We start from the raw sequence: 72,089 nt of genomic DNA on the forward strand, positions 1-72,089 counted from the left end.
ATGCAAGCTGGTTTCCTCACGATGTTTTCCTCACCCTTTGAGCGAATGTTAAATGCGCATATACCTACAAAGAAAGTCCATTGGTGCCTAGCCGGGGAGCGAACCTACGACCTCAGGGATGAAAGAAGCATGCTGAAGCCGTCCAGACCAATCTAAAAATAAAAATAAAAATATATAATTCAGCAAAAACGTAGTAATATATTTTATTTTAAGGAAAATGTCCAGTGATGTGAAGCCGCGTAAAAAAAGGATAAAAGCGAATTGTAGCTTTTGTAATTTAATAAAATGCGCTAATTGAAATTAAAATAAATGACACAACAGAATTGCTAAGTAATAACAGAGATTAAATGAAAAGAATTACGGATATACATTTGTGGCTGTGTAGCTCATTACTTCGTAATCACCTATCGACAGTGTGAAGTCAGGGTTGTACAAACATAGAATTATGCGTTAAAATTAGTTGCTTATAATAATTTAAACGGGCACTGGATAACGAGATGCTTTAAATAATAAAGAATATCAATAACCAAAATAGATTTATGAATATAATTTATCCACCACAATCGTATAAATTATATATTTAATGAGTAGTGCTGGTCTAGTGGGTTCAGCGTGCACTTCTTATCCCTGAAGTTGTTCAATACACAACTGTACACCAATGGACTTACTGCGCATTTAACATTTGTTCGAACGCTGAAGGAAAACATCGTGAGGAAGGAGGTTTTATTAGGCATAAAAAGTCGACGGCATGTGTCAGGTACTGGAGGCTGATTACCCACTAGACTACTAGATTGATAAATGATCATTAAACAGATAAAGAAATCTGGTCAGATTTATTACATTTTATATCCATAGACTATTGAAAAACATGCAATACAATCAACTCAAGAGTACAAAATATGTCCTATGACATTTTGATAACCCTACATAATAACTAGTCATGTCAGTTTGTTTGTCCACAACAATCACTGTCACTAGTCACAAATAGGTGCCCATAAACGTCCTCGTGACTAATTTAAGGTTGTAGTTGCTTGATGGCCTGTCTTGCAATACACCTTACGAATAACGGCGCGTAAACAAACTTCTTCATATATTCTTACATAGTAACTAGCGGATCCGACAGACGTTGTCCTGTCTATACGTCTTTAATTTCAAAATTTCAATTTTTAATAAGCCATTTTGATGAAAATTATTATACAAATGTTATGACAATATCTAACGATCCAGCACATGGTCACACACGATTAACACAATGATAACAAAACTTTTTTTAAATTTCGGGACAGACTAAAATTAAAATTCGAATATTATTTAAAATTTGACACTGCGATGGTAGCGCCGTCTGTCGGATCCAATGTAAAAATGTTCCAAAATCAATCAATCAACAACTAATAAATTGAAAATTAATTAAAAAAACATTGTCCAGCGGAAAAAATTGTGAATCTAAACCATTCCCAGATCCCCTTGAACACACACAAAAAATTTCGTCTAAATCGGTCCAGTCGCTTAGGAGGAGTTCAGTCACATACACACGCACACAAGAAATATATATATTAAGATATATATATATATATATATAGCATATGTCACAAAATTAAGAGCAGTATTGGCCTAGTAGTTTAAGCATGCGATCTTTATGCCTAAAGTCGTGGTGAGATGGAAGGATGTGCAGTATTACCTACTTTTCAACAATAAAAATGATAGCAGAAACAAATGCAATCTGAGTGAGGGAAGTATAGTTATAAACCATCTTGTGGTTGTATCGACACTGGGTTATTATTATACGTCACTCAATGCAAAGAAGTTATACTAGTATTCATATAAAAAATCACTAAAATAATCTACTAAGCCAAATAGGCCACTTACTTTAAATAAATATACTTCTACAGAAATGTAACATCCTATCAGAGGTTCGGACTTCAAACATACAAAAATCTGGTATGAACTTTACGATGTTGCGTTTTATTTAACTTGTTTTATATCCGAATCCGCGATAATCAAATCCTCATTCAATATTACAACCTGAGAGACCATTTGAATTCAGTTATTAATAAATAAGAGTTATATTTTGATAAGACTCACTATTGCTAGGATTTTAAAATGTTGTCTTATTAACGCCATCTATTGTCGCGAAGTTATAAGATATTTACGAAATTGAGTTATTGCCTATTCTTGTCTTTGGACATGACGTGTCAGTTATAGAAATTAACTTATCTCGTTTATAAATAGTTACTACTACACTGACAGATAAATACAGAATAAATTTAAAATAGTATGCCTTTTTAAATTCAAAAGTTCTTTCCAATTAGCGGGAATTTTGGAGACTCAAAGCCTAAATGGAATTCCTTTCATGAGATTTCTTTAAGACTTACGACACCGTATAACTGTTATAACAAACGAATTTACTGTAAGAATGCTGTTAATTAAAAAATATCATATAATACTTATGACAAAGGCTCGGATTATTTTCTCGTAAATTAGAACACAAAATGAAATATAACTTTATTCATTACCAAATTTAACAAGCACGTTTTGTCTTATGTTAGCACCTAATTAAAAAGATAATATAAATACACCGAGGTGAAAGTAATGATTACAATTAAAATAAAACGACTTCTTCAAACATTATCATTCCGTGTTATGTACATACAGATATGAACAAAGCTACAACTCAGAACTCGGAATTTCAGGGATATACATAATTCCTGCGAAAGGTAGGTGTATATATGTAAATTAAATAATATTTCATTATTATTGTTGGGGAGTTTGCAAAAATCTGCACATAATACTGCACTGAATTAAAAAAATCACTCGGTGCTTGCATATCACACTGCCCTTACGGGCAGACATGAAATATTTTACAGCATATTAATGTCTTCGCACTATGACAAAAAATAAAAAAAAAGGTTTTCGTAGAAAAAGGGGCAAACGGTCAGATGGCTCACGTGATCTTAATTGATACCGCCTCCATGGACGCTCTTATTACCAGAGGGCTCGCGATTGCCTTGCCAGCCTCTTAATAATTGGTACGCTTGGTACGCTCACACAGGCGTGGTGACAACGCTTAGTTCTGGATCGACGGACTTTAAGGTGATTCGTATTCTCCCTCCGCGTCCGATTAAGAAACTCAACTGCAAGTATTAATGCGAACAATTCCTTTGAACACGCTCCATGGTAAATACGGTAGAAGATGTAGAGTGACTTCACATTTCTACGCAACGCCAAGGAGTCAAGGTTAATGTCCTATAACCCCTAGATGGGGCAGAGGGCGTCAACAGTGAGTTTCCATCGCGTTCGGTCTTGAGCCTCGTATTTTACCTCGCTCCAAGTGCTACCGGCTCTCTTTGCCTCGTCTGCTACTGAACAGCGCCAGGTTTGCTTGGGACGGCCACGCTTTCGCTTTCCTTGCGGGTTCAAGCGCTTGCTTGGGAATATTATTGCGATCCCTTCGAAGTGTATGACCTATCCAATTCCGCCAAGGAGTAAGGCCGCTCGGAAAATAATTATTTACGTCTTACGTAGCGATAGCAATAGCAAACTTCAAGATATAAAACTTCGCAACGGTTTTAGAGTATTGTATGAATAATATTACAAAAAATATTATTAGTTCCAACAAAAATCTTAATTAGTTCTCTGTAAGCAATTTGACCCTGGGTTAGCACAGTATAATAAATTGTTTATTAACATTACCAGTACTAAAGCTAAACACGAAGCCTAAATTACGTGCAATGGCGCTTTATCAGTTTTCTCGGCCTATATGTTTAATGTGGCAGTAAAATTGGGCTATTGTATATGATCATTTTGTAACTACAATATGGTATAAAAGACATTTTTTAAATATATTTTGTTCAAGTTGTTTCAAATGCGTATTATATCTAATAAATTCTTTAACTATATTAATGCGATGTACCTATTTAATTATTTTTATCGGAAATAAGGCATTATAAAAGAAAGTTATAACTTTTTGATGTATGCATATTGTAGATGGCATTTCGGTTAGACAGATAGTTAAACGTTTTCGACGCTGCTTTATTTCAATCAAAATGCTAGCGACTTGATTGAATATTGATCTTTAATTAACGGTCTAGAGATTCAATCAACTCTCTGATTTAGTTAAATTAGTTGATTGATTATATTAATTGGGACCGCCTTTAATTAAACTGTTTACGATATGCAATAACTCTTCAAAGTCAACATTTTACTTCAACTATAATTGTTTTACCTGGAATTCTAATTTGGGTTAACCGATCCATTTTGAACGTAACTCCTCACACATAAAGCGCATTTTACTATGTCCAAGTATTTAGATGATCTCGTTACTACATTCAAAAAACAAGTTGATCCCTTAGGGCGGAATTGATAATTTACTCGTTCCAAGGCCTATCATTAAATACGTTTTGTGTATGATGATTACCGGTTATGGTATATTTACCAGACCTTAGTAGAAGAACAAACAATATCTCGGGTCGTTAGAAACAAAAATTATCGTCCGTCTTATGGCTATTATGGAGGTTTTTTGTTCCGTAATTATTGGTGCGGTAAAACAAACCAAATAAAATTCACAAACCGGAATCGGATGGAACAAACATGTGTATCATTACAATTGTATTAAAGGAATTAACTGTTAAGTTTGTTTTGGAAGATCTGGGAAGGCACTCTTAACGTAAAAGAATTTACAAATATTAAACATTTGTTCATAACGAAAAAAACTGACGAACTTGTCTTCAATTATAAATTGCGTGTACAGAAGTAAAGTAAATATAAAAAAATATCCTCGAACCACTATCCACCACCACCACTTCGAAGAAAATAAAAAAGAGCGTACCAATTCTTAAAAGGCCGGCAACGCACTCGCGAGCCTTCAGGTGTATGTGCGGCGGTATCATTAAAATTCAGATGAGCCTCTTGCCCGTTTGCCTCCTGTTACATTAAAAAAATGCTTCACAGGTCTAAAAGAAGCTGCCGAAAGGTGTAGAGGAAAATAGGTCTCCTTTAATAAGTTTATTAGAATGTCATCAAATTCTAAAAGTTATAGTAGACACAATCTCAATCAAATCAATATCAATTCGATCGACGAAGTGAAACAAAGCGATTTTTAAAATGAATCAATATACTTTTGAACAAGTAGATACAGAAGGCTGATACTAGCATACCCAGGTATGGCCCGGTCTGTGTAGGATACTTGCTGTGTCAAGCATCTTCACAAACCAACAATGAGCGTAGAGAGGCGGACGCAACCGCCGCATCGCATGTCGGGAAGCGGATAAGGCTCTGCTGTTACCGCATCCCGCATAAGGCGATTGTCGGTGATGCCTTGGTGTTTCAGTGGGTATGCACAAAAGCCAGTCCCACATAACCCTCCTACACCAGGCAGTCGCGCTGCGGTAGGGTATGCGCATTTCCCCAAGTAAAAAAGGTAGGTAGGTAGGTACCCTTGTGTCGACTGCGGCAGTTATGATATAGCGGTTGTAGGAACACAAAAATGCTTACATCTTTCAACAAAGACATAACATCGTTCGCACCTAGATAATCTTAGGCCGTGATTCAGATCTTTACAATTTAGCTCCGTAATGTATTTAGGCACGTCGCGTCGTCAAATGCAGGCTCATGTATGTGGGAGACATATTTCCGCGTATTCCTTGTGTAAAAGAGAAATTAGGGATAACGAGCTTTAATTAAAATTAAATTTAATTAATTTTTTTATTGGTTCACAAATTTTTTACATCAATAAATGAGTATGAGACAACCCCCGTAAGTAGTCAAGAGACACTTGTGTTGGCATTGACTCGCTACTTCCCTTATCAATACAAATTATAAAAAGAATAACTATTAACTTAATCTATGCATGCGTGTTTGTGTATGTGTGCATGTGTGTGTGTGCTGTATGTGTTTGTGTGTGAGCGAGTGTGTGCACGCTGTCAAGTATACAATTAGGCCTGTCTCAAACTAGCGAATTCGCACCAAAATGTGCTCATGTTCCTCATATGTTAAAGTTCTCAGCCAACTTGCTACAACCTTCTTACAATCATACATACTTCTTACATCTAGGATGAAGTCGGAGTTTAGAGTTCATTTGGTTGTAAACATATGCAGACTGACTCACGTACTGACACACCAATATGCACCTTAAAATTTCAAGAATATCATTGTTCTTTTAAATTGTATGACAATGTCAGGATATTACTTAACTGATCGTACGTTCATGTACTGCTCAGATTTTCTCAAAAAAAATATTCATAGCGTATCTTATTTTACGAAAAAGTACTACGCGGTTATTTTCTCACCAGTTTTAAAGTCAAACGTACGAATCTGATTTGACTTCTGTATAATTTGCATAGTAAACAAAATTACAACTGGCTGTAAGCTAAAGGAACATAATAATCGCAAATACAAATTCATGCATAGTTTTAAATGTAACGTTATAATAACAGTGATTATAAAAATAAATTGCGAGCCTTTTCTGGAATCGCCTGTTAATAGCTTTTAGAAAATGTTGGTTTTAAAAATAAAACGGTTTTTTTTTTAATAAGTTACAGAGGCGTGATGAAAACTGAATGTTTTAATTCCATGACCGACGAATCATAAGTATTAAGAACTAAGTTCTAGTTCAAATTATTATCCCGCAAACATGTATGACGCAATTAGAGTTGTCTTTTATTAATATAACATTTAAAGAAGACGTTCTTTAACGGATTGAAGCTATGTATTATTATAAACATATAATTTTTTAAATAATTTTAATGTGTTATACTTTTTGACATTCAACACCTTTTGTCTTTAGTCACCGTGACCACGCACGCTGTAAAGCACGCGAAACGTCGGAAAAAGAAATTAAAATTATGTAAAATAATTATATTTTATAATAATGTAGATTGAAAGCGTTTTATTTACAATTGGAGTTATACAGTAGAAAAAGTGATATACTGATGTCGGAATCGCTATGAAAATCGAAATAAGCATAAACAAAAAACTTAAATGCTTTTAAATTTAAAATTGGAATATGCAATGCAAAAACACTTTGCACGTGCGTTCTAATCGTATATTGAGGTATCGATCTTATTTCCGAAGCAATTGTTGCAACCGCGGGTTTCCTGTAAGCTGACACTTCCAACTTGTGGGTGGGGTCTGGTTTCTAAGTTAAAAACTGGCTAAGATTATAAATAGCCTTTGTGTATGAGTATCATGTTATATTTTACAGAATTGAAACTGTTTCGTTACCATGGAAACGGTATTTCGTGATACTGACAAAATTTACGGATTTATATATTCAGTCAGTAATAGACTAGATTCCATAGATACACATTTGTAAAAACCTTAAACATTTGTAAATATTACACACCCACATAAAAACAATTTTCTAGATTCAATATTGAACTTATGATATCTCGAATGTATACTTAATAAAAATTATACTAACATATACGATTGTCGGTCAGAATCGTTTCAAATAAACTTACAATGTATGCCCAAGGATACATTGTTAAAAGCAATACAAACATGACTATTGTATTGAACGGAAGTCATCGTAGACAACAAAATGTTATCTTTGTATCAACTGTCCCTTTACTTCCTTTAGTAGCGATAAAAAATGTAATTTTGTACCAATTTTATACAAAAGAATCGATTTTTCTGCCAATAAGTTTTTGTCATTGTAAATTCCACGTCATCTGCGGATTGCCTCGACAATGAATATGCTAAAATGAAAAATGTAATCAAATTTAGAATTAGAATTTAAAAGCGTCTTTTATAATCAACCTATAATAAATATATAAAACAACCTACATAAAAAGTTATTATCGAAAAGAAATGTTATGAGACAGTTTTAAAAGAGATCTTCAGTCCTTTTAAATATTTATAACATACAGAAGCGAATAAGATGGGAACGCAAGCGATCTCATCCAAATTTGTAATACATCGAACTTTTAATTTAATTTATCTTTATGTCATATTTTACTTTTCTTACACAAATATAAGACCCATTATACAAAGTTCATTTGGTTACAAAACACTTCTTAACCTAGCTGACCGTAATTTCCAAACTTATGACAGAACTTCATGAAAATAACATAATATCTTATACCGGCCGTACAACATCAAGTCTCCGTTTGCTATTCTATTAAATAAATGGATAACAGAGAAATTGGTTCAAAACCTATGTAAGGTAAGGTAGCTTTGTTGTAACTAAGCTTTGAGCCTTAGCTTTATTAAGTGACTGAAACCAGTCATTGTCAAATCACGGCGGTCATACTTGACGTAAGTTTGACGCGAAATTCGATATAATACGATTATTCGATGCCTACATACGGGCAAGATCGGGAGATTGTGACACATCCATCACGCTTGATGTCAAAACTAATACGAATTTGCTCCCGTGAGAGTTTTCCAATCGAGATCGTAATTATTCGATTCAAACGTCACTCGATTAAAATTGGCAGTCGATAGGGGACGTACATATTAAATAAACATTGAATGATAGTATCTGTTAATCAGTTGTTTGGGTATCATTACCGATGTCAAAGGGTGATCAACTATAGAATTTAGGATTCGTTGATACAATCGGAACGTGGTTTAGTATGTCTCCTTATCCATAAAACTAAATCAGTCTTTGCAGAACGCTTTTGTCTCTGTCAAACTGTATGTGACAATAAGAGAGCTTTCGTTATAACGGTGCAATATAAATAATAAAAAAAAAATTAAATTTGTCATATTCATTACTGGTTGGTACCCGTGACTTATTTGTCAACCACAAGTACCAATGTTTACTGTAAAACCATGTAAACAAAAATTCAATTATGTGTTTACATCCAATCAATCAGTATTTTTTATTTTATTTTTCACATTTAGGTACAAAAACAGAAAACAGATTAATTACATACATAAAATTATTACACACTAAACATCATTTAAAAATCTGACTTCCAGTTATATCTGTACACAGCATTTACACTAAATATCAACTAAACAACATACACATATCAAACCGAATGACAAAAAAATAAAAAATAAGAGAAAAAATATATCTATACATACACACACACATGTTTATATACATATACGTTAATCAATTAAATTAGTAATTAAGGTTGCAAGTATTTACTATGAACTATCTTTTTAAATTTACAAATATTATTGTGAAAAATATCAACCTCAGCACACACAGCATTATAATATTTGCACATTCTTACGAGCGGAGCATTCTGGGAAACATTGTTATCAGTCATAGGTATAACAAATAATTCCTGGATGCGCACAGAACGCGTCGGTACCTTGATCTCCAGCCTCTCCAAAAGGCAGGTGTCAAATGAGCCATTTGCTATTTTATGCAAAGTGCACAGGTCGCTCATCCACCTCCTCCTTTCAAGACTTACCATTTGAAAGTGGGCAAGACGCTGGTCATATTGTTTTATTTTTCGCCTAAGACCATACTTATAGCACAATGCTCTGACAAACCGCCTTTGTATAGCCTCCAATCTATCTATATGAGTTTGGTATATCGGGGTCCATACCGCCGAACAATACTCAACCATGGTTCTCACGAGAGAGCTGTATAAGATAATAAAGGAATCGGCTCGCCTGAATGGTTTAGCAGTTCTAAGAATGAAGGACAGCATCCGGCCAGCTCTGCTACATATATCATTATAATGAGGTCTAAAAGACATAGCAGAGTCAAATAGCACTCCCAAGTCGCGAATCACCTCAACTCTATCAACTAGAAATACCCTTAACATTATATTTATACTGGATAGGGTTCCTACTTTTTGTAAATGTTATAACTCGGCACTTCTCAATATTCAGAACCATAAAGTTTTCATCGCACCAAGCAGAGATAGTATTAATATCCAATTGTAAGGTCTCACAATCTCTTTCATCAGATATACGTCTGAAGACTTTAATGTCGTCTGCATATGCCAAACATTCACTGCTTATTTTGCCAAGCAAGTCATTCACAAATAATAAAAAGAGTAAAGGACCCAGCTTCGATCCCTGGGGCACGCCCGATGTTGCTAAAAAAGGCACAGATTCATACCCACTCAGAGCAACCAGTTGAGTACGGTTCAAAAGGTAAGAACTTAACCATCTATATAAGTTCCCATGAATCCCCACATGCTGAGCCTTCACAAGCAATGCAAAATGGTCCACTCTATCAAAAGCTTTTGAAAAATCGGTATATATAGCGTCCACCTGCTTTTTATCATTAAATGATGAACATAAATAAGTAGAATAGCATAAAAGATTAGAGTTGGTTGACCATGATGTTTAGTACATATGCATATATCACCTTGTAGGATATCTATACAAAACCTATTATGGAAATTTTATTATTATTTTTATTAAATAATGTTTTAATGTTATATAACTGTGACAAGTGATCGCGGTGAATATACATAGGCACATTAGGCACATTGGGTACATTAGGCACATTTAGGGATATCATTTGGGGTGATTTTATTATAGGATTAATTATTTATCAATTTACATAATCATATGTATAAGTGTTAATTAATCTACATGTACACTCTTTGTTCTACGCGATCATAATATTTAAACTAACGTTTCAATAATGCTTTGTCTAGTTCCAGATAAGCGTAATCACAACATTAATAGACAATTAGTGCTTTGATTAACTTCATTCAAATATTGACTAAAGTGAATAATAGTGTTAGTACACGCGAACAAAGTACAACAAACAGTGCAAGACACTAGGATCGAGAATTTCTTAGTTTAGAGTTTGTATTAAATTTACAGAATGTAATTACGAATTTATATTATAAAAATAAATCTGGGCCTCAAATTTTTGGTTGTTTCATTATCATTTGTCAAACTAATATGTAAGTAGGTGATCAGCCTCTTGTACACGCACCATCGACTGTTTGGGTCTAAGACAAGGGTCTCCTCTCGATGTTTTCCTTCGCCGTTTAACGGAAATTTAATAGGGCACATAGAATTAAAGTCCATTGATGCATAGCTGGGGTACGAACCTACGGCCCCAGGGATAAGTGTCGTTCACTGGAATCTAGGCCAACTCTGCTGTGTTATATTTATATAGAATATTATTCTCTAACTATAAGTTGAAAGGTAGTCTTATATATAGTTTATCAAAAAGGAAGTATTGTCTTAACCGAGGACGTGAATGATCGAAAAGGGTAAGATTCTGTACGTGAAGGGACTACGATTTAAACAAAAGCTTATTAAAAGCACTATGGAACATACCCAAATCGTGCTTATAACCTTTTTTTTATAGAACAGAGGGCAAACGGGCAGGAGGCTTACCTGATGTTAAGTGACACTGCCGCCCATGGACACTCTCAATGCCAGAGTCAAACGGCTCGCGAGTGCATTGCCGGCTTTTTAAGAATTGATACGCTCTTTTCTTAAAGGACCCTAAGTCGAATTGGTTCGGAAATACTTCAGTCAGCAGCTGGTTCCACAAAGTGGTGGTGCGCGGCAAAAACTGCCAAGAAAAACGCGCAAAAACCTTCGAGCTCTACCGGAAACCAGAGCTTTCGTCTTCAGGATTCTGACGAATTGAAAACCTTATACTTTTCAAGTTTGGCAGAACATGGCTTCCGTGTAATAGACACGGTGTCCCGTTCCTTTCGGCTTTTACACGTGAGTCTGCTTTGAGCATATTACGGACTTGTTGACCTAAGGAAAAATAAATGAAAATCAAGTATGACGTAAGTCAATTCCATATCATATGTAAATTCAAAGGCTTCAATAATACAAGCTAAATTGGATCTGTTTATCCTAAGAACAATTAACATTCTAATAATCACCCTAGACAAATTGGGAACAGAATAATATCATTAAGATGTTTATTTGTAATCTGAAGTTTAACTGGGATTACAAATTATTTTATAAGTTTTTATATTATTTTATATTATAAGCTATCCTTCCCATAAGAATTAATTAAATACTTAATGGTCTAACTAGAAAGTGTTTTAAGTTATTTTACTTTTCATCCGATAAGAAATTTTCAAATATTTTTTACACTAATATCGATATTAATTTTAGAAAAATAAATTTAAATTCTAATATTTTTTATAATTATTTAAAGCGTTTTAATCTCACTTTTACCAATTTGAAATTAAATTGTTTGCTTCTTATATAAAAAATACCACTAAATAAAAAAAAAATAAAGTAAATATTCATACTATAATACTTAAGTATCATCCAAGAAAGACTACAGTAAACCCCTTATATTAAAAAAAACAATACATACAATTGCACAGTTTAACTAAAATCAAACAAAAAGCCATATTGGAAAAAATTAGACGAAGAAAACTTTAAGTAAACGAGAGAACGACTGTTTCTTTATGGAAAAAGATGTTAATATAATATGATAAAATAATATCTAAAAAGTAATAAAGAAACTTATCATAGTTTTCTTGTCAGTTAATAAAACCTTTGTATTAAACATATATTAAACTGCATGAAATAACTATCTAATTTAACTTGGTGCTCCAATAAGACATTTTTTGTACGTATACTAATTAGATATCTATGAGAACGTTTACTTTAAAATAAATTGGTTAAAGTATATACTTTTTATGGAAAAAAAGTGACTTCAGCGTGCAACCCTCATCCCTGAGGTTGTAGGTTCGATTCCCGGCTGTGCAATAATGGTGAAGGAAAACATCATGAGGAGACCAAGCGAAAGTCGACGGCGTGTGTCGGACACCGGACGCTGATCACCTACTCGCCTATTACATTGACGAATGATCATGAAACAGATACAGAAATCTGAAGCTTAGACCTAAAAAGGTTAGCGCGATTGATTTTGATTATTTGACTGAAGAACTTGTTACCTTATAACCATAGTAATTAATTCGTAAGTTATATAAGGTTGTCTTGTTAATTACAAGTGACCTCTTATTAGCAACTGAGGAGTATGTTGTCGGAAGTAAAATTTCATAATATAAAGGTTGATTTTAAAAAGACAGAATTCTTTTATTAAAAAAATCTATCCGAAATATGACTTAGGTACCTACATTCTCTGCTGTCTGTTTCCCTTCCATATAAATCTTTATAGAATGTAATGTAAATAATACCACCAACAAACCTTATTTGAGATTTCAATGGTTGCCATTAATTACTAACTATTCATTTCACAATTATTATAGTTTATCGTATTTCAAAATTCTCACCTCCACATATTACTCCCTATACATCCTTCTACAAGTCTAATTTACTATAACTTAAGTGTAAATTCATTTTACTTAGCCAAAATGACTGATTTTTATTCGATATACAGATGATGTATAAAAATTTAGGTTATGCAACGTGAGTACGTATATTATTTTGTAATGGAAACCTTCTAACGTTTTTCATTCCCTTCTGTTCTGGAAGTTTCTTGACCAAATTATCCTACAATCTGCTGTATGTTATACTCTTCTATGATTCAGTTAAAGCATTTTAAATAGATTAGCAGATTTAGCTTCAGATTTAATATTATCTTTGATATACTTTCGTTGGCTATTAATTAGAGTGAATATGGCAGTGAGGCTGATGTTTCAGATGATATATTGATAATAAAAGACTTTTTGAGTATAAAAACGTCAGTATAATTTTATTATGTTTCAAGATACCTTTGTACATTTTTTACAAAACAATAATTTCATTAAAGACTAATAATTACAATCGAAAAATTACATAATTATTTTCAAATTTATAATTATTAAATCTAATATCACGATTTAGCTTAGTTATATTAAAATAAGCGACCATCAATATAAACAAATAACATTGCAAATTTTATATACACCATTCATTAAATATACTTAAATAATAGCTTTGTAAGTGGTGATTTACATATATTATGAGCTTTGAGCAGGATTACTTTCACAAAAAACATTTGATAATTTCTCTTCAAAATGTCTTTTTTATAAGTATGAAGATAAGTGCTTAAACAAGTTAATATTTGTTTACAAAAATAATATCTGCTCAAACTTGGTTATGTACATACATTTGAAATTCCAAAAAAATCAATTCCGGATAAAGAATTCATATTAAAAATAGCATAAATGCAATAAAAACTATGTATATTCAGAAACGTAAAAAAGAAAATAAAATGTTTTTTATTTATTATTTTATATTTTTCATACAAACAACATGACTTGCGAAAACCAAATTTCACAATTATACATCTAAATATTCAACTTATTTAGTAGAATGCTTAATTAAAATAAATATTCTTAGTAATTTCGCTTAGCGAGAGCACTGAGCTCTATATTTTTTCGTTACAATCAATACAAAATACATAAATAAGGGTAATTAGTAATTAAAAATTAAATTAAACGAAGCTTAGGGCCTGTTTCACAATGTATGAATAAAGTACCAAATAGCTATGCAACACATAAAATAATTATTCGAAAGATTAAAGTTCCGAAAAAGATATTTCGCGTTTCATGACGAATAGCGCTATTTGACAGTCGTGAAACGTAAAAATACTGTTTATCCTACCAATAAGTATTAAATAGCTTATTTGGAACTTATCCGGACATTGTATAACAGACCCTTAATCATTCATAATTTGGTGTTATTTTACAGTGAGGTTACATAACAAGCGATGTTACTATTTACTTCGACTAGAATTTAAATATGTGTATGATAAATTATTGATTCAGTACTCAAACTCTTATCAGACTCATTACTTCTTATGAATTGTGTACAATGTATTGTAAAAATTTCTTAATATAATTTCACTGCACATATTTCTATTACGTATAATAAATTGACAAAAGTGTTTGAAGCGGGCTATATACAGTATGAAAAGGTGCGCTAGAAAAAGTAAGTCAAACGAAGTAAGTGCGGCCTTTTGCCGAGTTGCCTGTAATTGAGCGAGGTATGGTTGGGGAAATATCCTCCACTCTTGAATAGACATGACCGCTACTAGGGGATTTCCTAAGGTCATAATTAAACCGAGAACATGTCCTGTCGATCGACATGTAACTATTGTTCGAATTGTTCCCTTCCCCGTACATGTCAGATGAAGGAGAACTTTCATTATGTGAGGACTCCTCTTCATGCCTCTTAGAGTATTGTAAAGAATTCGTGAAATTCTGCTTTGAGCAACTATCGTTTGAGACGGGCATTGTCGTGTATCTCAGCGTTGGGGTCTTCCGTAATGACTTCTTAAATACGCTTTTCTCAGAACCTTTTACGGTTATAATAGTATCAGTTGAATTGAGTAAAGCAACAAATTTGTCCCAAAAACGTGGATCACTCCACGATATATTCTTAAATTTATCCAACACAAAGCCTAACTCGTCGTTGATTTGATTGTTATCGACTATTTTTATAAATAAAATTTTGTTTATTTCGCTTCGGTTCAGCGATTTTAAGTAACTATAGAACATATTTTTGAAATGAATATCGCATAGATCGTTGCAAATGAAATGTGTAGTCAAAACGATAAGGAGGCGTTTAGATAACTTTGGGCATTTAGAGAAACTATCTAAGGTCAAAATGTTCAACGTAGATTCATTCATTAACAGTTTTTTGACTGACATCTTTCTAAATTCTATTTCCGCCATAATGTTATTCTGTACAAAACAAGTATCTTTGGTATTACATATCACATAATATTCGTACATATGGGAGTTTCCTTCTAGTATATGTTCGACATTAGGGCATGTCTGCTCTTTGAAAAGTGGCACGCCATAATTAGTGTACAGCCAATCACTTACGTCGTATCGAAAAGCGTAAAAAATTGCGCCAATTAACGATATTAACACAATTACAATTATTATACCGCTGGCAATGGCGAAATAACTATCAGGCAGGAATATGGATTTTGAGACTATTTCATCCTTTAAAATACTAGAGTCACCTAATGAACCCATATATTCCTTACAATGGCTTAGAACAGAGGCGATTGTTATCTTTGTGGGTTGGCCTTTGCTATCTGTACACAACATTTTTTCAGGATCTCCTGGGTCCTTTCGCAGCCATGAGTCTAACTCAGCGATACTTTTGCAATCACATGAATAACGGTTACCTTCGATAGAAACGTGAGCAATTCCTTTAGACGACGAAGCTAATAACTTCCAAGGGAAAAAGTTAATTAGTTTATTATCATCAATTTTAAGTACCGAGAGAGATTTTAACGAAGAAAATGTATTACTGGCTACGTGCTCGATAGCATTGTGGTCCAAATAGAGCTCATTTAAATTATTTAAATGTACAAACTCGTCCCCTTTTAACTCAACTAATTTATTATTCTCTAAATGCAAAACTCTTAAGGAGTCTATACCTTTAAATGTTTGGTTATTTACATCTTTTAATTCTGTGTTATTTAAATACAAAACTTGAAGTTTCTTTTTACCGATAAAAGCGTGGTTTCTCAAATTATGTATATTATTGCCATCGAGATATATTTCTGTGGCGTCCATTGGTATTCTGTCCGGGACTTGAGTGTACCCAGCATTAGAGCAATCAACCACATTAGCATTCCATGTGATATCGTGATAGCATTTACAGTTATTTGGACAAATCATTTCACAATCACAAGCAACAAAGTCACAACAATGGCATAGGGCAAAACAATGACTATCATACGGACAGAGAAAGTCCGATGGTGACATATCAATAATCACCTTTTTTTCTTTTGCTCGCGAATGTACCAATGAACAAAAGGCTTTATCAAGATCCAACACACGTGGGTATTGTCGATTGTGACTCAAATAATTGATGCGCTGAATCCATTCCATTGAACAGTCACAAACAAATGGGTTTCCGCTTATAAAGAACTCGGGCAAGTCACTATCTTCATCTATTTGATCTAACCTGAAAGCGTTCATGTCGAATTGTACAAGTTTGTTGTTGTTTAATGTCACTGTTGACAGTTTTTGTAGCTTTGAAAAGGAACCTATTTCAATGTAATGAATATTATTATCGTTCAAGTAAAGTTTTTCTACGGTTTTTGGTATTGATGTAGACGTTATTTGGCTTATATTATTGTAACTAAGATCTAGTAATTTTATATTTGTATTAGAGAACATATCATTATTGACGAAGTCTGTTATAGTATTCATGTGTAGGTCTAACCATTCAAGAGTGTTTGGAAAAGTTGAAAACTCAAAGGAAGATATTTTATTCGCTGAAATATTGAGCCAAACCAAGCTATTTAATGTATTAAAAATTCCATCTATTTCAGAAATGTCGTTGCCGTCCATGCGCAATAATTTTAAGTTAACGTTATTACGAAAACAGCCTTGAGCCACGTACTTGATTTTGTTTGAGGCTAAATTAAGTACCTGTAGCTGCGGCAAATGTTCAAAAGTATTTTCATTTAGAATCGTCACTTTATTATCAACGAGACGTAAGCCAAAAAGTTCTGTCAGCCCGTGAAAGTTCTCTCTGTTCAAATGTGTTATATTGTTATTGCCAATATCTAAAGACCTCAAAGATCGAAGTTTACGAATTGAAGTTGGAATTGATGATAGCATGTTATCGTTTAAGCCCAAATCTTCTATAGTTGTTATATTGTCAAACGCATTCTCATCAATATGTCTAATTCTGTTATTATCCAAAAATATTTCGTGTAATACGTGTAAATCTGTAAATAAATGTGTGTGTATGTGAATGAGTTTATTGTGTGACAACGTGAGGGAGTGTAAATTACGCAGCTCTTCAAAAGCGTGCTCATCGATTGATGTTATCTCATTATGTTCCAAATTCAATTTTTGTAAACTATACAAATCCTGAAACGTATAACGATCTACTCGTGTCAACCTATTATAAGATATATTTAATATAACCATACGTAATAGCCCTACAAATATACCCTTACTGATCCACTGACTAGTTAAATCGTTACGAGACAAATCTAATATTTGGAGCTGTTCCATTCCCCCAAACAAACCCGGTTGTAAAGAATTTATTGTGTTGTTACTCAAATTAATCTCTTTCAAAAACTTTGTGTCTAGAAAAATGTCCAAGGGGATTATATTAAGAAAGTTGTTGGATAAATTGATTACTTCTAAATTAATAAGACCTTGAAGTGCACCACCCTCCATAGAAGATATAGCGTTATTTTGAAGAAACAATTTTGATAAAGATCTTAGCTTTGATAAGCTATAATCTGGTACAACAATCAAATCATTAAAAGACATATCGAGAGTTTCTAAAACTAGATTACAACTTTTTACACTTAAATTAAGTTCACGCAAGGAGTCTGAGAAGCCGAGAGTTTTAATATTTTGAATGTGATTATTACTAAAATTTAATGTTTTTAAACTGTATAAGGAACAGAATGTGTCAGGTTTTGTGCACCAAATGTTATTGTCACTTAAATCTAGTTCGATTAACTCACTTAAACCAATGAATGCCTGTTCATGTAACTCCATAGTCATCGCAGACCACTCACTGTTCTGCGTTGTCACGTGTAGCCGTTTCAGATCCTTGAAATTATCAAAAGCCCGCGCCGGAATCTGACGGATCTTACACTTATCTACAAAAAGGTTTCGAAGCTTTCCAAGATTTGAATTTTTCCCCGACGCCTTGTCCGTATGCGCTGCGAGTGTGCTCTCAAAGAATAATATTTCACTGCACTGGACATGTAATGACGTGACATCGTCGAGGTATGTCCGACTGATGTTTTGTAGTAAATTATCCAGGCTGCTTATAGTTCGAATTTTGCAGAACAAAACCGCATTTTCCGACGTTTCCGCTTCGGAGCTGCGGTAAGCGCACTCGTGTGGCATTTCAGATGCGTTGCTCCTCTCGATGGCATAGTAATACAACAGCACATACACTATAATGTGATTAAAAATTCGACGTTCAAGTTTTTTCACAATAGTTTTTATTATTGGCATTTTATGAAAGTATACGTAAACCGAGGCATCGACTTCTGCAGTGCCATTTATAATGAGGCGTAATGGCTCGCGTCATAAATATTCACAGGTTGGCCGTAACATCGCGAGTCGCGTGGCATTGGAGCGGGTTTCGCGGTTACGATGGGCGAGCGGCGCGTTTGACGGTTGCCCACCGACTGAACGGCGCTACGTAGCTCCGCCCTACGATGCCCGACGCCCCGCGGCTATCCGTTCGGCGTCTGAAGAAACTTCATCCCATAGGCAATACAGAGGGTGCATACGCTACTGAATTATTCTCGAGCGGTAATATCGAGCGCGTATCATAAACAAAATGAGATAAAGTTTCGATGAGTTTAAAAGTTTACAAATAACTGCGCAAATTTTAATAATTTCATTTCATGTCATTTTCAAAGAAATTAATAGAGACTGGTTAAAGTTTATTTAAGGTTTTTGAACCACTTCGTAAATATAAAATTTATTTATACACATTTATAAAATGCGGGAGAAAAGTTGGTCGGTTGCTCGCATTACAACACTTTGCAAGTTAAGAAATATAGCCCTTTGAATATGGAAATGCTTTTTGGGAGACTGTTTAAAAAAAGGGACTAATATCTTGACATCCAAAGCACCTGTTGTTTAGGAACTTTAGTTAACTTTTCACTTCACGAGAAAATGAGATAAAAGCCTTACAAAATAGTTTCTAGGACACCACATGCTACTAAAGTTAACGTATTCTCTTATGGAGATGAAAATCACTTGCTAACTTTTATTATACAGTTTGTTCTGAAAAGTGGAGTCAGTTGGGTGCTTTTTAACATTTTATCTTTACCTCACAAGTTAGAGCATTTTTGCATATTTTATAACATGTTGTGAGGATAGTTATTTTGTAGAATTTATATATTAGTACGTAAATCAGAATGTATATGTTTCTCAAAAGTTAATAGCCGCAGCATTGTAATGCGTAGCTGGCTAAAACAATGATTAATATTAAAGCCCCTCAAAGGTGCTACAAGCGTAGAAGGGCTACGAATTAAAAAAAAACAATTTTATTAACTTGTTGTAAAAAGCTAATATATGGATATTAATGTAAGTTCTTTTTTTAATTTTATTCATGGTATTTTCAATATAATTCTATTTTACTAATTATTTCGAAGCATCCTTTGTTTGGAGATTGTCTTCTACTCAGTAACCAACGCATAGACATTGATTTAAATTACAACTATAGTTGCCAGACCATAGTTTAGCCAAAGATTAGTATACCCTCTAATTACAAGACCCGGCGACACATTGATTGATAAATTGTTTTATTTAAATAGTTCTAAATTTAAATACGATTAGAATCAAGTTTCCCGGGTCATTGAACGTAATCTAAGTATATGTAAACGGCAGAACGACGTGAATATCCAAGCGATAAAGATCCAAGCTAGCCTGACATTCCTCTCAAGTAAGTACCTATAGGCATGTCTTAGCACACGGCATTCAAATGAGTTTCCGTACAGCACATTTCCATTTTGTCGCAACATCGTGATATATTTCGTTTACCATACAGTTGTACATTCTTTAGTTTGCCGCGAAATTTTTGAATAAAGCTTTGTAAATAAGAGGTCAGTGACCGGTGCAGTTAATGTATTTTAGCTGCGGAGTTGCTTAAGATATTTATTAATTAAAGGTATAAAGCAGTTATAGCAGATTATTTTTACTGGAGGAAAAAGGAAATATTGTGGTAATTTGATATTTTTAAATTTGTAATCGGCGACATGTTAGATAAGAAACATTTCATAATATAATTTTTACACAAGTTAGTTAATACACAACGGAAATGACTACTAATAAGGTCAAACGACCACAACAATAACAAAATTTACATTAAAACATGCATAAAGAAAGCAAAATAAATGCATCATAGCAAGAAATTTAAGTAATTTTAAATTAATTAAAAAAAATGATTACGTACACCTCACATTAAATCAAGTCTTTGATCACAAATATGAGTAGCTCTTGTAAGTTTCAATTTGTTTTTAATTTATATTTTAATAATTTTGATGTACACAAAATAATTAACTTCTTTTAATATTTTTTTTCTGTAAACAGACCAAATCACACACCTATAAATAAATTCCATCCCCTTACATCTCATCAGAATGAAAAATTAAATCGTCTGTCAGAAATGAAGCCAAAATGACAACATAACCCCAGTTGATCTATCGAAAGACAAAGATATTTAAAATTACTTCCTACGGCACAAGCTGTATTTAAACTACATAAAGTGTAAATTCGCTTATCATAGAAATCCGAACTGAAGTGTTAAATATGTCAATAGTTAAACAAACATAGTGTCAATTAGTTAGGAGTGCACATTAACAATTTGAAAAACAAATTCTGTCATTAGTCATTTTCATGTGATAATCTTTGAAAAACACCATTTGTTATGTGAGAGATTGTTTTTAAAGGTGTCTCATGATTGTTAATTATGTCTCTAATAACAAAATTATATTTAGTCGCAAGAGTCGTAAGTGAAAATAGACACACCTTTAAAATCGAAGAGATATAATATTTTTAAATTCTCAAATATACTAACTCTTCTTTACCATAAACGCCAAATCTGTTCAAAAAATGAATCTGCTGTTGAAGTAACTTTGTTTTTAATACAAATTTGGAACTTTAGAATACTTCCTAAACATACATGGATAAAAAGTATTCATTTAATGTTGATCTGAGAATCTACCAGACTGCTAGATTTGTGAGCACAGGGACTAAAGTTTTTTTAATTTTTAATACAATATATTTATTTGGTTGAAATAAATAATTATAAAATAGTATTTGGCATTATGCTGTAAAAAAATACATAAAGGTTAATTAATATGTTTATTTGGATGAGAAATTATTATGTATATAGAAAAGCCCTCACATTGTTTTAGAATAAAATAGCCAATATAAAATTTAGGTGACTCAACTTTAATATGTATCTTACACATTAGTTGCTGTTGCAAATGTCTTATGGTATTTTTAAGACAGGTCCTAGCAAACTGTGATCAGATAAAGATGATGAAATATGAACTAGTCATCCGCTAGATCTCCAGAAAAAAGAAATATAGGAAGACCTCAAAAGCGATGTGCTAACGACATCGTGAAGGTTACTGGGGAGAAATAGATGGAGAAAGCAATGAACTTAGTGAAATTTATATAGAAATTTAGTGGGAGAAATTTACCCAAAAAGGGTCTTAAGGGATCTAAATACTTGAGAACACAAAGTTACGTAGACTAAGTGTATATATAATAAATAAATAAATCAGCACTACAACCTCTTTAAGTCTTGGCCTCAGATTTCTGAATCTGTTTCATGATCATTTTTAAATCTAATAGGCGAGTAGGTGATCAGCAGTGCAGTGCAGTTCTAAGACATGTCGGTTTCCTCACGATGTTTTCCTTCACCGTTTGAGCAAATGTTATATGCGAAATAGATAGAAACTCCATTGGTGCTCAGCCGGGGGCTACGACCTCAGGTATGAGAGTCGAATGCTGAAGCCACTATGCCAACACTGCTCTCTAAGTGTATAATAACAAAACTAATACCAATTCGATTCGTATATGACGTTTTAATATGGAATTAAAGTATCATTTTTCAACCTAATAGTCAAACTCTTCGGCTGCATAATATCACTATAGATAGCATAGATATTAAAGTGTTAATGAAAACAAACGTGTTAATGCAGTTTAAAGAGCTATTGAAGCGATAAAATCAAGTATAATGCTACGAGATTATCTGTAATGCATCGAAAATTACGAATATTATAATTTTCGTGTATCATTATGCTGTTTTGCGTTAAACTCTATACACTATTAATGAGAATGACTTATACTAATAACTATCTGTTCGTGACTTTGTCGGGTTATTCAAGCATAATTGTGGTATTTATCAAAAAAAGTCTCAAACCATAGTTGGATGCTCGCCTGATAAGTGATACCGCCGCCCATGGACACTCTCAAAGCGTTACCGCCCTTGTTATATTTGGCATGCTCTTTTCTTGAAAGACCCTAAGTCGAATGGGTTCGGATTTTCGAATATACTTTAGTGGGCAGCTGGTTGCACATAGTTGTGGTGCGTGACCAAAACTGTGTTAAAAAAAACTTTGGTGACAAGGGGCAAGGGTAATAAAATTGTATATTTTTTTAAGTTATAATAATATTTTTTATTAATATAAACTTAATATGTAGACTCAATTTTAGTAATTAGAGTGGCCTTAATTATTATTTTCTTTTAATTAATGCGTTTTTATTTTGACAACAAATCTGAAGATAGAGACATCTATTGACACCTATGTACATTTTTTTACGAAAAAGTTCCGCAGTGATGTCGTTACAGCTTTTCGTTTTAATTTTTTCCGTCGCTAACTGCGTCGCGGGGTTACCCCTTTCGTACCGCGCGATAAGGAACTTCGTTCCAAAACGTTCAGTTCTGGAACGTCGAGGTGATACACCTGCAGGTTTTAATCCGAAAAAAATGGTCTGAAGTCTTTCCATGGTAAATGCTGTAGAAGATACAGAGTGACCTCACTTTGGATTATTACTGTATTAAAGTCATGTGAAAGTGAAATAAATAAAAACTTTGCCCCTAACATTTTATTCAATTTTCCAGTTTATATTGTTTATTACTCATGGTTTTCTATTGACCCCAGATGTAAAGAAGGTGTACCCATATTATTAAATCATAGAACTTGAAAAATCTTTATAAAGGATTAAACATATAAACCACTGTTTATATGCAACGTTACAAAAAGTAATTTTAAATAGTATATAAAGTCAATGACCTATCTATACACACATTACGTAACCATATATTACCAAGTACCATTTCCCGGTAAGAAAATACGAAAAATATATCAAAACCGAATTCAAATCGTTCACCTCAAGAGCCTTTGATGGTCGGTTAACCGCAATGATTGCCTTCGACCATTGCCCTTTTAACTATAAGTCACCTGAGCTTTACGGTTCAATTGTTCTGCTTTTTAGGTTTTTTCATATACAGTACGTGTTTATATACGTAATATGTGAACTAGTAGACTGGCTATAACCTGCAAGACTTATGTATTTACTAGAACTATAAACGGATTGCATACGTACTACCGAATGCTATGTGCTGAAGAGGCGGTGTTAAATGTCCTTACTGACTGTCCAATATAATAGGTATAACAGTGAACAGGATATGGGAATAAAAGTATCAGAGACGAAGTTGAAAAAAATAATTTTCGACTATAGGTTATGAGAATTGATACGCTCTATTATTGAAGGATCCTAAGTCAAATCAAATCAAATCAAAATATCTTATCATATGTACACTTATGAACGTCAAGAAAAACAAATTAAATTAATTGTAAATTTATATTTACAACCAGCTCGCAAGTCAAGGGCGTAGAGCGGGTAAGAAGAACTGGCAAAAAACTTTCCGCCACTCTTTTCAATCGCCAAGTTTTTAATACAAACAGTTTGAACTGGAGCAAATCAATCGCAAGGATTAGGATCATTTAAGTATTCGTAACATTTATAAAAGGCTTTATTAATTAATTTATCTATCTTTAATTATTATTCAATAAATATAATAAGACCTAAGGATAGAAGAAAGCGCCTTTTTCTTAACGTTATAGTATACAGTAGGATTTTTGTTGAATTAAAAACTCGAGCGTTATATAAACATATGAAAACGTACCATGTTAAGCGAATATCTCTAGTATACAACATTAATATATCAAGCACAACACGCTTGGTTTGCTGAGTGGGTCTGCATATCTTTGCGCTTGTCGATTTCAGCGGTCGTAAGGTTCTGGCGGATGCATAGAACTGAGATATGACTTGTGAAGCTAAGCATTACGCTTATAAGTGGCACTTACGTGAGATGTATTTTATTTTTGCTTTAAATATATTAAATATAAGCGTTTAATTTTTAAGGCAAACATGCGAGTAATTTTTAATGCTATACGTTTAGATGTTTAAATAAAACTCTTTGTTTGAAGCTGGGTAACAACCGACTTTAATGAACTATATATATAGCGGCTTATCTAAGGGTTTATATATCTTAATGACACTTATGTACATTATCGAAAACGAGAATGTTAAAATACAATCAATCAGTGTGTGTAAGTTTAATACAATATTTGTGCTAATAATAATTTATTAATAAACACATTACACTATAAGCACGCTTTTATTTATCGATATTTATTTCCAAACTTAAGAAATCATTGTAGATGATCATGTACCAGTATATGATCAGTTTATGTATTTGTATATCTATATTCACACTATTTACACTGTACACTACGTGCTAATGATAATATAAATAAATAAAAATCTGCGTTTACTGCACAAGACGTTATGCGACAGAAATTCCATCTAAACTAAAATCTTATATGAAACTACTAAACGAATACATCAACCAATAGCGTGTACTTTATCTGGATCTCCCTTTCTCTCTCTCTCTCTCTCTCTCTCTCAATTGCTCTCCCTATTCTTCGGAAAAAACGCTGACGTGACGTTCCATAAAAATTACTCTCATGCGCCTAAAGTTTCACTTCAAAAATCCATTGGTGAGAAGACGGGATTCGAACAGACGACTTTAGGAACAAAACCTCAGCCATAAGGTTGTAACTGTTCTTACTTTGTTCCCACACATGGAAGTTATAGTTGTGTAACAAACCGACTTGGAATATTTAAATAGCCCTACGTTCGATTTCCTTAATCTTAATTAAATTCCGGATAAGTTAAGTAATTATTTTCCATATGTGCTATCTACATAGGGTTGCCTCAAGGGATATTCATTTAACCGGGCCACGCCATTACACGATCACTTTAATTACCATTAAAACTACCCGCAAATAAATTATATCATATGCTTTTTCTTACTACATGTTTGTGTTAAAATTCTCGTAGGCCCTGGCGGTATCGATTTCCTCGTCTAATTTGGTGACTCGATCAGCTTTTTGTTTGTTTTACTTACATTTTTAAGCATTCAATGTTGCAAACAATGAATTTTATTATTTAAATTAAAACGTAACTGGACTGGACATAATTATAATGAGGACTAACAAAGAAAAATAGACTAGAGATGTAAAAGAGTAGTCCCCGAGGAACGGAGAAGGTCAAATTAAAAGATTGGAGGACTATCTACCAGAAGGTCTGCCAAGTGAGACGTGGAAACAATTAGGGGAAGCCTATGTCGACAGACAACCTGACTAAAGTGGTTGCTAATAAATTTCTTATTTTTCTACCTAAATTAGATTTAAGAATACTAGTAAAAAATAAAATAAAATAAATAAAATAAAAAAGCCTTTTTATTTCCTACAAATATAACTTTTTACATAGGCCCATCTCCAAACGCTTACTTAGCTAATTAAAATTAATACCATCTTATTTTTATTTATTGTTATTAATATACTACTTATATACTATTTGCTACTATATATATCCTATTTACTACTAGATAATATTTACTATTACATTATTTTATTGTATTATTAGCTGGCTTGGTTAGATTTTAGTATACTTAAATAATATAATTTGTAGGAACCCCATTATTGGGTGAAGGCCTCCTCCAAAGATGCCCATTTGTATCTGTCCTGTGCAGTCTGTTTCCAGTTTGGGCTGGCTACTTTTTTGATCTCATCATCCCAACGAGTATGTGGTCTTCCTCGATTTCTTTTACCTTGAGGTCCATTCCAAAAGGTCACTTCTGTGGTCCATCTTCGGTCTTTAAGCCTCGCGACATGGCCAGCCCATCTCCATTTAAGTTTTTGTGCGTATTTCAGTGCGTCTGTAGCTTTGGTTTTTGATCTTATTATTGTGTGTCGTATTTTGTCTGATTTCTTTAGTTTAAGCATGCTGCGTTCCAGTCCTCTTTGACAGGTGGTGATAAGATTTTTTACTTTTGAAGTGAATTTCCAGGTCTGGCAACCATAAGTCAAACTTGGAAGAAGGTTAGAATTCATAATTTTTGTTTTTATGGTAATAGGCAGGCCACTTTTAAAGATTTCCTTTAAACTCCAATATTTATTCCAAGTTTGTTGTATTCTTCTTTTCACTTCTAGTTCGTTATTTTTCGGATGAAAACTAATTTGCTTACCTAGATAGATGTATGAATCTGTATATTCGAGTGGCACATTATCTATTGTTAATATTCTTCTCCGCCGATTTGTCATTGCCATAGTCTTAGCGAGATTCATTTTCAGACCCACCTTGATACTAGCCGAATGTAAAGTTTCCATCATTTGTTGTAACTGGGTGCTGGATTCTGATAACAGCACTAGGTCATCTGCGAATCTTAAGTGACTTATGTATTTGTCTTTTATATATAGGCCTGACTTACTCCAATCTATCTTCCTGAAGATAGCCTCCAGAATTGCTATGAATATTATTGGAGATAAGGGGTCGCCTTGCCGTACGCCTCTTTCTATAGTAAAACTTGGTCCTAGAGATTCTAGTTTAATTTTGCCCGTGTTGTTTTTGTATACGCTCTTTATGACTTGTATGTATACGTCTTCAACTCCCTGCTGTTTTAGGCTTTCCCATATACTTACATGTGTTACTGTATCGAATGCTTTTTGATAGTCAATAAACGCTATGTATAGCGGTCTTTGTTGTTCTTGGTACTTTTCGATGATTTGTTCAAGTGTGTGTATATGGTCCACAGTTGAGAAACCTTTTCTGAAGCCTGCTTGCTCTATTGGTTGTTTTAATTCCAATGTGCTGCTGATTCTTTTATTTATAATGGCTGAGAAGAGTTTGTAGAGGCTCGGGAGTAAGCTTATTGGTCTGTAGTTGCCAATATCTTTCGGATCACCCTTTTTATAGATGAGTATGATGTCCGATTCAGACCATTGTATGGGCGTTTTAGTCTTTTGCAGTATTAAGTTAAATAGTTCCGCTAGTGGTCCAGCTAATGTTTTGTGTGCTAGTCTTAATACTTCATTTGTTATGTTGTCCGATCCAGGGCTTTTTCCCAGTTTTAAGCTATTTATTGCTTCTTGGACTTCCATTTCGTCCACTGGTTTTATACTTATTTCGTCGTTATTTTCGTTGGTGCTTGAGATGTTATTATTTTGGATGTTATCACTGTATAACTTTCTATAGAAATCTGTCGCCGCATTGATAATGGCAGTGCGCTTGCACAAAGTTCTGTTGTCTTTACTTAATCCTCCTATCCAGGTTTTGTTCGTTCTAAGTTCCTTAAAGGCCTTCTTTGTGCTTCCTGTGTGTTGTAGATGTCTTTCTATAGTATTTTCTCTGTATTTAGCGTAATCTCTTTTTATGTATTTATTTGTCACTTTGTAGAGGGCGGAAAGCTCATTTCTCATTGATCTCGATTTATTATTTCTTTCTTGTAGTTCTTTTCTTCTTTTTAGTAATAGAGCGGTGCGATCTGATAGTATTTTGTGGTGTTTGTGTGGCTCTCTTCCCTTTTCTCGAGCTTTTTGCAAGCTTTGGCTAATAGCATTTACTATTTTGTCGTGATAAGTTTGTATTGATGTATGTTTCAAGTTGTAAGAAGGGTAGGGTAGCATTGAGGTTAAGTTATTGTTATATCTTACTACTTCGTCTTTGGTCTTCAGTTGAAAGTTGATTTTGCTTGTAAATTTCACTCTACTTTGTTTTTGTTTGGCTATTTTTAATGTTGATCTAATTAATCGGTGGTCTGACGGATAGTTTAAATTCAGGACTTCAAAGTTATTGAATAGTTTTGGTTGGTTGGATAGTATATAGTCGATCTCATTTTTGTGTTGTCCATTTGGGGATCGCCACGTCCATCTCCGGCTACGGTTTTTCTTGAAGCATGTATTGATGATTGTTAAATTGTGTTCAAGTGCGTAGTCGACAAGTCTCTGTCCTCTATCGTTTCTTTCACCGTCCCCATGTTGATGCACTATTAAGTATTCACCTTCTTTAGGAGCCCCTACCTTCGCATTAAAGTCGCCCATTAGTATAATGTTCTTATGTGTTATTTCCATAGCTTTGTCGATAGTTTTATAAAATTCCTCTATTTCTTCTTCTTTTGCGGATTCGGTGGGTGCATATACCTGTATAATGGATATCTTAAATTCGTGAAGTATTAAATTTAGCATTGCCACTCGTTCTGTTAGGCCGATGAAGCTTTCGATGTTGTTTTTAAGAGACTTCTTAATGATGAAGCCCACTCCAAATTTACCTGGTGTACTACCAATGTAGCAGAATATTAAGTTGTCATATTCCTCTATTTTATTACCAAGTCGTCTGATCTCTGAGATACCGATTACGTCATAATTGATATTTTTTGTTGCTTCATTTAACTCCAACCAGCGTTCATGTGAAGATAGGGTCCTGACGTTGTAAGCTGCGATTTTTAATTTAGTTGTGTTTTTGTATTGTCTCATCACCGTCTGTGTGGCTTTTTTTGGAGGGTTTTGGTCGTACTCTCCCGCGGTGACCGGCCGTATTGGGAGATTTGAGGTTGGGAGAGGGTCCGATTTTGATTGCTATTCAGTGTTGTGTTGTGATGTATTCGTTTGGCGTTGAGTTGTTTCTGCTTGAGTGAGGATTAGTTTGGGCTTTTGTATAAAATAGTAATTTAAGAATACTAGTAGTATTCTTAAATTGAGCAGTGCTGCCTTAGTGGCTTCAGTGTGCGACTCTCTTACCTGAGGTCGTAGGTTCGACCCCGCCTGTGCACCAATAGACTTTCTTTCTATGTGCGCTCATTTGCTCGAACGGTGAAGGAAAACATCGTGAGGAAACCGACATGTCTTAGACCCAAAAAGTCGACGACGTGTGTCTAACACTGTAGGCACCTACTTGCCTATTAGATTTAAAAAAGATCATGAAACAGATTAAGAAATCTGAGGCCAGGACCTAAAGAGGTTACAGCGCCATTGATTTTTTTTTAGTAGTTCTTAAATTTTATAATAATATCATGTAAATTAAAAGGTCAACGATTAAAAGGCTTTTATTATTATAAATTATGAGAAGGGCAGGTCTTGTTGTATATTCACTAAATGGAAATTAGAAAGAGACAAATAATTATAGCTTTTATAATGTTTATAAAACAACTAGCAAAATGATTTACCTGGATATACGAAAACAACAGACAGGGGTGTCACCCCACCGTGGTTTTACCCTGGATGCTTTACTTTGCGGTACTTTCCTAATTATTTCAGATAAATTAACAAAGTATCTTCAAAACGACAAAATCTAATTGTGTGCGATGTTTGTCTAATTAATAAACCAATTATGTTTTCATTTTGTATGTAAAAAGTTTTAATTATGAAAAACGAAAATTGGCATTATTTGTGCTAATTTAAAGTGATTTCAGAAATTACGTGATAATAACATCATTTGGAAAAAATTAATGCTTTTTATTAAATTTCTAATGAAAATTTCTGTTTCTCATGAATATAGAGTGTTAGCTTAGTGGTGAGTATCACTGAATCAGTGCAGTAGGATGACCTCCAATAGGCAACGATGGCGGAACGTCGTGAATCGCATCACATCTATGCCTTCTATTACCACATAGCGATTACGACCGCTCTGTCAAGAGCGTACCGAATAAGAAGAAGAAGCTTATGGTGAGGTATGTGAATTACAAAAATCTATTCCATTTGAACCCCAGCTTTGAAGACATTATCCTTCATATGAGCGCAATTGACAATTTGCAGGCAGACTACGTCTATAAAAATTAACTTCTTACCATCCATAATTAAAAAACGGTTAAAGGACTTCCTTCTACCTCTCTTACCTACCTACCTTCTCTGCCTTACTCAGAGTTGGAGAAGCTTCTGAGACCTAACGTGGAACACTAATTCGCAAACATGCACACACTCACTCAATCGCTCACGTGTTTGATGTTCAAAATTAGATGAAGAATTTGTTGTAAGCAAATTAAAAATACATAATTGTAATTAAAAATATATATATTAACTTTGTTATGGAAGCGCTGGAAACAAAGACCAGTATATTTTACTTTCAAGAGTTCCAAAATCACACATTGAAACATCTACTTATAATTAATAAACATATTTTTATTGATTATTTCATAACGAGTATAAAATACGATTACGAAGGCTATTGCAACGATTAAGATGAACAAATTTTTTTTATTAATTACCAATATATCACATGATTTTTTTCTAGTATTATAAGTACTATTTGAATCTAAACTCCAACTTTGAGTGAGGTCAAACCGGAATAAAACTAATTTACGAGTTCAGTCGCAGCGGAACTTCTGAAATCCGACGAAAAGCAAAATAGGACGTCATTTGGGAATTTTCTAATTACGTTTGTTGAACAAAGACACCTCGTTTGTTGAGCATGTGACATCCGAGTAGAAAGGTCGCGTGGAGAAATTGGAAATGCCTAGCCTAGGAGCCTTCGATTGGATTTCGTAATACGGGATATTAGGACTTAAAGGAAGAAAACTGAAACTAGTATGGTCCTATTAATATTATTTTAAGATGTGGAATATCTGCTTTGGTACAAAAATGCAATTTCATATAATTATGACGGTAAAAAAGAATTTAATTATTGGGCCATAGGTTTATTTATATTTTAATATGTAAATAAAATGTTTATTTATGGAATTTATTTACAACTAATTTTTTTATACATCCCAATTGAATATATTTTACATAATAATTTAACTATTAATTTACACGACTATTATTTAATATACTTCCAACAAATAGATATGTGATTGTCCAGAATTACCCTTTACAATTTTCCTATTAACGAATTTAATTTCGATTGTGCGAAATTACTCGGCCCTGTTCGACCGGATATCGTTTGGGATCCGAAATTACTTTGTTACAATGTTAAACAGATCACTTGTTACTATGTTGTGGTGTTATAAGAATACTTTAATTAAGATATTATAATGTTTCCATTTGGCGATTCAATCCAAAATTTTGCGTTAATTATATATTTAACAGGCACATAGTGAAGCCCTTTTGGCTGATCCAGTAGATGAATCTCACTTTCATTGTCGGCAATAATGTAGTATCCATTTGTGAGCAAGTAATGTTACTTAAGTAGACCGCTGAACGAAAGAGAGAAGACTATAGGATAGGACTATACTATAGGAGACCTTGGTAGTGAAGACGAGAAGAAAATAGAAGAAGATATGTCCATCTCCTACCTCACATGTATTTGTGCCGGAGGTTTTGAGTATTATTACGATCTTGAGAAGAGACAGGTCAAAGGTAACCAACAAGTATGGTGGATGATATGAAAGTGGATGAAGAGAGAGAGACCCTTTTTCTTTTTCTCTCGGCGTACGACCTCTGTCTTCTTTGACGATGAGTAGGGATGTCTAAAGATTCAAACTTATAGAGGAATCGAGGGCCTACCTCTTCGAGAAAAAGCCGCGAATATATAAATAAATAAATAAAATTAAAAGTAAAGTTATATATAAGAGACTTATATATATATAGAATGATATAGAAGAGTTATATATATAGAATGAGAGAGCTACCCCGGAGTATTTTAAATATTTTTATTATTAGAACAATTGAACGCATCAATTAAATCAGGAAATTATTATTTCCTAATAGTAAAAAGTTATACCTGTATTTGTTGTATTTTATAATTATTTGGTAATTTTGGTTATTATGTTTTTTAATTTCTTTATTTTGGGTTTTAGGTAATTATTATTTATTTTATATTTTCTTTATTTGTGGTTGTTTGTTTAAATTTTTCTCTTTGATAGAGTGCATATGTTCTAGTGTAATTGATGTATGTGTGTTAAATGTGTGATGTCATATTTTCTGATAATTTTAAGCATTGTTTTAGAAACTTAAAATTAATAAATTAGAAAAAACCTGTAAAATTTCCTTTTGCATCCTTATAAAAAATATCAAGGCTACTCTATTAAAAATACAACGACTTATTCAACTTCTCAAATGTTCATAATTTTTAACTTTAAGGCAGGTTCGGCTAAAGTGGTCAGGTTCAAAGCTATACATGAACACTCTATTCTATTACAATTGTCTCCAACCTAATTTAAGTTGAACATCTGCGTAACTTTATTGCGAAATAATTACCCGAAGTAAATTATGCACCCCTTAAACTGCATTAAATTTAGGCAAATACAGTCACACGGGGCCATGTGGATAATCTAAAAAAGATAATTTAAAATTCTAGTAAGCCTATTACACTTTTTTTTTAAATTAACCGACTGATTCATTTGAAGTTAATCTACTTAGTCTATATACATTAAAACGGCCTATGTAATGTTACTTATTTAAATCTTAATACATTTATTTCTTATAGGCTTTAGTATGATTCCCGTATGCCAAAAACGGATATTGATTTACAGGAATTCACGCATGGCCTCGTCTATTAATGTAATCTTAGAAGTAGTGTTAAGAATAAAGTGTTAGTGATATTTCTGTATTGCTAAAGAAAGGCTGTCTTAAGTGCTAAACAGTGGGAAGTGAAGAAATAAAAGACAAGAACAGAGTCTTTTCCTAATTAGAGATTAAGTAGTGTTATTAGACACTTTCTTATGCTAGGCTAGACTTAATTTAAGATCTCTCAGTGAAGAGACAATGTATTTAGAAAAACTAATCGTACGAATCGATAGCCGTTGTGCGTTTAAACTTTCATGACAATGTGTGATTCTTCCAATTAACGTTTAAGGATAAATAACATCGGATTGTTGGGTTATCACTAATCAAATCATTACAAACATTGTGTAAAAGAAAAAAACTTGACGATTAAAAAGAGTGGCGGAGAGTTTATTGCCGTACCTTCTTTTCCGTTTTACGCCCTTGATTTGAGAACTGTAATATATGTAAAATTAGAAGCATTGAATATAATTATATTTCTTTTTTGACGTTCATAAGTGTACATTATGTTACCTACATGAATAAACGATTTTTGAATTTGAATTTTAAATATATATGTATTAATATAAAAATGCTAACCCAGAAAATGATTTGCGAAAATAATTAGTCCGCCGTAGTACTGAAAACCGTATTTACAATGGCTATAAAATTGGAAAATCAAAAATTCTATTGAATTTTTAGAATAAAAAATGGTATTACAATAACATAAATGGTGGCAATTGCACTCGATTTTTCGTCTTTCAAAGCCATCAACCTAAACACTCCGCACGCGTCACTGATGTTTTGAATAGAACAATTATTTGTAGGGTTGGTAAAGATCAATAATAATAAATTATTTAACATTTATTCACATGTATAATCCTAATAACGTTGAAAAGCTAAGAAATCATAACTTTTTAATTCTTCGTTTCAAAACAAAAGCCTTAGCAAAATTTATTGTTTGCTATTTGTGACTAGCTCCGAAAAGAGAAAAAGGAAGCAGACTCATATATTATATGCTCATTTTTTACTTAATACACAATGAATGTGGTGATGAGTAATTTCAAATAACTTCGTGTAAAACTTCGAAAATTGTATGAAGTCAATTAATAAATACATATTTTAGTATTATCGCCAACCCTAATTACAAGAAAATCTAAGAATCTCTATACTCGCGTTCACACGAGTGCTAAATTGTATCCGGCCTATTACATTCCTTTTAGGCAAATTAACAAGCTGAAACTGTTCAAATTCAATCCAACCAAATCTGTATGTAAATGTATTGTAATTGCTGAGCCGATATTCGTATTACGATGTCTATGTTGATTAGTCTTGTTACTACTGAATTTATGTCCGTAGTAGCTTGTTTCTCTAGTATAATGGTGTTTATATGGAGCTCTGTATACCTATTGCTTATACTAATAGCAAATGGTTTATTTTGCAGATCGTATATACCTTATATATGTATCTTAACAGAAAACTCATTATATACTTTTGAAAATTCAAAATCATTTATTTACTGAGGTAAAACAATGTACACATGAACGCCAATAAAGAGATATAACTTAAATAAAATACTTTTTACATACTTATACGCCTATTTAATCGAGTCTTAGGATAAGACTTATTTTGCTGCTTTGAAATTTTAAACCCCGAATTGCCTAAATGTAACCAAAAACTAAATTAAAGTTAGGCGCATCAAGAAAATTGCATAGTGCTATTAACCGGTCGACTGATACTTTCGAGTAAATTGGAACCCTTGCGTAATTTCGCACCCCACGCAATGTCACTAATTGTACCAAAATACACTTAAATTTTCTTTGTCTAGTAATTTTAGCCTCAGATGGGGTCACCAGACCACCCCATGACAATTAATGTTTAGACACAAATACGACTTCACCAATTAACGAAATTCTCTGAATTTCTATGAAATGAAGGGTTTCAAATTTACGTTTATGTAAAACAATACAATACGGTATTTAATTATTAAAATTGAACTGTCTTAATCAATAAAAAAAGAGCAATTTTAACAGGCAAACAGAGTCAAGTGCCTTTTCTCCGTTTATATTTCATTATTTGTAAACTTACAGCTAACGTACATCTTATTAAACTAAACGCATAGACAATACAGAAAGCCGAAACATTAGCCATTATAACAAAGATAAACAATATGTATGAAACATAAAACAAGTGATATATATATATTATATATATAATCATGAGTGTATACATATACGCGTGAGAATTTTAAATTTTTAAAAATTTTCCCAAGTATTTTTTAAATTTGAAATTTTAGAAAAAGGAACTCTAACAATAGAAAAAAGGTGTTTAGTACAGTGAAAGTTATAAAAATTACTAAAAACTGAAACAACAAATAATACTTAACGTTTCAAATTACAACTCAAACAAAAAAAAGTCTTCCCGCCTCCTAATAAAAAGGCATAAATATAAAACTTAACACGTTCCCTATAATACTTTTCTTGCCTTGTGAGCATCATTAAAGCGCTGAATATTAAAAACATTTCTAACCACTCACAATAAAATGCACGGCATTAGAAAAACGCATTGATTAAAACAGAGAACGTGTAGTCGGAATTATAAGAGCCGGTACAATATGTCCTCAGGCGACGCGTCCACTTTTTTGATCATTAGTAAGCTTCTGATAGGGTGACACAGCTACCACGTAGTTTCCAACTCTTATCGCCGATATTTATCTTAATTACAAAGTTAAAAACGCAATTTAGATTCTAAACGGTGTGCTACCAACGCCTTGTGATGCCACCGGTGTTAAATACCGAATTGTGTACCTTTTGGTGTCTATCGATAATCGAACAATGGAATAACACTATGGTATTCCATTGTTTTTTGGCAAAAACACGATATTAACACGATGTAGGAATTTGGCGGTGCATAAAATTTCTTTTTACTATTCCATATTCATCTGGTGTTTGTAATAATATTGTTTGGCGCGCCTTTAGTTTAAAGTTTTATAATATTAAACCGTATTCGACATGTGTTTCTCTTTTTGTGCCATAAATTTGTAAACTAAATTAGTTTAATGGATGAAAATATTTAAGAGCATATAAAATATAAGGCACTTACTTTATAAAAGTATTTTATCAACAAAAATTACTACTTTAAAAATATTTTTTGTTTGTAAAGATAAAAAATATTTTAGCGATTATAACGTTATCTAACACTTGTAGATTTGGGTGTTTTTACATCTATACTACAACTTAATAATCTGAATGTTCCATAAATGTATACTAGAAAAATACAATTAAATGTAAACTGCATAAGTACCTTTACAAATGAAATAAGTTTGGATAAGCTTTAGGTTTAATTTTGCATAAGACTTTTTTGCATGTATGTATGTATGATTTAAAATGAATGACGCATTCTGTATAGTCTATACGGTACGCTTGCGATGACTATACTATTAACCAATTACGCCTTTTATTCAGAGGTTGCAACTAAGCGCCTACAAAAATAAGCCAAACTGTAAAATACCATGAAAAATATTCAGTTATTAAACTCTACAAGCAATTTTTTGAAAATGGAATGTGTATGCAGCCGTGCAGCCATTTGTCTTAGCAAACGAACCGATTTGTGCGTCGACTGGGTAACGGATGTTCAGAGGCACGTGTCCAAACTGACTTATTGGCAACTCCACTGACGGAGCATTGGATTCTATTACTGAATTGATTCCGAAAAGTGATTCATTGTTTACCGATGCCGAGGCAGTTTAAAGCGCGGAATTTCGGTACGAAATCCATCTTCAGATTCTACCATTTGCCCATGAAGTTTAACTAGACTAATACAATACGAGATTAATATATCAAATCAAATCAAAATTCATTTATTCAATTTTATAGCATGCCCTAAGATGCGTCTTAGGGTAAGCTTATAAATGTTAAAAACGTTTACTAAATTCGCGAAAGAGCACAACTACGCCATCCTTTCGCAAAACTACCAGAAGGCCTTGTTCCGAGAAGAACGGGCAAGAAACTCAACAAGTTTTACCTCCTTACCTTATATTATATAATAAATACAGAAACTAATACACCAGATCGAAATAATTTCTTATAATCTGCATCTTTATCTTAACCATAGAGTAACAAAATTGAAAATCATCAAAAACAGTAATACTATTGCCGCAATCGACTTTGGCATTTTATATGGCAAACACCGTATCTGGAAATCTAGATGGAAGATATTGTTCATGAACAGTATGCGTTATCCGCCGATATTACACCAGATCTACGTGCAAAATGCAACCGAACCGCGGTTTGACTGACTGCTTGAACGCATTCTGAATTATTCATGGGTACATCTAAAACTTTGTCAGATTCACCCCTTTGCCTGCATTGTTTTTGTTACTTCTTTATACAATTTTCTTTTTATGTTATCGTTATGTTATCAGGGTAGCTTTACTTCCATATATTTATTAGATGCACACATTTCTGTGTCATTGTTAGTTTTTTTAGACAAGTTGGTGATCATCCTTATATGCCTGCACGTCATTTCGGGCTTGACACTAACTAGATCTTTCACGATTTAGTTTTTCCGAGCAAATAATAGACGAAACTAAATTATTTTTCGTTCGGGACTCGGATCTTAGGATTATTCCAATGCCTAACAGAAGAAGTGTTTACAACACTTATATTTATGTATATATACACACTTATATACACACACTTATGTTCATCGTATATAAGTAGGTTTGTGATCCGTACTTGGTACGTGTTCAATAAAAAGGCACTGACTCATTTACACCAAATAGTCCACCATGGAAGTCAAGCGTCGAATCCAAGTAAACTACAAAAAAAATTACTTGGACTGTTTATTAAATTAAAATTGACATTAATCTAAAATAACATAATTAATATTCCCCAGTCCCATATAATTAAGTCATTAAGCGAACAGCGAAATTACTTATTAAAATATCTCATTAATTGACCAGTTTCCCGTTACGTTCAGAATATACTTAGATGAAAGGAATCCATTCCATTAACCTAAAAGGAATAAATAGCGAAGGTAAGTGAGCCTTCAGAAAATAAAAGGCAGAAAATTCACTTTGCTGAATCTGTTTTCTATAAAAATTTATTTGAGGAAATAAGTTTGCTTCACTCGACTCTTAATGAAAATAAAAACAAAATTATGGGTAATGAACGGTCAACATGAATGGAATATAGATTATCTAGTTGGCTTTTTTTACTCACTAAAGTGGTTTGTAGTTTATTAAACTGTGCTATACTGAAGCGTGCTCAACGATCACTGTCAGAAATATAAAATTTAAAGTATTCTATCGATACAAATTTATAAGGCTAAGCATGATACTGATATTTATATATAAGATTTGTTTTAATCCTGAACATAACAATCAAATTTAAAGAAAAACACTTTTTTAACGGATTATAGTTATGTATTATTGTATTTAAACTTATAATTATTTGTACATAATTTTAAATTTAAACCGACGTTTCGCGTGCTTTACAGCGTGCGTGGTCACGGTGACTGAAGACAAAGGTGTTAAATGTCAAAAAGTATTACAGCTGCAGAAAATGTTGTTTTTTTTTCTGCAATAATTATAAGTTTAAATACAATAATACATAACTATAATCCGTTAAAAAAGTGTTTTACTTTAAATGTGTAAAAGTTATGTAAATAAAAGACAATACTATAACAATCAAATACACATTATTTACAATAATGTAATAAAAATAATTAAAAATTAATAAAAACAAAATTAATTACATTTAAAAACTTTAATCCCTGCGGGAGTATACTGTTAACGCTGGCAGCATACCCTCGCCGTGTTGCAAGTATCGCAAACGTCATTCGTCGTAATAAAGCAAGGAAAACACCAGCTCTAGGGTAACCGGTACTATCTACAAAGCGCCAACTTAAATCTTCAATTAGCATATGAGTTTTTACTCCAAAAGGAACAAAATCGAAGTAGGAGAAGAGACTTCTATTTGAGCCGATTATTATTTTCCGCCTGCTCTGTGGCCCCCGCTCTTTTTTTATGTCCGAGGGAGGTGAGACGATGCTATTGTATCCACACAAGTAGCATACCAAAGCCCGTCCCTTCTTCATATTACATCTATATATCTAATATTTATAAAGATGAACATATGTTTTTGTTATAAATAAACTAAAAAAAAACGATTTAATTTCATTCGCCATTAAAATGTTACAGTATATCTGAGCAACAAAGGGTATATTTATTTCCAAAATACATGAATATTACTACGATATAAAATATTATTAACTTCGTGACTGACAAATATGTTTAATTTTATTAATTAATGCACGTTTCTTAAGAAAATATGTTTTTCAAATTTTATGGTTACAGATGAATTTTATGACTTTGATTAGCGATAATGATGTCAGTATAATAACTCTGTCCGACATGAAAAAATTCAAAATATTTTTACGATTCACAAGAAAGTGTTTTAAATTATTTGCAATATTTTAAAATAACCTTATTATAATTTTGCATCCTATCCTCTCGAAATCCTATTTCTCTAATATGTTATTAATATTTTTCTATATAATAAGTGTTGTGAACTGTATAATAAATAATACTCATTAAATAATTAAAACTATTCTTCTCTTAGTTATTCCTTTTTGCGCACAGTTAATAAATTTCATAATTATATTTATCTAAAACATTGATATAACAAAAATTTAAGAATATCATATCTGTTCATTTCACAGCATAGACATAATATTTATTACTAACAAAACACACACACACAGAAAGACACAAAATAACAACAATCATAAGAAAAAAAAATTAAAGAAAACGTATGAGAGATAAGAATATTTTTTTTAAAGAACAGGGTACGTTTTAAGTATACATATATTGCATGTGTGCTGTGGTTGTAAATCGCCCTGGTTCAGCATTATGCTGAGGAGCAGACTGTTCCACAGTGCTGGTCATTCTGCCAGAGACCACACAGACAGTTTACGCATCAGTACCAAAAATTAATAAGATGTAATGATACTAATACTTATTAGAAAAAAATAGTAAAAGTTAGCAGCGTCAGAAATGAAGTCTTGTGTAAAAGTATAATAAAATTAAAAACTAAAGTAATAATAATTGAATTTCTCCGTATCAATAAAATGTAACAATTTGCGTATTTCATACATACACCAACTCTTAATATCACAACAATATAATCAATAAAGCGAGCTTAATTTCAAGCTGCAGTATGGAACGCACGAATCGTCATAAAGGCCATTTTTATTGCTTACTGTTAACATAAAGTTTATCCAGTTTCATCCCCTAACGTCTTTAAATGCAATCCGAATGCAATGGAAGTAGGAATTATACCAGCATTTACTTTCAACGATGTACTCAAGATACATCCAAGAGAGCGCTAAGTTAAAATGCTGGATTATTTTTATTTAATACCGAGAATCCGATACTTATGACCCGATTCGTGTGATCGTTTACGGAAATATTTTTATGCTTCGACTGAAGTTCCTTTATACATCACCTACCTACTTGCATTTTTGTCTTGTGAATTAGTACGCACAGTTTTTAACGTTTATTTCATATTTAGGTTACATATTATCCTTAAGAGGCTGCCAGTATTAGATTTTTTATGAAAATAATTTAATAGTAAACTACACAGCTTAAAGTGATTAAGTTATTTATTTAAAAAAAGGTTTTCCAACAGCCATTAAAACCCTTCATCTCGCACCGACTTCAAGTCTTCGTTAACCGCTTTCTTCGCCGTATTCTAGGCCTATAAAGGCCTGGTAAGATCTCTAACTGCGAAAACTCGATCAGCCAACATATCAAGCGACGCAAATGGAATTGGATAGGCCATGTTCCAAATTTAAAATAATTGAAAACTTGAAAAAAATTGTATGTTAAAAAAGTACCTAGGCCAGATATTGCGTAATAGTCAAAAACATTATTACAAAACTAATTACGGAAACACTTCTACGGCTGCATTCCAATAAATCAAAAATGGAACATTTTATTTTAAAATTAAAACACGTAAAATCGAAATAAAACTCGCCAAGAGTTTCAGCAAAGAGAACCAATTAAATTGATTGATTCAATATAAATGGTTGTTAATTAAACCATTGCGTTGGCTACGTGTAAGCTATTGAAATGCTTGTCATTTTACTTGCACAGTTTTTACACCGATTAATTAAGGCACAATACAAATATTTTTATTCCAATTCCGATTTAAAGGGAAATAACAATTTCGTAATTAAATACAATTATAAAACTGTGTTGACATTTTTGGTGTTTTCAATATAGAAACGAGTTAACCAACTTCCTACATTTTAACACATTTTTATCTTCATTAATGTTATAGTTGCGTAATTTTTTGTATATTTTAATTTTTAACTTGAAATTTTGGTTTCGTATATTGAAAATTGTTAATAAACATCTTCCCGTATTTGAAATATTTTAACATTATGTAGTGAAAATTGTATTTTTATAAATATTGTAATAGGTTTGCCTTAACATAATAACAACGTGCGTATATAAGCCCAGAGAGATATTAAACTGCGTCCGCACGTCTAGAATTTACGCCTGACCGCTTAGAATATGCACATTACATACAATATAGAGTACTAGTTTTAAACACGATTCTAGGAAAAGTTCTTAATCCTAGCTAATTTTGTTGTACGTAGTTTTTTCTGATGTATAACTTATTTAATTAATAGCATTTATAAATATTATACTACATTATTTAACCTTAATAGCCATATGATACAAAATAAAATTTTCATAACACAAATGTCTAAATCAAATCCGACATGTAGGACTTACTTATTGCACTTCTTGTAATTTACCTCTGTAGTTGTTTTTTTTATTGGTCCATATTAGGGATACCTGGAAGAAATCGCTTGTTAGCGATAAAGCCGCCTGTTTCCTAATAACATATGTATCCTACTTACTTTTTTTAAATTATGTATAATTATTTATATTATGGTAACGAAGTATAAATAAATAAAATCCCGCACCACAATATTCGGGTGAATAGGTAATAGAACTTGTCCTCAGTTGGTAGCCAAGCATTTAGAAAAATTAGACTTTAGATTCAGTCGAATTTACTCTATCTCTGACATAAGTTAACATAAGTTATGTAACAAATTTAACATATACTTCTACTGCTTTGTCTAAAATAATATAGCTACATTTTTAGGAGCTCAAGCCTGCTGATCGCGCTCTATCGGCCTATACATGAGATTGTAGTCGCCAACCATGGCGTCACATTGCCGCCATTTTAACACCATAGCCGTTCAAATTAAATACATAAAGAAACTGTGTCCACGCGTTACGCGTCATATGCACCAATAACGATGCAACGTATTGTGTTAATTTAACGCTATTTGTTTTATTTAATTAGAACAGTTATAAATTAAGGAATAATAAATCGTTTATTTGCGAAGAAAGTGGTACATTCACATTGTACACCTACCTATGTACGAAATGTAGTGTTCAGCTGAAATATAATTTTACAGTGACGGGGACGCAAGACTGTTTTATGAACTGTTTTGGCTGTTTCGTGGGTTCCGACATTAAAATGGTTGGAAAACGATGTCTTAGACGCAAAATCAACGTGTGTCAGACGCCAGTCGCAAAACGCCTATCGCCTCGGCCAGTGAAAAAAGCATGTGATCACGAAATAGATACAGAAATCTGTGACCAAGACTGAAGCGCCAGCGATTTTAATTTAAATATAGAATTACCTAAATATTAACTTGTAATTTTGTGAATTTAAATTGCATTTAAATTCATATTCAGGTCGCATAGTGTATGAATCCAAAGTGATTGATTGAAGCTTATAATCAAGCTTAAAGGAAAATTATATATATTATATATATGCCACAGAACTCCACTTAAATGGCTGGACCGATTTGAATGAATTTTTTTGTATGCGAGTGGTGCACTAAACGGCACATCAGAAATCAGCCCAGCAGATGGCGCTGCAGTCGGTATATAGATTATCTATGTATATAGCAAATAAACAGCTGCTATATATACAAATCTTCTGTGCATGTAAGTGTAATTATTATATTGTATAGAAGATGTATAGGACAACGTCTATCGGGTCCGCAATTATAATAAATTTAACATATTTAAAGGTCACGATTTCTTCCAGAAAGAATAGGAGGTATTTTTTATATTTTAAGCAAGTTAGATAATAAGAAAATCCTTTAACAAGAGACTTAGTTATCATAAGAGAAACGCAGTATAAAAAATATCTCTTGAGAATAATATATTCTTTTAAGTAATCCACGAGGCAAACAGTTTAAAAGTTAGCATAAAACAAGAATTCTATGAAACTTTAACAAAATTAGCCTCAGAAGACTTTCTACAGTTTCAAACTTACCGTTCAGAGATAAGTAGTTTATATTTTAATTCGGAAATAAAATTAAAATTTAACTTTTTATGTTACAGAAGGCAAACGCTGCCAGAAGGCTCGCAAGCGCGCTGCCGGCCTTTTAAGAATTGGTTCGCTCTTTTCTTTTCCATTAATACTTAAGAAATACTTTTAAACAGATGCTTATATATGTGCCACATTTTATGTTTCAAATTTTTTTCTTAATTTTAAATGCCGCGCTCCTGAACAATGTTTTGGTGCTTTGACCAAACCAAGATTCTTCAACCAAAACCTGCGTCTGCTGCCAGGTCTCCTTCTACCCGCCACTTGCCTTGTATGATTAGTTGAAAGAGCTCGTATTTTTGGTGTAAGAGTATATTGAAAAACCCGACGTCATACCTTCACCGACAAAAACGAATAATAATCTGACATTTAAGAAAAAAACCCGTATTAGGTCTCTATTAAATATTTTAAAACAGTTTATTGCTGGTACTTAACCATCTCTGAGCCTTGAATTTGGGAATTTAGATATTTTTTTAATATGCATAAATAAATAAATTGTATTAAAGAAAAACAATATGAAAATTCGTTCATTCAGTTTAGATGCGTGTTAAGGCATGCTTATGAATGTCAAAAACGTATACAAAATTCGCGACAGAGCAAGACTACGCCATCCGTTCGCAAAACTACCAGGCTTTATTCTAAGAAGAACGAGCAAGAAACTCAGCAAGTTTTACCCTCTCTCTACAGTACATTTATTCAAAGGAAAATGTCATAAACCACAACGTCATTAAACTTACGAAAAAAAAAGTCTGTTATGTGATTTACCTCATTCATTATATTCATTATTATATATAATTATATATCTACGAAATATCATACAAACGTATGACACTCAGATATCACCCTGTACAAATAATTTAATATAAAAAATAATCAAGCTACAAATTTATACTTTCAGATAAATCTTTTGTTTGCGCTTATTTTTCCTAAATTTCCAATACCCGATCGACGTTATAATGTGGGTGTTAAACATTTCGATGCCGAATCGAAAAGGGTAGAACTATTCAGATTTATGCGTCTGGTTTTTAATTCTCCTTTGTTTATTTTACTTGCGTTTCAATGTTTGTGGTTTGTAATAAAATATTTCGAATCCCTTGATGTTTTTGCACGGCTAAGTTCGTGTTTTTTGCAGTAACCATAACAAATGGAGATCTGACTTTTTATGTTAAAAACTGTGATATGTAAATTAGTGCTGTTGTTTTATAATTTGGATACGTTCAGTGTTATAATGTTTATATATAAAACAGTGGCGCTACAGCCTCAGATCTGTTACATGATCATCATTTGTCAATCTGCTAGGTAAGTGATCAACCTTCTGTAGCTGACACGGCGTCGACTGTTAACCTTGAGGCAAGCTGGTTTCATGACGATGTTTTCCTTTACTTTGAACCATTGGTGGACAGGGCGATGTATTCTAGATAATTTAGCACAAATTTACCACGTGGAGTACTGTTCTCACATCGGGGTGAGAGCTTCACTTGATCGTATTCAAAGAAGAGCGATTGAACTCGATGACAACTAATCCGCTTCAAGACGCGCAAAATACTATGCTGTTAAAACCCTTGTCGTTGCGTAGATATGTGGGGTCTCTCTGAATCATCTACATTTACCACAGTGCGTGTTCAAAGGAGTTGTTTGGTAATTAACTGCAGCTGAGTTTTACCATCGGATGCCGAGGCAGAATACGAAATTCCACCCTTATCACTTCGACGTCCGTCGTTCCACTGAGTGTTTTTAAGGCAGTTTTTGGCGCGCACCACACTCGCTCACTCAAAGTGTGGAACCAGCTGCCCACTGAAGTATTTCCGAACAGAACGAAAAAGCGTACTAATTCTTAAAAGGCCAGCAACGCACTCGCGAGCCCTCTGGCAGAGTAGAGCAGGCTGACCTCTGAGAGTGTCCATGGGCACTTAACATATTTAATAGACCTCTTTTAACATTTTTAAGAGACCTCTTTTAACACAGCCTTTAACACATGTAATAAATTTAGTTAAACATCGAATATGGTAATTACGTATTTAAATGACAATTTCATTACAAACAAAATGTTGGTAAAACATTCAAATATGCGGGCCTATCTTTATTGACAGCCAATATGTTTAAATAACTATTAAATGCGTATTTCACCCATTTATCTTTGTTAGCACGTCAATGAAATTTATTCAGCGTACAATGAATGCCTGGATTTATACAATTTAGATTGATTTTTTTGTTTGCATCGCGGTGAGACTGTCACTACACTGGGTCGATACTGGCCAGTATTAATAGTCAATGTAGAACGCATTGTTAAGACATGCAAATTATAATATTTCAATAATAATATTATATTATTTCTAGACTTCTTTCACTAGAAATCATTGTATAAACCAATAATTGGTAAATTTATCGGATCCATCTTAGAGCAGCAACTTTTTTCTAACGTCCTTCACCACGTTTATGTAGTGCCTCAAGTAGTACGTAGACGCATGACTTTGGATCACTAAAACAATTAAAAAGCTGATAATATTCACATGCATGATCTAAATGATATTGTCTCAGTTTCCAGTGAATAACGTTTGGATTATTTATACGGGATATGAAGATCATATTATGAGGCTTGGTTTTCATATCCAGATTGGTTATAAGTTGTATTTAAAATTATCTTACTACTATTAGCTACACATATTGCATTAAAATAGAACACTTATACAATATACAAATTTAAAACAGATTGATTAAAAAAATTATATGAAACGGATAAAGATCAATTAAGTTATAAATCAAATTAGTTTAGTTTTATTACAGTCATTGTAGATTCCTTATTTGTTTTTACCTAATACAGTGTAGAAATAGTAAAGAATAACTAGAGAGAAACCATTAAGCCAGTACATTCAGAACAGCAGACCAAAAGCATTATTCACACGTATCTAAATATTTCACTCCAGTAGACTGTGTGTAATCAAGTTAGAAAAGTTTCAGTTTCGTGCGTACCTGTACTTTGGCAGATACCCAAAAACATACAGTCCGATTCTAGTACATATACGATATTTTGTGACACGAATATATCGTTGCGGTCGTAAGATTTTATCCGCAACTGACTCAAGGTGTTATAACGCGGACGTATTGGAATGACGGACATATGTTTTGCGAATGTATGTCTGTCATAGCAATATGTTTACTTAAGTCATGTACTGTCCTAAACAGATGTACTGTTTTTAATACAGTATATGTACTAAAGTAAAAACAGAAACTCATTTGCACCATGTGTGAGTTGTTTTAGACTTCGGACAGGAACCAATGTGATAGTAATATACCTAACCATAGAGTACCTACAATATTCTTAACATACTAATTAATAATAATAGTTATTATGAAGGGATAAATTCAAAAAGTTCGGTCCCTGTGGCAGGGTACCTTTATTGCTGGCAGCATTAACTCGCTGTATTGCCATACTTGTTTCGTTGAGCTAGGAAAACACCATCTCTGGGTGTGTTCGAGGTCACCGGTAGTATCGCCAACTTGCATCTTTAATTAGCCCCTGTGTACTAGCCCGTACCTACCCAAGAGTCTCTACTCCAAAGGGAACTTAATCAAATTTGGAGGAAAGATTTATGCATCTTCCAAACCGTCACATTTTTGGTCCTTTGATATTATATATTGAATGATTTTATATTTTATTTTATATCTATATATTTAATGATTTTCATAACCCAAGATTTAATCTTAATATGTTTCAGTTACATTGTTAACGCCATCGGAGTTCATCATTTACACTATCATTGAAATAAATATCAATTGCAACAGAATCAGCTCCTAGATGTCTGATGCACTGGTACTATTTGTGATATTTTATCTTTATTTATTGATATGCTTTGCTTTTATAACTGAAAAGAATACATTCTGGCCTTTTCACTATACATATTTAAACGCATGGAAAATATAAAAAGTTCTTTTTTCAATTAAATATTTAGAGAACAAATCAAATAAAAATACTAAATAATACACCCGCACGTTTTCTTTACATTAGATCCGTCACGCCAATCATATAATCTATTGTTTCATTTTAACTAGTGATGTTCTAGTAAAAAAATAAATTCGACGTTCATGTATTTCTATTTTTTCAAAATGTAGCTTTGAAACAAATAATCATAAACTTTGGATAGATAAGCTTTTTGAAGTTATACTATTTAGCGCGTTAGGCAAAAATTATGAGAGTAAATTTTTACGATGCGCGCGCACACTGTCACATAAAACTGACACCCTGAAGTTAGCTATTTATCGATTAAGGCTTTTTAAGACAAACACGACGATTAGTAATAACTGCGAAGAGCTAAAAAGATGAAGATTAGACAAGACCTGCGATATTTAAACTGACAATCTTTGTCCTACCATTGATTTTTGTACATGCGCAAATAATCCAATATATTCATCAAGTGAAGGCAAACATCGTGAGGGTGTGTTTAGGAACCAAAATGTTTGTGTCAGGACCAGCACCGCGCTGATACTACACTTAAATATTCTACAATTTGTATCACACTCTATTAGAATGTATGTTGTACGTTGTACTATGTAGATTGTACGTTGGAATCTTAATCGCTATTGGAAATTACAGATTATCAGAACTGTAGACTGATTCGCACAATTACCGAAAATTTTGGGCCTATCTCAATTTTCTTGCTTACCAATATGAAGTGTGAACTAGTCAAGAGTCGCAATCTTAACCCGCATCAACTTTCTTTAAAACTTCTAATAATACTAGTTGTATTCACAAAGTTGCACATCACTATACAGATTTAGTGAAAGATATATTAAAACTAAGTTCAATTAGACGCCTTAAATCGTCAAAACGTCTGTTCGGATCACTGGTCATTTTAAACTTTTTAATTTATGACCCCTTCATTGAAAATTAAATTAGAGATATGTGGGTTAAATTAAGGGGGCAGTCGTGTCGATACCGAGCGTGATTAATAAACACTTCATAGATTCTGTATGTGTAAAATAAGTAGGGGAGATAAAGCCGTGATACTCTGTGTTTGTCTAGGAAGAATGGTGCTGTCTTCGACTTAAAGAAAGAACCCTGGAGCATTTTATGTGGGTGAAAGCCCCATTTTTTAATGGAATCCCGCTTTTGATCTGAAAAGTTTTGACTGCTTAGATCGAGCTGTTTTTGTTGTTCTTTTAATCCTTAGCTGTGAAAATAAGTTTGTGAGCCTCTTCGGGGTATGACGTCTTTGCATATTGTACTTGATTCTAGGTTTGACTACAATCTCGAACTTGATACATTTATTGCTATTCTGAAATACACACAATACGTCTTCTTGACTTACGTACTAATTAACATATAATTGTTATTAAAGACTATTTTATTTTTACAGTAAATTAAAAACCTTTAGGGCCTGTTACACAATGGTCGGATAAGTTCCAAATAAGGTATTTATTACTTATTGGTAGAATAAATAGTATTTTTGCGTTTCACGACTGTCAGATAGCGCTATACGTCAGGGAATGTGAAGTATCTAATTTGGAACTTTTATCTTTTGAATAATAATTTATGTGTTGCATAGCTATTTGGCACTTTATCCATACATTGTGAAACAGGCCCTTAATGTCAAAAAGGTAAGCGAAAGTAGACTGTAACGAACGTAAAGAAGACTGTCTGACGCATTAATAATGTTTGTTAATGGTATATGTGATAAAAACATAGTTATATAACTTAAATACCTATGATATTGTAGCTATTTTATGATATACGAAAATATAGAAAATCAATAATATAATATCGTTATTACATTGAATATATCAGCAATTTATTTAATACTTGTGAAAATTTTAAATCTATAATTTAAAAAATATAACTTAAAATGTAAATGATAAATAAACTAAATATTTAATTCATTAAAAGTAAGACCTAACATAACGCCTTCCAAAATTTATCAAGCAAATATAAGTAAAAGTAAATTGATCTAAGTATGTTAGGCACTTTCTGTTTCATGCCTTTGCCAATTTTATAAATAACAATAGATTTTTTTTTTATGAAGCAAGTATGTTCACTTACTAATGTTTTAGAACGTTATCTATATTAAAGCGTGTTTGATTTTACTTACTTGAAATGTTTTCTCAGTTTACAAATAAATTTTGTATCATTTTTCAAAGGCAATATCAATACCCTTATCTTGGGTCATAAGATTTTTAGTGCAGTGTTCTCCCTAGCACCTAGTTCCCTCGTCTAAGATAAAAGGGACTTTTGACACATTATTCATATTGAAGGGTGCCACACTAAAGATATTGTGGAATGGAAAAGCGAAATGAATAGTAAAAACGTTGTGTAAGCTCGCGTCTTTAAGACATCAGTTTTTTATGAAAAATTTGCCTTTGTTCGAAATTTCATACAAATTTTAAACGTTCATTTACCTAAGTTATATGTCTGTCTTTAATACTTTACCATAGAACATATTGACTCTCGTATAGTGAGTCTATTTTATAAAACAGGATAATCATCAAAAAAGTACTTCATATTAAACTATTTTTATCATAATATTTAATATTTTAGTGTATAATGATTACGTTATATGTAAGTATATTTCGCAACAGGGTCCGAAGCTTAGTTACACTTTCTCTAAAAAGCTTAATTTAATTATTCTTAAGCTACAATAAGCTCGTTACTATGACTAAACTGTCGGTGCTCTTGTTTTGACGTGTGTAACTGTGGTATTATTTTTATTGCAGTATTTGGGTGTTATTGTATATAAATTTAAGCTTTATTTATACGAATTTCACGATTAAGGAAGCGCGGAGTTTCGTTTGACGTAATTAAGTGATTTTCAGATTACTTTTGACTAATAACTTCTAAACAAACAATTATCTAAATTATTTTTATAACCATCATGCCCAGTCATCTTTACATATTTTTTTTATTATTTTAATATTCTAAAATGGTCCATAATTATTAATAAATATAACTTCTTCTTCCTTTTCGATACAAAATACTATTAATAAAGTACTATTTATTAATTTAATAGTAAGCTTACAGCTAACATATATATTATAAAACAAAACAGTTACGTAACATAATCAGCCAAAACAGATTCCATCAAATACAATATATATGAAAGAGAAAACATAAGGAAGTACATTGAAAAAGAAAACTGAAATTTAACATTAAACAAACGACAATTAATACTAAATATTGTTAACGCTAAAAAAAGTCTTTCCGCCTCTTCAAATATTTTCTCAAATCCTCATAATTAGTGTCAGAGTTAACTAACTCTTAGATGCGTCTAAACATAGATTATGTGAGGTCGTGTAAATAAATACGTTAATATTAAAGGACTCCATGATACCGAATTATACGGGTTTCCCGCCCCTAAGGGCAAACCCTAAATTGCATTTGATACACATTCTTACAGTCTGTGGTGTTTTCATACCATTACCTGTTCGACAGTCTCCATAAATAAAACCAACAATAAACATTAGTCTTTTTGTAACATACAATTTTGTACATTGAACTGCTACAGAATATTTGCAATACAAATGGGGATTTTAAAACAATAGTTCTATCTTCAATTTTCTATCAAGAAAACTTTAGACATTTTTTTTATAAAATTCAAGTAGTTAAATCTTATGAAAACTGCTTAAAAATTACAGAAAGTGACTTAGAAAGAGAGAAATATCCAAATATTACCTACTCGTATGTGGGAAAACTAAAGAATAGTTAAGTACTCAGTTTATAATACATACACTTAATTACAAATTTCTCATCAAAAACATTACATTCAATTTAGTCATAAAAATACCAATATTCAATTCAAAATTGAAGGATTCGTGAAGGCTTTATGAATTATAATCCATTCATGTGCAGGAATCGATTACAGGTTTTTGCATCCATGTTTTGCAAAAGCGTAGTTATAATGTAGCTTCGTAGTGCCCACAATTCTATTTTTGTTATGATCACCACTCTATAATTGGTAAATAAATTGTCTTCCAGGTGGATTGACAAACTTTGTATAGTTTGTGTTTTCACCTCCCACATCACCACATTGTCATGTATTTCAAAATAGATAGATTATAAAAAAACTCCTTTTTTTATAAAATAATAACAAATAAAATATTATAAATAAATTGCGTTAGTTATATTCAATACATTTCTATAAATTTTCATTGTATAAATTTATAAAGTATAGTATTGTCTTTTATTAACATAGCTTTTATACATTTAAATAAAACACTTTTTTACCGGATTGAAGCTATGTATTATTGTAAAGTTATAATTATTTAACATAATTTTAAATTTATCCGACGTTTCGCTCATTTTACAGCGTGCGTGGTCACGGTGACTGAAGAGAAGAAGAAAGGTGTTGAATGTCAATGTGATACTTTTTTGAAAGTAAAAAGTGTTTTTTTTTAATTCATAATTCAATTTTTTAATTCATAAAGTATGTTAAATCGTAAATTTTTACGCACACGACAAACAAACAATGGACAGGATAGACCCACAAACTTGTCATTTGTTTAATACTGAAGCTTGCTGACCTGCAAATTAATATCTTATATTAGTTGTAATTGCATTGTATTTACAAGACATCATATTATTCTGAAGTAAACACTTGACTTGACTTGTACTATAACTCCTAGATTGATATATATAGATCTAGATATATATCGATAGTCTCCATCGCGGTCGGTCTTGAGCCTCGTAATTCACCTCCATTCTCTGTTTGGCGCTCTTTGCCTCATCTGCAACTGTACGACGCCAGCTTAAAAGAAGTTAAGTACACATAGAGTTTTTAAAGTCACTGCTAATAAGTACTTTGTATTATAGTATTTTGTACTGTAATCGTAAATTTGGCCCCTATTCTATAAAAAAAAATTAAGAAAAATTTATTCACCTCATAAATACCACTAACTGTGTTTTTATAATTGTTAGAAGAAACAATACATTTCTATAATAAAACCTCTCCCTTTTATCAGTTTAGTGGCAAGTATATTTAACTGCTATTACTTGATTGCCAGCGCTATGAATTGTTTTACGACTAAGATAACAGGGTTTTTTATTTGAGGAATTGGTGCCCAATAAACACAATAAAAATGTGATAAGAATGATTGTTTATCTGTTAAAGAAATTTCGGAACAGTCACACCCATATAACCAAACAGAGCTTTTGTTCTTTATAAAGCTTTAAATGTGTGGCAGACATATTATTATACTTTAAGTTTATTTTATATTGATTTAAAATATTTTTATTATTTTTTGATAGTGGTATACAATACATACATAAATAAAATTATGATTATGCATCTCACAAGTTAGTGATTTTTGAAAACAATTTATTGTTTTTATAAGTATTTCTTGTTAATTTCACGATTTTTTTAAAATATCTTTGGATATCATATTAAACCTAAAGAAATTTTTAAACCAAAACCTAAATAGTGGATGCGGTTTGTCAGAAACAGAAGGCCTACACGCTTATTTGTATTAGAGAAACCACGAAAATAGAGCACAAATCTGAGACAGAGACTTGGTTATAAAGCAACCCAGTTTATTTCAGTTTACATCAGTTTATTTTCTACCTTTTAATTAATTCTACCAAAAAACTAACGAATATCTCGCGCACGTTTCTCATATTACTCACTATTTAAATGAGATTTTTCCCCTGATAATATAAGAAGAGTACAAATACTTGTATTATTTTTGTGGGGTTGTGTTCGTGGGGTAAGCCCATGTTTTCGCAAAAAAATGCATGGGCGCAATATTTTAATATTAACTGCATTGCGGGGATGCGTTTTTTGGATTACGTCTAAGAAGTAACAAATTAGTATGGATAAGAATAACTTTTTTTACGAAAATACATTTTTACAAAGGTTTATATACTGCACTCTATGCCAAGCAAATCCGTATGATATATAATGCCGAATATGTTTACTACAAAGTAATAATAACGACATCTCTTTTTAACTTGTAAGAATTACTCTGAGAAAAATTCATAGGCCCTAGAAAATAAATTATGGAATTATAATTATATTCAACCGAATACATAATAAAAGCCGGCGGAAATTGGTACTACTGTCAACATTTTGGTGCGAGCATAGATCATTTAATATCTACCACCATCTAATATAAAACCAAATAAATGTATTTATTTTTATAACTTGCATTATTAATTACAATGGCAAAGTTTTAAATATGGAACGGCTCTGATTGCTAGGTTTCTTCAAAGATGTTTTATTAATAGTGCAGGTAATAAAACCTATCATATCAGTTATTCCTAAGAGACACATGTATACAATTATTTAGTTAGCCTGTATGACTTAAAATTATTCTCCTTATAATAAATTTTTATGTAATAATTCATGCTCTTAACCGCCAAGAAAAGTATGTAACAATTATGTCTTAAAAATAAGTCATTATAGGTTTAATTTCATATCAAAAAGTATCAATAAAAGCAATAAACTGAGAAAATGCTCAAGAAGAAAAGAAAGAAGAAAATCCTAAAAAATATTTCTTATCTACATAATGCACCATGTTATAGACCTTCATCTAAGCAACAAAACGTAAAAAACGTCACACCCGACTACACACTGGGAGGGTAACATAGGTTTGCACTCTTATATTAGACTAATATTCGGCTTACCCTCTTATTAAAAAACCAAAACCCATTTGTATGTATTTTATGGGAAGTAAAAGTCCCTGTCAATAGGGCTAGACATCCCAAAAGGTTAATTTTGTTAAAACATTTCCACTATCAATAGTTAAAAGGGGAATTCAAAGAATTGAAAATTCTTTTATGTCCGATAAATGCAGTGTAACAACGGTGACTTGTTCCAACTCTTTGAAGTATGTTTAAATGTGTCATGTTATTATTGTTTTTATAATAATTAGTAAGAAAGTTTTTGTCAAGGCAAGACGTGAACATAACATCGTTATTGATCTAGTTAGCAGCTTTAATAAACACTAGGCGTTATTGCACACAACAATGGAATATGCTCATCATTAATTATATTGACCAAAAAAAATCTACAGTACGTTTCTATCTATTTACCTATTAAGTTTCTTAGAGCTGAAAAGTCTGACACATGCTGCACACAGACGCACTTCCAAAACAATACGACTTAGCTTTTATCTAGAAAAGAGTGTACTAATTCCTAAAAGGTCGCCAACGCACTTTCTGGCAATGTGTTCATGGCAGTATCACTTAACATCAGGTGTTACATAAAAAAACCGTTCTAGATATAAATATCGCATTAGAAATCTTCGTAGCATGTAATTTTTGATCGGGTATATTTTCGGTCGGATCCACCCCACTAATATTTTTTAATAATCTCACTAAAGCCCCAAGCAAATCAGTGTATTGGTTGTCGATAAAATAAAAATGTGACGCTATTTATCGCACGTGCTGCGTTGTTTTCGTATAAACATTGGCCTCGGATCGACTTTAATAAAGGCCGGTTTATTAAAAACTGATTTTTTAATAAATTAAAACATTTTGTTCTTCATAAAGAGTTTATCTCCAATGGTAACACATATTATGTCAATACTAATCAGAATCAGTTTGAACTTGTATTTTGCACGCGTACGTCTACGTATATTAGCGCCGTTTTCTGAGGCCCAGTCCTAAAAAGGTATTATGAGAATATAAATTCTAAAGATCTTTAAAATGATATAATGTATTGCTAAATCTGCGCAAGAAGATGGTCAGTTTAAAGGCCTCTTATTAATTCAATTAAGTATAAACAACTTAAAACATACACATTGTTTTCTGATAATGTTTTATTCATGAAAGGCACCTTCACTTCAAAGGACGAATGATCATTGAAGCATTTGATTTAACGGCTAAGCATCAAACGCACACCTTGAATGAAAAAAATATAGGCGCACCATCCTGCCAATTACGAAAATTTATAGTGGATGTATTCAATAAGCTAAATTTGCAAATATAGCTGGAAATAATATATTTGCCATATAGGTAGCTGGAAATTACTTAAGTGACATAAAATTTGCTGATACATAGTTCTGTTCCCCAAATCAGATTGAGCAGGATAATAGAACTCAGTTCTCAGTTCACTGAAAGAGAAAAGGACTACAAATGAATGAAACGAAAATGATAGTAGTGCCCATAACGCCACATTTATTTCAAGAAATTAATAAACTAGATTTGTTTACATATAAAACAGGAGGTCGATCGAGTGAGCAAAAAAGAAGTCTAAAAGAGAGGTTGTGAAGGGGAATTTCAAAATATGGTCTTTAAAACAATACATGACATTCACAGAACATGGACACATGAATTCTTCCCACCCTAACGTATAATTAAAAAACCAGCAACATGCCGAAAGTCGATCGGAAGAAGACAACTTAACTTTAAAAAGTGCATGAAGTCAGAAATTAAAATTGGCTACACTATGCCTCGATTAGGAGTAGTTGTTAAGCAGGACATATAGCAAGGACGGTGAGTAACAGTAACAGAAAAACGCTGGGCAACACTGACGATATGTCTAGCAGTAGCATGATAGGAATTGCATAAGCCGAAGGAGGCCTAAACCCAAGATGGGGAACCCTACACTAAAAATCAAACCAAACCCTGAAAGTTTATAAAAATATAGAAGATTTTCTCGAGGAAAATTTTGCTTACTGATTCTCTAGAAATATTGCTATAGAACATGGAAATAGATTTTATTCTGCTATTCCAACGTCTTTCTTTCATTATCAACTCGGTGATGAGGCTTAATTAGACAATCCCTAGGTAGGTTAGGGAAACAATAATTGTGATGTTCTAAGCAGGAACAAATGGCTGTTTAACTAAATATCAAAATTTTTTTTTTAAGGATTAAAGGGAAAGGTAAAAATATATTAACAATGATAATATGTTTATATTATCTTGTCTTGAGCTCCTCCATTTTCTTTTTAATTTAAATAATTTAATAGGCAAAAGGGAAACGTAAAAGTTTACAACAAACATTATTTAGATACGTGTGTCTCGGTAAGTTCTTCGTGGTTAAGTAAAATCTAAGTTTGTTGAGCGAAATTCTTATATTGCTGTTTTGAAGTACGTGATGTCGTAAACAAAACAATTAAAGTGGAGAATGAGACGAAGGAACCCATGAGAATAGTGAGAGAATGAGATTTCTAATGTATACACAAAATAAAATAGACTAACGCCCGAACCCAATAATTAATCCACAATCTCAGATTGAAAACAATAAAAACGATCTGAGATCAGACCGTAACAGTCGATCGATATCTGCATCCCAATAACCAAACCCTCCGAAGACAATCCATTTTTGACGACTGAAAGAATGCAATCTCTTCGCTCTTTACACTCTCATTTGATAATCAATATAAACCAAATAAAGTAAATAAAACTGTACAAATAATATTTAAATATACATGTGTATGTTTAAAACATATCAAATAGCTTTTTAATTATTTAATTAAACTTGTGTAAGTTAAAATCTTAAGATAGGATATTGGTACAGTTGATCTGTCATTTTCATACAAAGGTCTATCCACATACACCCATCCGACCTACCATGAATAGCTTGTATCGACCTATGGGTATTACAATCCGTCGATTGGTTATTAGCACACTTTTATCAATATTTGGATTAAGATGTCTATCTCAGATGGTAAAAAATGGACTGAGATAGGTTATTGGGCATAAATATACGTTTTTATTTTTAAAAGCCGGCCTTAACCACTGGTTGCTGTCATCACCGGCACTCTTCTCTCTATAAATAAGACAATTCGAATTTTTTGTTTAATTCCTTTATAAATAGCAAATTAAGTTCCTCGCCACGTCATTGTCACCTTATGACTCTCCAACGGATATTGACTTTAATTTTCCGTTCTGTTGACGTTTCCATTGATATCCTCCGCTAACACTAGAAATGGGCCTCGCTTTTTCAAATAACAAACGCGAGCCGCCATCAATCGTCCCGTCACTCATTTGAAATGAGTCATTTCCACTTCCGTGAAATATTATCTTTGGGTAATACCTAGCGAACTATTTGGACAAGAACAATCTTTCATTCTTATTATTTTTCCATTGTAAATAGCCGAGGGACGTGTGATTTTGTTTGTGAGCAAACGGGATGGCGCTTCAGGATGGCTACTATTCGAACGTTAAGTAAATGTTAGTGATTGATGAGATATATTCGCGGATAGACATAAATTAATATACCTATAGATGAAATAATGTATTTTTCTATGTCAATTTATTACAATTATTCTTTTGCTACATTAAAAAAAATATCGTGAACATCAAGTAACCTTTGTCTTTGACCCAAAAATATGTATGTACGGCACTGAAGGCCTATGACTGAAGTTCTTGTGCTTATAATGGACACGAATTTATATTATTTAACAAATTCAACAATATGTTAAATATTATGTAACGTAACTTAAAACATGATATAGGGCCTAGGGCCAAGGAAAAATGTTGATGCGCGCCATCTATCAATTTAGAAACAAACCTTCTCTAATACCTTGATCGGATTCTCGGAATGCTTCTGTAGCAGTACAATATAAATAAACAAGAGGGCGCGGATTGAATATACCAGGTCAATAATATGCAATATATTATTGACCTGGTATATTTAAACTAATATTCAATTAATTATACGTTTTTACTTTAAATAATAAGCTAATAAATTATTCACGTTATTTCAGATTGACATAAAAATAACAACAAAATTATAAAGGCGTTTATGATATTAAGCTTGCTACCATGAATGTCAAAACTAAGAACTATAGATTAAACTTTATCGGCAAAAATAAACTTCAACTTCCAAACCAAACAAATGAACATATATTATTTAATTAAATGAAAATATATTATTTAGAGGATAAATTCTATGAAAGACGAGACGGTATGAAGACCAGTGCCGAAGCCTTCAAAAATAGTAAAAAATTAAAAAAAATTACAGTAGGATGAAACCCATTAGAAATGCAGGGGAATATGATCAAAATGAAAGGAAAAATAAATTACGGTCGATCCGAGTTCGGGAAGTGGGAGGGGGGTGACTTTTAAGGGGGAAAAATTGTTTATTTTGATTTCCGGCGAAACTACCAGTCCTATGGAAAAAAGTTAAATGGCAAAGTTGTAGGTCATAAAAAGATCTACAACTTTGGTAGTTACAATTTTTTCACATAACCTCAAAATTTAGGTGAAAAATTCAAAAAACCAAGTTTTTGGTTTTTTATTTATATCTTTTTTTAAAAGGTTTTTTTTTCTACGAAATTTGGTGAAAACTTACCTTATTATGTCCCAAATATACTGTAATTTATTTGATTAAAAATATTTATTTTTTCGCCTCATTTTAACTTAATATCAAAAAAGCACCCTAATTTTCAATCGAAAATTCTGACGTCAAAATTTCAGCTTTTTTCAAAAAGTTTGGGGGCTTTTTGTTTGTTGAAATATCTACTTTCTGATGGTGTAAAAAATATATACATTACTATAAGAAATATTATTAGAAAATGCAAAAAATTCAAAAAACCTCAAATTCGAAAATTTTCTTTTAATTATGTACAATTTTGAGGTATTTATTAAAATTTACACTTTAATTACTCAAAAAACGTAAGATTTCATGTTTCATTGATAAACGAAAAAATTGCAAATTAAAATATACTTCTATAATTAACAAACAAATAAGTTAATGAAGTTAATATTTAATAAGACATCTACAATATTTTGAAAAAGTTGTAGAATCTTCTGTAAATAATATTTGTAGATGCCTATTTATTGCTGTTTTAAGATAATTTATATACCTGAGTGACCTTGACACTATGTAATTTGTTTTAGATGCTGGTCCTCTTCTCTGGGGAAGGTGACAACTATAACGTAATTTTTTTAAACATAGACATGAGATATGTGAGGCTGACTACTAATCTAAATAGTTCATAAGTAAGTTTCAAGTTTAGATAGACTAATAATAAAAGAGGAAAGTTTTTTTCTTCATAAACTATTCACTTCAATAAATAGTTAATCAGCATTAACTACCACTTATTATCTGCAACAACATATGTAACAATGAACCAGAAAATACCATTATGTACACAACCTAATTATTTAAGCATCTCTAATTTAGTCATTCTTATCTAATAGTGTTCACCAGCCGACTAAACCATATACATTATTATATTAACAGGAAAATGATGAATTTAGATATATTGTGTCATTTTTAACCGCACCTGGGACATATATGTACATTAGAATAAAACTGTTTGAAAATGGTGAATGTTCAGATATTAATGTTTTTAGTATATAGTTTTCAATTTGTAAATGGAGAGGGTATGTGTTTTATTATATTTTGTACACCTATCTGTACTAGGTATTTGTATTTGTTGTATAGGTAGTTGGTATGTTGCGTTCTTGTGTATCTTAAATAAAATTTGTGTTATATTCACTTCACTATTATTATTAATTAAGAATTAATAAGACCTAGCCTCCAGATTTCGCAGAACTAGAGATAATTATAGAAATATTCTGGAACTATTCTTTAATACTTACAAAGTACTGGACTGATTTTAACTATTCTGTCACCACTGGCATGCTGTCATAACTCATAACCCTTCATTCTTTAAAATTTAATATTATGGCTTTAAAATAAATTAATTGCTAGAAAACTGTTGCATATGAAATAATACAGGAAATTATTTGAAAGATCATTTATATACCAATTACTTGTTCAATGTTATTGGGAGCCAAAGATTTCTAACCTCAACTATATAACCTACTAAAATACGAACTTAACTCATATATATATATATATATATATATATATATATATATATATATAGGCATTTCGTCTGTACGCGTCCACTTTGTGCAGTTGGCAAGCTTAAAGGAAAAATAAAAATATCCAAGCACTAATTTCTATAAAAAAAATTATGTAATGTATTAATCATATTGTCTATTTTAAGTTAACTTTCAGTTTTGTTCGAAACATCTTGTGATTTTTTTTGTAAAAGTCTGCGTCCCTAAAATCCACTTTGCGTCCACCGGCTTCCAAAAAGAATTAAGAGGTGATATTTTTATGATAATGTAAAAAGAGATTGGATTTTAATAATTTATTTATGAAAGATTTATAATTATTTTAAATCAATATATTTCTTATTATATCAATATATTCATAAATCACTACAAAGAAAATAAAAACATTTATTTATTCTTTTAAACATTGATAGAACTTAAAATTTTAAATCAAATTAGGTAACTACTGATGTAGTAAGGCACCTAATAGTAATTCCACCATCCAAATTTAACTATAATCGGTTCTGTTATTAAAATCAAAAGGAATGTAAGCTGAAGATCTGAGGTGAGATATATACAATGAGGTGTTGCCGGTAATTTCTTTTCGACTTAAGTGTTTCCTATTATTATAATTAATTTCGAGAGTTTTAAAGGGAGATCCGTAAAATTTCCGCGAATTGGGCGATGGACGCGAACAGGCGAAATGACTATAATATAAGCATTTAACAGCACAATATGCTGTGTGATATTATGTATATATTGGAACATATTTTAGCAGCGGAATCCGGAGCTGTAACCACTACAAGTCAAGAGTCTCCTATACCAGATGTAAGTGGAAATGTATTTACAATACATATAATCTGAAAATGTTATTTAATAAAAATGTCTGTTAATAAATTCATGATTTTTAAGTTACCTCATACTTCTAAACCTAATCCTTAAATAAGGGAAATTATGTTTATTTTGTATACTGACTGGTTCTTTTTTTGCAATATTATAAATACTAATTAACATGGCGGAACATGAATTTGTGGGGCTCTGGGCTATTAATTTACGGGGAAGTCCCCCGAAATAGCCTAGCAAAAAAATACATCGACGAAAACAAGTGACGGGGAATTCCCCGTTTCGTTCCATAGACGCACATCGCGTATTGGTTGATTGATCTCAGGCTGATTACACTGGATTTTTAAAAATTTTGGGTATTTTTTTAAAATTCAAGATATGACCTTCCTGTTGTTTTCAGTAGGAACTTTAGGCCCTTTATATCCTGGTGCTAGGTGCCCTAGGTTGCAGCCCTTAAAACCTGATAGACTTGCCCCTGCCAATTAAGATGTACATGTACTTATTTCGGTAAATCATTATTAAGTTTTTTCCTTTTTTTCAGGAATCTCAAGCACAAATAATATCAGCTGAACTGAGTAAGTTCTATGACATTTCTCTTAACTAAATCTTCTATATAAAATTATCACATTCGACAATTAAAGACTCAACCAGTCTAAATCATGGCTGACCCCGTGACATCATCGCTGTGTGAATCCTATATGGCATTATATTGTAGTGGTATATTTGTATATTTAAGTATAATGATAATTTGTCTCTGAGTAAGCTTTAAAACTAAATTTTTGTTCTAGGACAATGCGGTTTACGAATAGTAAGTAGAAATATTGTATCGTCTTTTATTGACATAAGTAACTTTTACACATTTAAAGAAAACATTTTTTCAACGGATTGAAGCTAAGTATCACTATAAATTTATTATAAATTTATAAATATTTTACATAATTTTAAATTCAAATAAATATAAATGTATAATTATTTTACATAATTTTAAATTAAAATGATTATACTTAATACATAGCTTTAATCCGTTGAAAAAGTCTTTTCTTTAAAAGTATAAACAAACATTCTTAAATAAATATTTTCCTCTGCGTATATGATAATGAACTCGTGAAACTAATCTTTAAGAAGTATTTATACGTAGGTACTCGTAAAACTCAATACGTGTTATAACGAGTACCTACGAATAGGAATGTAAAACAAAAGACGAAACATTTGTGCGTTTCGTTTGATTGTGATTGATCAATTAACATGGAGTGTGAACACGCGTAATGATGCCTCATATTACGTTTTAAGTTTAACATTCTTCCCATCCTGTTTGGATTATGCGAAATAGAAGACATAATGTGTTAAAATTACGCTAGCGATTCTAACTATCACCCATTACGTGGTGATTTTTATGAGGGTAAAACGAGGGAAGAGACTACAGATAAAATAGGTCTAGGCCTCCACTTGCTACAGTAATCGTTGTGCTAATCAGTGAAACAGGGCTGTGAAGAGTCTGAACGGACAATCGCAGAAAGCCACGGAGATTACCCTGCTACCCGTGCCCTGTATGGTATGACGGGGCTTTAGTTCGGGCAACTGCTTGTCTTAGTCCCACACTACAGGGAGCTGAGGCTGTACAATGAAGTCTATGCAGGATTTCCCTTCTTAAAAATGGCCGTTTTCTCAGTAAGGACCGTAGCAAGTGGTTTGTGGTTCTTGTTGTTCGTAACGTAAAGTAAATGATTTTGCTTAGCTTTTGTTTAGAGTTAAAGCTCCCTGTAAGATGTTGGTAAAAAATGTATTTGTTTAGACAGGACCTGGTTTAACATGGGAGAAAGTTGATGATTGCGCCTCAGCGTACGCCGATCCAACAGGTAAGTCATTCTCATGAATTTGGAATAAAATATTAATCCCGTAACCCATAAGGAAACATTTAGCTTTCTTATATTTTTAGCGGATACATTTTCTGAAGTACTCCGGCCGGGATCTATTCTACATACCTACTTGTGATCACTAATTGATACCAAACGAATGCTTTGAAAAATACTCTTTAGTAAATAAAGTGTAAAAATTTACTCTCATGATTGTTTCCTACCAGAAATGAAGGGGGACCAAGGATTAAAGGGAATTCCTGGAGTCATTGGAATACAAGGGCTTAACGGGGAACCAGGATTAAAAGGAGAACCAGGGCCTCAGGGAGAGAAAGGTGACAAAGGAAAGATAGGTGAAGATGGTAGTGGGGGAGAAAAGGGTGATCGAGGTTCTGCAGGACCTAAAGGAGTGAAGGGTGATCAGGTAACACGATTTTGGATTAACTTTTTTAATCATAAACCTTTTTTTTTTACTTTACTTTATTAATTATTGGTATTGCATATATTAATGGTGACTACTGCTGGTAGGTTAAGATTCAAAAAGAAGTCAAAAACGTGTTAACATGTTTCTAGATTTCATTTTATATTTCATAAACATTTTCTTGTACTTACTAGAACCTTTTGAGAGTAAGTATAGCCGTTTGTATTTCTGAGGGGTCTTGATAACAATGGAAGGAGGCTAATTAGATAAGCTTTTAGTTTTGTTAAAAATGGCGCTCCTAGTCGAACACAGAGCTAGAAAACTGAAAAATATTATATAAACTGAGCGTTATTTAAGGCAGTTTTTGCCGCGCTCCATCTGTATGTGGAATCACCGATGTATTTCTGAACCAATTCAACTAACGCCCAAACCCAATATTTAATCCGCAATCTCTGGTTGAAATAATCTGAAATCGAACCATGACATTCGATCGATCTCCTAACTGCATCCCAATAACCAAACCCTACGAGGACAATCCATTTTTAGCGACGAATAGACTGCAATCTCTTGTGCAATCTTTAAAACAAATGCCTGTGTTTAAAACAAATTAAATAGCTTTTTTATTATTATAAAAACTGGTGTCTGTTAAAATAATGTTGGAATCGAGCTTCTTTTAGCGTTATAGCAAAACGCCAACTGACTATCTTACAAAAAAATTATTGAAGCGGTAAGTAATATTTATCATAAAATCGTGTAATAAGTAATAACGTGTCAATTAACAAAAACGCTACACATTTATTTTCTGTTAAGTTTTTGTATTTTGCACTTTGCACACAAGACGAAACAAAAACGTGGCTTACAATGAGAATAGCAACATATTATATAATTAATAATAAGACGCTACCAACAACAAGCTGAAAAATCATGAGAGGAATAGTATAACTGAAAAATAAACGCCAGACTAGCTACAACTCGGCGTACCCCCATGCACATTGTTTCTCCCGTCAAACAAATTGTAAAAAATTTAAGATAGGATATAGACACAGTTGAACTGTCATTTTCATACCAAGGTCCATTCCACAATTACCGATCCGGCCTACCAATCCAAAGATGGCCCGTCGTCAATTGGTTATTAGCACACTTTGCAACATTTGGATTAAGATGTCGATCTCAGATGGTCAAAATGGGTTGAGATAGGTTATTGGGTTTGGGCGTTAGGGTTCTTCAATTAAAAAGCGTATAAATCCTTAAAGTGCCGACAACGTCCTCGCGAGCCTTCTGGCTCTGCGTATCCATGGGTATAACTTAACATTAGGGAGCAGGCTCTCTTTTTTTTTAATATAAAGCGTTCGTAAAAGGCCGGCAACACATTTACAAGCCTGTCAGTAATAATAAATAAAATTTAAATGTTTCATTAAATAAATCTTTTAGGGTGCCTCAATTCCCGGCCTTCAGGGGCCTCCCGGTGAACCAGGCCCTTACAATGCATACAGCCGTCTTTTGAATGTTGAATTACCGAAGAAAGACGTTGAAAGTGGTATATAATTTTTGCAAAACTTTAAAATAGCGTGTTACGTATTGTGTAATTTTAAAAGCCAAAGCAAATACAATAAAATCGTAAAAATATAAAACCAAATTATAATTTCAAGAGGCAATTAAATAAATGCTTAAAACCGATTAATAACTAACAAATGAAATTGGAGATTCAACAGAATGAAAAAAATCATTGGCAGGTATCTTTTTCATGATCATTTGCCTTAAACGTAAGTAGGTGATCAGCCTCCTGTGCATGACACAAGATGTTTTATCCACCGTTTGAGCGAATGTTAAATGCGTACATAGAAGGAAAGATTAAGAAAGATTGGTACAGCCGGGGATCGAACCTATGACCTCAGAAATGGCACGCTGAAGCACTGCTACAGCATTTACTATTCTTAATGTCTTGTTTCATAGTTAGTAGTTACCCCTAGGAACCTTCCTAAACTACAATATACATTATACAGTGAAAAAAATCAGTTGTCTGTAAAGTCGGTTTAGTGACCATAATGACAACGTCATTAGAAAATGCTGATGGAATGGTTGCATTTTTTAAAATAAAAATTTATTTGTTTGTTAGATATTTTGTATAGATATAAAGAGGGAGGTATATTGAAATCACAACAATCACAATCACAATTGAATTGATCAAGTTACATTTATTTGTATGCATAAATAATAAGAGACAGATGTCAAACGCTGCCGAACGCGGAGGCCGATTGTGCCTCTTTGTTTTTCGTTCCGCACTCTAGCTTGCACTTCAAGTCTTAAATGGAACGCCTCAGAGCGAGGTAACGCCGCACGAGTCATGTTTTTTCGTGCGTACAGCCGGCTCCATCGAATTATAAGACGTCACGTCAAAAAGTATAACACGCTTAAGACAGCTTTGTATTGCTATGGGCTTTATTAGAGGTCAAAAACGGAAAAAATTGATTGCAATTAACCCTTTATAGATGTACTAGAGTCTGAAGCGCGCAACAGGGATCCCGGTACAAAGTCGAATCCAGCGAAATCGTGCGCAGACATCGAAGCTGATGGCATAACTGGTATGTATTTCTGATGGGACATGGGACATTTTTCAAAAATCATTATAAATTACACACAGTGGAATTGTAAAATAGATCGTTATACACAAAACGCTTCAATGGTGCTAAAGCATTTATGTTTTTTAGTATGCGGGTAGTTGAAACTACCGCCATTTTTAAATTAATTAATTGATTTAATGTTGAAGGGTTTCAATAATATGTATAAAGACTGAAGTATATAGGCTTCTACAAATCTTATTGACGCACGCACTTTCCTTTCTGCGTCATGCGTGCACACCACGGCGGGAACGTTTCTAGTTTTTGTGGTCGGGCGAATTTCGATAAGATGTCCAGTTAATTTTAGATTATTTAAATACAACGTGAAATTGAGTATATTTGTTTGCCGCATACATTTGTCTAAAGTATATAATGCCTCAGCACGAAATTTACGATAGAATCGTAAACGAAATCGAATGATTTTTTTAAATGACACTACTCTTGTGCTTACGTTTAGTTCCAAATACGCCCGCACTTGGCTATCAAATTACTATTCGGTTTTAAAAATATAACTCCATTCCAACTTTGTCACATAAAAAATAAAAATAAATCAGAGGGGCTACTACATTTTTGGGTCTGGGCCTCAGGTTTCTGTAACTTTTTCATGATCATTTGCCAAATAGGGAACGCCGTTGACTTTTTGGGTATAAAGACGGTTTTCTCACGATGTTTTCCTTCATCGTTCTAGCGAATGTAAAATGCGCACATAAAAAGTCCATCGAACCTTAGGCATGAAAATCGCAGGCTTACCTCACAAGGCCATCACTGCTGAAAACTGCAACTTTGTCACATACAGGTCGATATTTCTTTTTTGAAGTCGGTTAATATCAATTGATTGATGGATTACAGATGGAGATTACTCTCTGAACCCTGAAAACGAGTTTACTGCGAGCTGTGATTTTATAAAACAAAGCGCGTGTCTTAGTCTAGAGTATGACGAGGAACCTAAACTATGCGACAGGAAGCCATGTTGGCTGTTCAAGTCTGGGTTCAATATTGGGAAGTTTTATAGAAAGGTAAGTCGATTAATAATCCAGTGGAGCTGCTTTAATGCAGAAATAGAAAGAATTTTCATCAGATAGGAAATAAACTGGCGCTGGTCGATTTTTGGATGATTTGTATGGATCTCAGACAAGGTTTGCCTTAAATCTCTAGCCAAGTACTTAAGTTAATTGAAATAGTATTTCTCTTTGGTACGAATACATTAGATTTTCGACGTTACGCAAACAGAAAAAAACATTAAAAAAAACAGAAGGCCCCCTGGAATCCAGCTGTCTTCGAGTTTTGCGCTAAGCAACATATGCGATTCATTTTTATGTATATCTTAACTGTGCCTGACAGTATTTTTTCTTACAGATTAGTATCGCTATACGTAGGTGTATATTATCTCTGATCGTTAAGCTAGTGTTCATAAGAAACGATTTCGTTCTACCGCTTTGGCAAACCCGATTTCCACGAAAATCTTTTTATTTTTTTTAACATATAGCATATGAAACCTACAATATGCATTTATTGGTAAAAAAAATCAAAATGATAGAAAATTCTAGCTTATTCTATATGTTTCAGCAATTAAAAAATATAAAATATTTAAGCACCTTAAACGGAACGACACATTCCACTCACAAGATTACCATTATTTGCAAATACCTGAGATTGAGTGAAGAATCAAATTTGCAAATACAATTATATCACATGCTGTTAATTGGACCTGAAGCGTCGAACGAGACGCCATTGCATTATAAAGTCAATAGTGAGAATTGTGTAAGTACCTTTTATTATGTCGTAAGTACCTTTTATTACTTACTTTAGTACTTTCAAAATCAAAAAATATATATATAAAAATTCCACCAATATAAATCTACAAATAAGCTCAAGCCTCAATAGGAGTGGTCAATGATACTTAATGTAATAGAAAAATATTTTTCTTCAGTTTGTTTTGTTAAAAGTGCCATCTCTTGATTGATAGGAAATAATGTAGTTGAAATTGCGAAGGCGCAAGTAGTTCAATAGGAAACTGTAAAAGCGCCATCTAGTAACAGGTGTAGCTAAACTTAGGTTATGTGGACTAAACTAGGTATTAATGTATTTTATTTATAATTATTTTCAGAATTCAGAGACTGACGAAGGATCTGCTGAAATAGAAATAACCATAATCGGTCCATTCTTACCAATTACGGATTTTTATATAAGAGATTTTAATGAAAAATCTGAACTTATATTTGATAAAACTGAAGTCTGTTTTTATTATAAATAAACGTAAAATATTTTTTTATACGTGTGAAGAAAATAAACTTATTAATTTGTCTATAATGTGTGTTATTTCTATCATTTTAGTCACCTCTAGTTTATAGGTATTATATTATGCTCATATTTTTACAATCGTTTTCGATACTACAGTGGTAGCCTCGACTGATGATTCTTATTTTATGCAGCGAGATAGGAAAATTATCAATCTACCTAGATCGGTATTGTCTATAAGAATACAGTGAAAATCTGTTATAACGATTTCGGAAGGGACTACTCATATATTGTCGTAAAAACCGATGTCGTAACAGCTGATGACGTTTTTATTAAGAACCTAATACAATAGAATTTAGTCGGAATCTTTGATTTGAGTCAATAAAACCGGGAGGTTCTTAACGACGTCGTTAACGATTTTGACTGCATATGCAGCGAAACAGAAAAATGATCAATCCATCTAGATCGGTAAGATTGTAATCGAAAGAATACTTATAATTAATGAAAAAAATCTGTTAAATTTTGTAACGACTAAGAAAATAATGCAAAGGTAGTGTACGAAGACACCATTTTTACAATCGTTCTCTATCTGAAACTGCAACAACATAATATATAACAATGAACCACAAAAAACCATATACACAACTGAATTATTTAAGCATCTCTAATTTAGTCATTCTTATCTAATACTGTTGACCACCCGACTAAACCATATAAATTGCCACATTAACAAGATAATGATGAATTTAGATACAATGTGTCATTTTTAACCGCACCTGGGACAGTTTACATTAGAATAAAATTTTGAGAATGGTGAATGTTCAGATATTAGTGTTTTTACTATATAGTTTTCAATTTGTAAATGGAGAGGGTATGTGTCTTACTATATTTTGTAATCCTATTTGTACTAGGTATTTGTATTTGTTGTATAGGTAGTAGGTATGTTGTGTTCTTGTGTATCTTAAATATAATTTGTGTTATATTCACTTCACTATTATTATTAATTATGAATTAATAAGACCTAGCTACCCGATTTCGCACAACTGGACCTAATTTTACAAATATTCTGGAACTATTCTTTAATACTTAAAAACTACAGGACTGATGTTAACTATACTTTCACCATTGGCATGCTGTCATAACCCTGAATTTCAGTCTTCTTCTCTCTTTAAAATTTAATTTTTTGAGCAAAATATTTTTGACCTTAACTACATAACCTACTAAAACTTAAAACACACACAGACATATGCATTTAACAGCACATGCTATGTGATATTATACAAATTGGAGCATATTTCAGCAACGGAATCCGGCACTGTATCTACTTCAAGTCAAGAAGCTCCAATACCAGATGTAAGTGGAAATGAATTTACAATATTATCTAAAAATCTATTTTAATAAAAATTTATTCAAGTACTTTTAGCATAGTGTTATGTTCCTTGTTATGTTCATGTTACCGACCGAAAACAAGGGACGGAGAATTCCACGTTTCGTTCCATAGACACACATCGTATATTGATTGATTGATCTCATACAGACCAACCTAATGATTTGATGCATAAATTTTTTTTGGTATTTTTTTAACATTGAAAATATAGCCTATTGTTTTGAGTGGGGACTTTAGGCCCTTTATATCCACGATGCCCTGGGTTGCTGCCCTAAAAGCACATTAGTAGACCTGCCCCTGCTAATTAAGACGCAAAATGGCATGTACTTAATTTGGTAAATCATTATTGTTTTTTCCTTTTTTCAGGATTCTCAAGCCCAAATAATATCAGCTGAACTGAGTAAGTTCTACGACATTTCTCTTAAGTCAATCTTCTTTATGAAATTGTCACATTCAACAACTAACAATAAAATACACTTAGGTATATTCGTATATTTATATGAAATATGATAAATCTCTATCAATAATGTCTCTGAGTAAGCTTTAAATGTTACTTTTTGTTCTAGGAGAATGCGGTTTACGAATAGTAAGTAGAAACATTTTTTCAACGGATTGAAGCTATGTATTATAAATTTATAATTATTTTACATAATTTTAAATTAAAACAAATATAAATGTATAATTATTTTACATAATTTTAAATTAAAATGATTATAATACTTAGCTTCAATTCGTTGAAAAACTGTTTTCTTTAAAAGTATAAAAATTCTCAAATAAATATTTTCCTCTGGATATATGTTAATGAACTCGTGAAAGTAATCTTTAAGAAGTATTTATACGTAGGTACTCGTAAAGCGCAATACACACTGAGCCCGCCGGGCCGCCGACATAATTATGTTGGCAACTTTTTGTCGGCGGTCTAGTTGGCGGCTTCACTTATTCTCTCTTCACTTATTTTCCGACTTGTAGTCGGAAAATTTGGTCGGCGGCATGTCGGCGGCTTGAGATGAGAAATTTATTTCACTACAGGTCGAGTGTCGTCGGGCAACTAAACGCAGGCGTACCCAAGCCGCCGACATGTAGGCGGGTAATAGTGCAGGCGCATGTTGCCGACATGATTCTTTTCATACAGGCCGCGCGGGTTGTGTCGCCGGACTTCGTCGGCAGCCCGGCGGGCTCAGTGTGTATTACGCTTTATAAGCAATACGTGTTATAACTTATAACGATTACGAATGGGAATGTACAACAAAAGACGAAACATTTGTGCGTTTCGTTCGATTGATATACATATATGTGTGACATAGACACACGTGATGATGCCTCATATTTAGTTTTAAGTTTTACATTCTTACCAACCATCCTGTGTGGATTATGATAAATAGATGAGATAAATTAAATTAAAAATACGCTAGCGATTTTAACTATCAACTATTACGTGGTGATTTTTATGAGGGTGAAACGAGGGAAGAGACTACAAATATTAGGTCTAGGCTTCCACTTGCTATAGTAATAGTTGTGCTAATCAGTGAAACAGGGCTGTGAAGAGTCCGAACGACAGAAAGCCACGGAAATTACCCTGCTATCCGAGCCCCGTATGTTTTGACGGGGCATTAGTTCGGGCAACTGGTTATCGGAGTCTCAGTCCCACACTACAGGGAGCTGGTTATACAATGAAGTCCATGCAGGTTTTCCCTTCTTAAAAAAAAGGCCGCTTACTCAGTAAGTACCGTAGCAACTGGTCTGTGGTTCTTGTTGGTCGTGACCAATAATATCAATAAAATAAATGATTTTGCTTAGCTTTTGTTTAGAGTGGAAGCCCTGTAAGATGTTGGTAATAAATGTATTTGTTTAGACAGGACCTGGTTTAACATGGCAGAAAGTTACTGTTTGCTCCACAGCGTACGCCAATCCACCAGGTAAGTTATTCTAATGGATTTGGAATATAATATTATACGATTAATCCCATACCTAGAAATAAGGAAACATTTAGCTTTTTCATATTTTTAGCGGATCAATTTTCGATTGTGATCACTAATGGATACCAAAGGAATGCTTTGAAAAATACTCTTTAGTAAAAAAAGTACAATGTACACAAGTCAGAAGTGAAAGTATATGATCACTCCATATATCTTTATATCTGTATTCACACCGTTTACACAATGTATACTTGCTAATGATAAACAAATAAAAAATCTGCGTTTAGTGCACAACGCGTTATGCGACAGAATTACCATCTAAAGTTCTAATTGTAATATGCTCTAATTATAAACTGCTAAACCAATGCTACAACCAATAACGTGTATTTTTTTCTCGATCTCCCTTGCTTACTCTCTCTAAATCGGTCTCAATAGCTCTCTCATTTTTCTTCGACAAAAGCGTCTCATGACGTTTCCTTCGTAAAAATTTGACTCTCATGCGTCTA

At 32.6% G+C, this 72,089-nt stretch overlaps 3 protein-coding genes across 3 annotated transcripts in view; 2 read left to right on the forward strand and 1 right to left on the reverse strand.

Annotated features, from left to right (window-relative positions):
• Positions 1-13,867: 13,867 nt before the first annotated feature.
• On the reverse strand, positions 13,868-18,982 carry LOC110997763 (toll-like receptor 6). The gene has a single exon (XM_022266071.2). The coding sequence runs from the start codon at positions 18,816-18,818 to the stop codon at positions 14,796-14,798; it is 4,023 nt and encodes a 1,340-aa protein (XP_022121763.2). The 5' UTR covers positions 18,819-18,982; the 3' UTR covers positions 13,868-14,795.
• A 40,537-nt stretch (positions 18,983-59,519) lies between these two features.
• LOC123690709 (collagen alpha-1(XI) chain-like) lies at positions 59,520-68,328 on the forward strand. Its single transcript, XM_045634698.1, has 11 exons — positions 59,520-59,845; positions 61,083-61,135; positions 61,692-61,725; positions 61,939-61,958; positions 62,943-63,006; positions 63,231-63,427; positions 64,856-64,961; positions 65,914-66,006; positions 66,892-67,058; positions 67,609-67,803; positions 68,150-68,328. Exons 1-11 carry the CDS (start codon positions 59,785-59,787, stop codon positions 68,294-68,296), a joined length of 1,137 nt encoding a protein of 378 aa, XP_045490654.1. The 5' UTR covers positions 59,520-59,784; the 3' UTR covers positions 68,297-68,328.
• Positions 68,329-68,979: 651 nt separating this feature from the next.
• Positions 68,980-72,089, forward strand: part of LOC110997757 (collagen alpha-1(XI) chain-like) — a 7,979-nt gene continuing 4,869 nt past the window's right edge. Inside the window, exons 1-5 of the mRNA XM_045634697.1 lie at positions 68,980-69,151; positions 69,581-69,633; positions 70,034-70,067; positions 70,234-70,253; positions 71,520-71,583. Of these exons, the coding sequence (XP_045490653.1) occupies positions 69,091-69,151; positions 69,581-69,633; positions 70,034-70,067; positions 70,234-70,253; positions 71,520-71,583 (232 nt within the window). The 5' untranslated portion in view covers positions 68,980-69,090. The remainder of the gene's footprint in view (positions 69,152-69,580; positions 69,634-70,033; positions 70,068-70,233; positions 70,254-71,519; positions 71,584-72,089) is intronic.

The sequence above is a fragment of the Pieris rapae genome, chromosome 3, assembly GCF_905147795.1.
Source record: "Pieris rapae chromosome 3, ilPieRapa1.1, whole genome shotgun sequence".
Taxonomy (NCBI): Eukaryota; Metazoa; Arthropoda; class Insecta; order Lepidoptera; family Pieridae; genus Pieris; species Pieris rapae.

What these genes read in the sequence shown, in the direction of transcription:
- LOC123690709 (XM_045634698.1), top strand. Translation starts at nt 59,785, where the DNA reads ATGGTGAATGTTCAGATATTAATGTTTTTAGTATATAGTTTTCAATTT. An exon ending in AAGAGTCTCCTATACCAGAT is followed by an intron (nt 61,136 to 61,691) that starts GTAAGTGGAAAT and finishes CCTTTTTTTCAG; the next exon opens with GAATCTCAAGCACAAATAAT. An exon ending in AGCGTACGCCGATCCAACAG is followed by an intron (nt 63,007 to 63,230) that starts GTAAGTCATTCT and finishes GTTTCCTACCAG; the next exon opens with AAATGAAGGGGGACCAAGGA.
- LOC110997763 (XM_022266071.2), bottom strand. Translation starts at nt 18,818, where the DNA reads ATGCCAATAATAAAAACTATTGTGAAAAAACTTGAACGTCGAATTTTT.